We start from the raw sequence: 72,089 nt of genomic DNA on the forward strand, positions 1-72,089 counted from the left end.
TGAGAGAATGAATCATAAGAATATCATCATGAAGAAAACATTTCAAGCAGAGGAACAGCAAGTGCAAACATTCAGCAGTAGGCAAAGACCCCTTCAAGCAAAATGTAGAAATGTCTCATGACTAAAAATACATTCTCAAAATAGCGAATAACCTCAAACAAACACTCACACATATATTCTATATAATTTATTTTTGGACTAAGCAATATTAATACAACCACATACTCACACAAATTGTCCTACACACAAATACTTATCTTGCAAAATGTATTTGAGTTTCATCCGGTATATAATGAAGAGCTCTATACATACCCAAAGGTAAAATTCTGAGTAAAGTGAGGACAAAGAATAATATAAGACATGTGCTAATGGCCTCATTATAATGGCACTCTGCAGTTCAGAGCAGTACCCAGATACATCTTCTGAGGCTTTGTAAGTCTTTATTCAAACCTTATACTACAGACATTCTTGTGGGTATTACATTTCCAGAAACATATACTAGATATACAGAGTAACAATGGTACAGAACACCAAAAAATGCTGGGTAATACATATTTAAACAATGTTTAAAGTACAGTCAAGTTGGCAGACGAGAAAAACAATTTGAGTCCAGAAAAAAGAAAACAATTCTACAGAGATAAGCTGGCCCTGGAAACAGCATTTTCCCTAACAACATCTGATAATTCTTGCATGCCTAGAGCCTGAATTTAATAGTAACATGAGGACAGCAGACAGGAGTAATAGCTTAAGGGCAGATGTGAGACCTCACATAAAGTTAAGATTGCTAAAGTTAAGATTCCTGCGCTTGAATCGGGGAGGTGGAGGTTGCAGGGAGCCAAGATCGCACCACTGCACCCCAGCCTGGGAGACAGAGGGAGACTACATCTCAAAAAAAAAAAAAAAATGATTGCTGCAGGATGACATGTCAGGGAGTGAATCAAAAATAACCCACTCCACAGAGATTTGTCTGGGTTAGTCTTGATTATAGATCTAAGGACAAAGAAAGAAAAATAAAAATGATCCTACTTCTAAGTAATGTAGATTATTCACTAGATTACTCTTACTATCACAAGAACAGCATGGAGGTAACCAAGCGCCCCCATGTTTCAATTACCTGCTACCGGGTCTCTCCCACGACACGTGGGGATTATGGGAACTACAGTTCAAGATGAGATTTTGGTAGGAACACAGCCAAACCGTATCACAGACCTATAAATATTGTAGTTAGTGGACATATACAGAACATAAATTAAGCATATTTAGTACTTTTACAGAAATAAACGTGGGGATTGAACGTTTAAGGAAGTGACTGTTAAAATTGAATTTGAAAAAGAACCAACTAGAGAAATTTAAAAATAAAAATACAATAATTAATTAAAATGGACAAATCAGTTGAACAGTAGCTTAAAAGCTAGAGGTAGAATTTCTGAATCAGAAAGTTTCTGAAGAAATTGTTCAGAATGTATATAGTAACCATCACCCTCTCACTGACTAACCTAGAGCTACTTCCGGTCCTGCAAGCTCCATTCATGGTAAGTGCCCTATACAGGTGTACCAGTTCCTTTTTATTTTTAATACCATAGTTTTATGTACATTTTCAATGTTTAGATAAGCAAATACTTACCATTGTGTAACAGTTGCCTACTGTATTGAGTACAGTAACATGCTGTACACTTTGGAGCCCAGGAGCAATAGGCTATACCAAATAACCTATGTGTGTAGAAGGCTATACCACCTAGGTTTGTGTAAGCAAATTCTGTGATGTTTGCACAAAGACAAAATTGACGAGCAATGCATTTCTCTGAAAGTATCCTGGTCGTTAAGTGATGCATGACTGTATAATGATTGTCAGATGAATATTTTAAACACAATCTATCTATATGCTAATTATAAGAGACACATTTAAAACCTAAAAACAGAAAATTTGAAAGCAAAGGGATAGTTTAAAAATTGGAAATAACGTCGGTTTAGCTATATTGCTATCAAAAAAATGGGCTGTAAGTCAAAAAGCTTAAGAGGCGCAATTCATGGGTAATACATAATAGTCTAAATTTGTATGCCCTTAGTAAATTAACTTTTAACTCTCTATAAATCAAAAAGTAACATAACAATAATGAGAAAGGCATAAATCCACCACAATAGTGAAAATTTTCTCTCGGTCCTGTCAGTTTTAATAAACTATGCAAAAAAATCAGTAAGAATAATGAGATTTAAAAACTTGATAAAATAATTCTCATGGATATATATAAAATAACGGTAGATTGGGTAACAGATCATAGTACATTTATACAACAAAATAATAATACACGCCCAAGAAAAGTAAATTAATTATACCTAGATGTATCAAAAGGATACAGCTGAAGAAGGAAAAAGCATAATACAGTCATCCCTCAGTATCTACAGAGATTGGTTCCAGGACCCCGGTACACCAAAATCTATGGATCCTCAAGTCTCTTTTATAAAATGACATAATATTTACTTATAACCTATGTACATCCTCCTGGATAGTTTAAATCGTCTCTAGATTAGTTACAATACTAACACAAGGCCCACATATCACTTCATTTGCGTGGATTCAATGTAGTACTCAGTGCCTGACAAATTCAGATTTTGCTTCTTGGAACTTTGTGAAATTTTTTTTCTGAATAATTTTTACTTACCGTTGGTTGAATCCACAGAAGTAGAACCCACGAATATAGAGGGCTGACTATAGAGTTTTTAAAAACCAAATCTCAGAAGAACAGACATACTGTGAAACTGTGTGTATAAAGTTCAAAAATGGGCATACGAAACAACATATTTAGAGACAGAATACATGTGGTAAAATAAAAGAGAAAATGAACTGTATGTTTAGCACAAAATCCAGGAGAGTGGTTCATTCTGGGTGGGAGGAACAGGCACATTCAAAAGAGAGCTTGCAGAGCTTCAAAGGATCTGGTACAGTTCTGGTTTTTAAAATAGATAATTGATGCCTAAATGTTCACTCTTTTTATTATAATTTTTGTTGCTATTTAAACTGCAGTTGTACATGTTATAGATGCTTTTATGTCTGATATACTTCACACTGAGACATTGAGAAACACATGTACAAACACGCACAGAGCCTAATGGAAAAGCTGTACTGAACAGAGTAAGTGACTTTCTGGAGCCTACCTACTGAGCCGTAGTCAAGTGTCACATCCAAATCACAAACTTTCCTGCTTGAGCACAAATCAGCCTCATCCTACAGAGGACAACTCACCATGTTAGACTTACCTAAAATGGAATCTTTTCTACAATGGTTTTGATAATAAAAATGTCATGATCAAGAATCTAATAATTTTTCAATTATTTTTAATTATGGATATGTAAGTTGTACATATTTATGGGGATACATGTGATAATTTGATACAAGCATGCAATGTATAATGATCAAGTCAAGAAAGCTGGGATATTCATCACCTCAAGCATCTATCATTTCTTTGTGTTAGGAACATTTCAATTCCTAACACAGAGTCTTACTTACAGTTGATTGAATCCCTCAGTAACTGAATATTATATATTTAATATTCAAATATTGTATATATACAATATTTGTGTATATACAATATTTGAATAGCTCAGTTATTTTGAAATATACAATAAATTATTATTAACTAAATGACACAAATATTTCTCAGATTTGGATGGAACAAATGTGATGACTTTTGCAAGCAATACCGACAACAGGCCTGACTTTGCCCTTGTGCTACAACGTGTAGCTAGAGAGAAAAAAACAGAAATAGAAACTCCATTGGAAAACCAGATTATGAAAATGCAGGCGATTTCAAGAGTTCTAGAAAAGACTTCACACACAGAGAAAAAACGTAAGTTGGGAGACATTTGAAGAGCATTAGAACTAAGACTTACCTTAGTGACTGAAGGCAGAATCCATTAACAAGTTTGAAGCACAAACAGTAACTTGCAGGGTGTCGGGGAGGAAGCAATCATTATTATGTGTAAAGATGTTTCAGTTTTAAAAACATTTTGATCTTCAAATCTTTGCAAAATTGATATATATCTAGCCTTATTTTACAGAAAGGAAAACTTATATTAAAATATGTTAGAAATCCTTTTATAAAAACTATTCAATAAAATGTCTATCCTTCAACATTTATCAGTACAAACATGGGTAAGAGTCAGAGTCACCGAACTGCAACGGGCTGAATTTCAAGCATTAAATATTTAGTACCTTATTTTTATTCATACATATTTTGCCCTAATTTCTAAATATAGTTGAGAAATTTACTTTAATTATCTCTGTTCTCCTGTTATTCTCAGCACCATGCTACTCCATGGTGTGAAATTTATAATGAGAAGGAAAGCTAATAAAACATGTGGGCTTAGAGACTGAAATCAAATTCAAGATGTTAAACTAATTTTAAAAAAAAAGGTTTTAGAGGATTTGGGTTGGCTTTAATTTTAGGATGTTTTAAAATAAATTTCTCCTCTTACTAGAATCAAAACATAGAACTATATCAAGGTAACAGAGTCAAAGTTGAACCAATAAGTGCTGCAGCTCTGTGAAGGTCAATAAATAAGAAATCTCATTGCCCTTATGTGGTACACCATGGCTGATTGGAATTAGAATGGCCTGAAAAGATATTCTCTATTATACACAATTTTTTCTGTTTTTGAGACAAGGTCTTACTCCATCAACGAGGCTAGAGTGCACTGGTGCAATCACGGCTCACTGCAGCCTCAACCTCCTGGGCCCAGGTGATCCTCCCACCTCAGCCTCCCGGGTAGCTGGGACTACAGGTGCATGCCACCATGCCCAGCTAATTTTTTGTAGTTTTGGTAGAGGTGTTGCGTGCTGGCTCCAAGACCCTCCCAAAGTGCTGGGATTACAGACGTAAGCCACTGAACCAGGCCTGTTACACAAATTCGAAATGAAATGTTTAGGCTACTTTACCCGAAAAGCATCTTCATGCCGAGGTTATAGTTTCTCATTGAGCATAGTCTTTTTTAGTTTCTGTTTATATGCAGATCTTACAAATTCATGAAATTAATGGGCTAGATTCCACCCCTGAGCCATATGATAAAACACTCTCTTACCTAGAGGAGAGTGGGTTAACGTGAATTTATTCTGCCACAGTAAGTAATTCCAAACATGCACATGGGCAGGGTCTTTTTTTAATATTATATTTTCTCAAGTATATTTCCCATTTGACATTCAAACTCCCCCACGCCCCACCCACTTTCAGCCAGTTAGGCTACCTCTGTAGGATTGCCTCAGAAGAGAAGCCTGTGAAGGCAAATAGGAAAATGGGAAGAACTTGAGACTTAGGCCAAAATTTTGAAAAAGTGAAGATTACAGAGAGTGAGACTTACCTTTGAGTCTACAAAATGTGCACCCAGGGAAGAGTCTGGAAGAAAGTAATGGAAAAGGAGGCAATGGAAACAAAGATATTGGAGAGGTTGGGGGATGTAGAAATTTCTAAAGTAAAGGGCTACATGGAAGGACATATTCAAACAACTAGAAATTGTGCAAAAAAAGGTTGATCTATGCTTGCAGCCTCTACTTAGGTGAGTGTGAACATAAATAACTGACATCATTGGTCTTCAGTTGGGACATCCTTCTGACAACAGCCAGTGCTTCTTCAGGAGACCACCAGCAGGAGTAATGCCCCCTGTGACCTGAGTCTTCAACCAGTTCTTATTGAACTTATTCCATACAGACAAATGCTTTACTACATGCCAGAACAAGAGGAAGTGAACGAGAAAGAAGACGGGTGTTATGAGACACACAGTATCTGGTGAAGGAGCAGGTAAGGAAAGTGCCATTAGATACTTGACTGATAGTGGCAAGATCTGGAAAAAGTAAGTTCCATTCTCCCTCAACAAAAACTACTACGACCACTACATCTCCTTTCCAGCCAAGCTGTACCAAGGAAAAAAATATTATGACAATGTTTATCATGCTTATGAGAAAAAGATATTCTCATACATCACCTCATTCATCCTTACAAGGTCTGTGAGATAGGCAGGTCAAGTTCTACTGCTATCCCCAATTTACAGATGAGTAAAACTCAGGCTCTGTGATTATGTGATTTACCCAAGAGCACCGAGGCAGAAGGAGGTAGCTGAATCAGGACACATCTGGTACCAGTGCTTTCATTCTCTGTGGTTCTATCATTTGTTCACTACTGCTTTGGCCCTACACAGAGGTAAAATAGACAGTCACCTATGGCTTAAGAGGCAGTGACAGGCCCACCCTCCCAAAACATTTCTCCCCAGACCTTCATCAATTCCAGAATACCTGCCTTAGAGACATTCCTCTAAATTCAGGCAAGGTCTTTAGTTGTTCCTTGGCAAAATGATACGACCCACCAACCCATTCATTCAACACAGCCTCCATGAACTGAAACTTCCATGGGACAGCACTACAGCTAAAGAAGTTTAAGCGAGAGAATAGGCAATGTGCCTGCTAGAAAGTAGGGGCTCAACAAATATAATTTTTTCTTAATTGAAAAAAAAAATCCAGAAACCCCCCATAACATGTTTTTGACCCCATAACGTAATTCATTTGCTTTCCAAAGAATACACAAATAAACAAATAAATAAAATAGCTATGAAGAATATAATTTTTGTAAGACTAACAGTAAAACAAAATTTCAGAAAACTTTGTAAATCTCAAGAAATCTGAGTCATTCTGAAAATAATGAGCATCTGAAACCAATATCATAAAGGAAAACTGTTTGGTAACTTCAACTCTCCTATCAGCGGTAAAATACTAAAAATTACTTTCACTGAAATCACTAAAGTTATCAGGTCCCCTAGCTTTGTGGCATATAAGCATAAAGAATAATACACCCTGGGAATATGTAAAAACCTAGATTAATACTGAATGAACAGCAAAGGATAAACAGGACTTTCTGCCCTGCTCTCACTAAAGACAAACACAAACAGTAAGCTGAGAAGGAGACATGAATCAAACCAATGAATGCACGCATTGCTTACTGCAGTACCAACAGGGCTTTTAAAATGTCAAAAGAAAAGTATACTTTAATGAAAATACATAAAAAACTGTACTGAAAAATTAATGTAACACGCTGTGCAAATAATCCACTACATGAATAGAAAATTGAGATTAACTTTGTGCATCAGTAAACTTCAGGTGACAAATCACTGTGACAATGTCTCTCCCTCCTTCAACTATCATTAGAGGTCTTTGGGGGAGAGTCAATACATAATGAGGGTCAAAATTTTTAACTTGCGCAACTTGGATATGCAGAGAAAGTGGTATTTTGCTTGTTTAGAGGTTTTTTCATGAGTCCTCATTCTCTGGTTAAAGGGAAAAATCTTAATGGATATCTAACCCAGTTTAAGGCTAGTCTGATTTAATAACTTGAACAGTCCTTTCAGGCAATATTCAATCTTTCTTGTTGGGGAGAGAATCTCAGTCTCTCAGATTTCCTCTGCCTCCCCCTACTTATCTCTGAAAGAAGGCAACTGAGTGTATGAGTGGGGAGAAGAGTGTGAATGAATAGACCCAGTAACATTGAGCATGGTGTTCTAGTCTCCTACATGATGTTGTCTTGTTCATCTGGCTGCTACATTTGTGGCTGGAGTCTGCAGCTGGTCTCTTTCTCTCTCCCAACTTGTTCACAGCCCAGTGTCCTCCCTGAGCAATTTAGTCTCACTTTGTTGTGTGCTGGCTCCAAAACCCTGAAATCCCCTGTTAGCCTCTGCTATTTAGACCTCAGCAGACACCAAAGCAGTCTCCGAGGCTCTGCACCCAAACTCCTTGGGATCTGAGAGTGGCTCAGAAATGCTAACCCTAGGGTCCTCTGGCTCCCTAAAAGCTCTGCACTGTGAAGAGAATGAAAGGTACAGGAAAAGTTAGGGAGGTTCTCTCTTTGCAGAGCCCCAAACCGGGGTCAGGAAGTAAAGCATCCTCCTTTTGCCTCCCTCACAATGAGCGTCCTGAGTCTACTCTCCCCAGTCCAGAGAGAGGAAATACAGGAACACATCCCATCAATGTACTCCTTCTCTCTCTCTCTCTGTGACCCCTTCCCGTCATCATTTCTGATGGCTAGAAAAGAGGTGGGCCTTGTTTTTACTTCTATATGCTGTCTCTCTCAGACACATGTCTTTGCTGTCATGGGTGGAAAGGTAACTTCTCTGCTATGGGATCCTCTGGGTTTAATATCTGATATGTTGGAGAAGGGAGTAGAAAGGGTTTGGAAAATCATCTCTCAAGATCATAGTCTGGCTTATAATGCTTTTATTTTGCTTTAATCCTGTTTGTGTATGTCAGATGTTATATATTTACTGCTTCTTTCTCTTCATCATTCTTTATAATAAATTCTCCTCCTCCTTCAGGCAGATGGCTGCTTCACATTAACTGGAGCAAACGTCATGGAGCCTAAAAGGTAAAAAGGCACGTTAGTAATTTCAAAAATTGTACCACTCATCCTCTTGTTCATATATATGCCAGGCTGTTCCCAAAGTAATCATTACATATTAATTCGGTATAGAGGATGATACATTTTGCTCTGTGTCCCCACCCAGATCTCACCTTGAATTGTAATAATCCCCATATGTCAAGGGTGGGACCAGGTGGAGATAATGAATCATGGGGGCAGTTTCCACCAGGCTGTTTTCTTCATAGTGAGTGAGTTCTCACAAGATCTGATGGTTTTACAAAGGTCTTTACCCTTTGCTCCCCACTCATTCTGTCTCTTGCTGCCCTGTGAAGAGGTGCCTTCTGCCATGATTGTAAGTTTCCTGAGGCCTCCACAGTCATGCAGAACTGTGAGTCTATTAAACTTCTTTCCCTTATAAATTACCCAGTCTTGGATATTTCTTCATAGCAACATGACAACGGACTAATAGAGATGGGTATACAAAGCTCTCATTTCATGTAAACATTCCATTACATAGGAATTCTCAGAACATGAGTTTCTTTTTGTTGTTGTTTGTTTCTAACATATGAAGTCTAGGGTAGATTATTTTGGTGATCATTATTTCTCTGATATTACCATAAAGCAAAACAAGTTCCTAACTTCATGACAAATGTGATAACTGTGTGGTAACAAATATTAACAGGTTTTACAGATGATTGGAGTAAATGGAAATCTTGGTAAATAAAATGTTGGTATGGGAAGAGTGTGTACCAGGGACAACATAGCTGCCTTTGAAAGGTGTAAATGGTTTAGAAGTGGAAGCTACATTTTATCCATATGACTGCAAGGAGCAAAATTGAGATCAAAGGAAGAGTTAACAGAAAAGACAGCTTTCTAAATATCAAAGCCAACTATGTGGAATTTGTTGATGCCTTGAGAGTCAGTGTTTATATCATAACTGGGGTTATCAAAGCTGGGCCAGGTGACCACATAGTAAGGATATCATGTAGATTATTTAAAGATGTTAAGCTCGTTTCCAACACCCAGGGCTTCTATGCTTCTTAGAGTCTTTAAAGCTGAGACCACAGAAGATAAAAGATAAAGAGCCAAAGAAACATGAATCTTGCTGGCAGGAAAATTGGCCAAGGCCATTCTTTGATGATAATCAGTGAGTCATTGACTAGGAAAAAGTCAAAATTAGCTATTTATGACAGAATAGAGTCTAAATCACAGTTTACGACAAAATTGGTGAAAGCAAAGCCATAGAAGGAAAACCATCAGGTTTCAGCAAAAGGTATTACAAAGAATTAAAGTAAGTAAAAACCACTGATTTCCTGATTTGGTGGAACATGAGAGTAAAGCACCATTGACAAGAATTCTGAAAATAGGGAAAGAAAAAGTGTAAGGTATAAAGCTATAATGTTGGTGGTGGCGTTAAATTTAAGATGGCGCCCACTTTTGAAGATTTACACTATTTTAGTGGGTCCCAACAAATCTCAGATTATACCTTTATTGGTTCTTTCTTTTTCCTCTTTAGAGTTCTGCCAGGAGTGATAACAGTAGACGGGAGAGACAGATCACTGATAACTGTTAACAAGTCGTTAGCTAATAACAGTAGACAGGTGCTGGAAGGAAGTGTGGAAGGAGAGGACAATTTAAAGGATGTAAATAGGATACTGCATCGCTGGTCATCTTGTCACAATGTCATCATCTCCAAGCCACATTTGTCAGGTCAGTAGGATTTCTTAGTGTTAGATGACACAGGGATGTCTCCAAGTGGAAGTCAGGAGATAGGAATAAAGGCAACATGCATTGAGCAAGTGCTAAGTGCCAGACACTGTTAGAAGCATTTTTCCTACTGTTAACTCTTTAGTCTTTCACTTCTACCCTAACAGGAAGGTATTACTATCCTCTTTTCATAGTTAATGAAAATGAAACTGAAGCTCAGAGAGACTATTCCAGGTCACACCGTTAGTAATTGGTTTCTGGTATTTTAAATCCCAAAGCTCATGGTCTTTCGTTTACCTCATATTAGCAAAATATGCTTAAGCATAAGCAGACAGAGATAAGTGACAAGTGATGCCAAAGACAGGAATCAGGTGGTAAAAATAAATCAAGCTGGAATGGATTAAAAACAATGAGGCAGATGGGAGGAGATATGTGAGGGAGACTGGAGGTGTCTAAGATTCACAGCCAAACAGTTCATTTGAACTAAGCCAGAAACTCAGAAGCCAGAAAGATCAAACACGGAAGAAGGTGAGGGAGTAAAAACCAAGGATTTTCTCAAAAAAGAACTCCAGATAAAAGCTCTGACACATTTGGGTGCTATTTCTACAGTCATGTCTTTAATTCTTCATTCTTCTTAGGGCTTTTCATCTCCTGAACACGGGGTAAGAGAGAGCCTTTGACTTCCTCATATCAGTCTTCATTCTTACTTCATCAGCACTGTTGCCCATGATTATGAGCTATCTAAGGTCGAGCTGCATCAAGAGGTAAGAATTGAAATAAAAAGACTCATAGATTTTAGAAAGGGATCACCATCCTGTTTCTCGTTCTCAAACAACTCAGGATTCATTTATCCATAGAATCCATGATCTTCCTCACAGTGAGTGATCCACAATTCATTGGTATCATCTGAACAAAAATAAAGAAGGCAAATACACAAAGTGATCAAGAAAGGATTGCCATCTGTTTGCATCAGGTTTCTCCATGCAGACTGATAGAACAGAGAGAACGAGAGAGATAAGAAAGGATTTATTAGTGGAATTGGCTCACTCATTATGGATGTTGAGAAGTTCCACAACAGTCCATCTGCAAGCTGGAGAACCAGGAAAGCTGATAGCATGGCTGAGTCCAAGTTAAAGGCCTCCAGTCAAGGAAGGCAATGGTGAACTTCAGTCTGAGACTGAAGGCCTGAGAACTCAGACACCACTGGTGCAAGTCCAGGAATTCAAAGACTGGAGAACCTGAAGTTCTGATGTTCAGGAGCAGCAGAAGGGTGAGAGGGGGCAAATGTGCCTTTCCTCTGCTTTTTTGTTCTGTCCAGGCCCCCATCCGGTTGTATAGTGCCCACTCATGATGAGGGTGGATCTTCCACTGGATGAAGCAGGGATGTCTTCATCCTCACTGACGCACACAACAATCTCCTCTTGAAACACTCTCACATACACACCTTGGGCAGACCAATTGTTCTAATCAAAGGCAAAATCTCCTGGCTTTTCCTTTCAGTAGAAGAGAGGCAGGCTCAGTGCCCAGTGAAGCATTGAGAATAAATAGTGCTTTACCAGCTGAGTATTCCTTAATCCAGTCGAGTTGACGCCTACAATAAACCATCGTACCATCTTACAGGCTGCAGCACTGCACGGTCAAATTTAGTAATTTTTATCAACTATAAGCTCTATTTGCATTTGGACAAAAGCCTTACTTTAATCATCTTCCAACTGAAAGCATGAAAGAAAAGTCTTAAAACTAAACAAGTCAAAGGATGTGCTATGTAAGATGCTCTCAAAGAATATGGTAATTACCACAAATATAATGTCCTATAATTATGTTCTCAGGAATAGGTCTATTCAAAGGAGTCATTCATACATGTGATTATGCATGACAGCTAAGTGGAGTAGGCATTAGCAAGGTTGTCAATGTGCAAGTGCTATTTCTACTAGGCCATATAATTTATCAAATGGAATTAAACATCTCAAAGGAACCAACTGATCTTATTTCCCTAATGCATAGCAAACATCAGTGTATCCATACTTTTGATATAGTTTCTTCCTTTGTTGAAGTACATTGCTCCTAATAATAAGACCTTTTTTTTTTTAATTTTGTTTTTAAGGGTAAAATTTTTCATGGTTACTATTTCCTGTTATAATATGGGTAAAGCTCATTGAAAAGATTTGTATTACTTGGAGGAAGAGTAATACCCACTAGAAACTGCTTTGATTCTCCAGGGAATTAAAATACGGTGTATCCTCAGACAGGCAATGAACATGCTCCTTGCACTTTCTCAAGGCCAAACTAACTCCTATGCAAACATTTAAGTGCAGCCACATGTATAAATACACATACACACACATTTCCTCTCTCTCTCTCTCTATCTCTCTCTCACTCTCAGAGGAAATCCAGAGCATCTTTTACTAGGTATCTACTATACCTTAATAGCATATGATTGAGATATAAAATTACCATTGTATAAGACGTTTTACAGAAATCATTCTAAGCATCAGGGTAACGGCCCTGTGGCATATTCATGCAGATTTTTCCTCTGCTGGCTTTTCACAAATGACTCTGTCAAAACATAACATGTGGCTTCCATAATTGAATGTTATTTACATCTTAATGAAAAGGGGCTGTGTAACCATCACAATGCTTGAAGTTCATGATTTCTGCACTACGGACTAAAGAATAATTTTTCTCTGTTCCCAGGAAAACCATTTGCTGGTTTGCCCTGCATTTGATTAGCAATCTCACTCAGGGTGAGCAGAGCCAAGGAGCATTCAGTGTGCCCAATCCCTTTCAGGCCTCAAAAACAAGAGGAAGAGAGAAGGCTGGAGCTTAGCCTCGGCAATGTCTACATCCCACTCCCTTCTTATCAGAAGCAGGCATAATGGATAACGCGAGGAGGCTGCTCCACCCAAGGTCTGAAACAAATAAATCTTTTTGATTTGCTATGGGATACTAATGGATATTTGGAAGTTGCAGTTCCTATTGTGAACCCCGAATATCTGAGAGAGGTCAAGTTAATTTAGAAAGTGAATTTTGCCAAAGTTGAACATGCGCACCCCTGACACAGCCTCAGGAGGTCCTGATGACATGTGCCCAAGGTGGTCAGAGCAGTTTGGTTTCATACATTTTAGGGAGACATGAGACATCAATCAACATATGTAAGATGAACATTGGTTCAATCTGGAAAGGTGGGACAAGTTAGTTTCACTTGACAAGTGTTTATGGAACACCCTCTGTGTCCCTGTGTCAGTGCTAGGCATTATGAGAACACCTCAGAGGAATAAAACGGTTCTGGCTTCAAAAAGCAAGAGGCCTAGTAAGAGAGACAATCCTGTAAAGAAGCAGTCTAATCCAGTCTAGCAATAGAGAGGTATGTTTTCATAACTGCTTATAGTGCAATGAGTAGTAGATTGATTGCATGGGAAAGGCAATCGACTTGAAGTTAAGGAGATCAGATTCTGTGTTCCATCATATCTCAATGCCTAATGTGCTATTTATAGAAAATCACTAATGTCTCTGATTCTGTTTCTTTTTCTCTAGAATGAGAATGGTTATGCCTACCTTTCCCCTTCCCAGTGTTGTCTTTGGGATCGAATGAAATGTATTGAAAGAGCCTTTAGAGAATGGATGGTCTCTAATGATGGTTAATTTTATGTGTCAACTTGACTAGGTTATGGAATATCCACAGAAACATTATTTCTGGGTGTGTGTATAAGCATGTTTTCAGACGAGATTAGCATTTGAATTGTGGACTCAGTAAAGTAGATTGCCCTACCCAATGTCAGTGGGCATCATTCAATCCCTGAGGGCAGGAATAGAACAAAAGGCAGAGGAAGAAGGAATTTGACTCTTTTTTTTTTTCCTGCTTTGCTGCTTAAACTGGAACATCGTATCTCACCTCCTCCCCTCAGACTTGAATTTATACCATAAGTTCCTCTGGTTTTCAGGCCTTTTGACTCCAACTGAATTACACCACCAGCTTTCCTGTGTCTCCAGCTTGCAGATGGTAATGATGGCACTTCTAAGCCTCCATAATCACATGAGTCAATTCCTCATACTAAATCATCTACCTAGATGGAGAGATGGATAGATGATAGACTAGATAGATAGATAGATAGATAGATAGATAGATAGATAGATGGAATAGATATGGATGATATAGATGCAGATATATAGAGAGTCATTAGTTGCTTAACACCAGGGATCCATTCTGAGAAATATGAACATCATGGAGTGTGCTTCTACAAACCTAAATGGCATAGCCTATCACTCAGCTAGGCTATATGATCTAACCTATTGCTCCAAAGTTACAAATCTGTACAGCATATGCCTATACTGAATATTGTTGGCAATTATGACATAATGTTAAGTACTTATATATCTAAATCTGCCTAAACATAGAAAAGATACAGTAACAATAAAATATTAAAGATTAAAAAATGATATGCTTTCACTTAACATGAAGGGATCTTGCAGGACTGAAGTGACTCTGAGTGAGTCAATGAGTTGTGAGTGAATATGAAGGCCCTGGATATTACAGTACACTTTTATAACTGGCAGGGCAGTAGGCACGTTTACACCAGCACCACCACGAACAAGTCAGTAATGCATTGCACTACAACATTATGACAGTGACAGTATCACCAAGTGATAGGAATTTTCTAGCTCTATTATAATTTTATAGGACCACTGTCATAGATACAGAATATTGTTGGCCAAAACATTGTTGTGCAGTGCATGACTATAGATATAGATATATAGATATAGTTGTAGCTGTAGATATAGATATATAGGTCTCCTATTGGTTCTGTTTCTCTATAGAATACAATGACTGACTAATACAATGTTGTTTCATAGATCTGATAGCTAATAGTAATACTGGTAAACTAGGAGAGGTCCCCAAAAGCCTGTGGTACCTTGACCTAGGCTGGTGTTCTGGCTCTTGACACTATTGTGAAAAAGAATTCAAAGACAAGTCAGAAAAAAGTGAAAGTGTGGATATTTACTGCAAAATGCAAGTACACACTCAAGAAAAGAGAGTGTGATTGTACTCAAGAAAGTGAGCTGCACCCAATGGAGTCTGGGGCTTCTACCTTTATGGGTTTCTTTAACCAAGGGTAGAATATTCATTAAGATTTCTGGAAAAAGGTGAAGATTTCTTGGAACTGAGGTGTCACCCATTTTTACGCCAAATATGTATGTTTCTGGAACTGTTATGTAACTGGTGGATATGTGATTTAGTATGTTAATAAGCATATAATTAAGTCCTAGGAAAAACCTAGGTCAAATCCAGCACCATGTTGAGTCCAGTTGGTCACAGTCAGCTTGGTCTGTATCCTGTTTTTCAAGGTCTTATTAGCCCTTAGCTTATGCAGCTGTTTCAACAGTTTCATTTCTGTTAGTCACATGAAATTGCTGCCTGGAATTCTCTATTCTCCTGCAATCACCCTGTATTATTCCTATCTAAATAAGAGCTAACATTAATTAAGCAGTCTGTGCCAAGCACTGTGTTAAGTATTGTAAATCTTGTTTAAATCCTCATACTATTAATGTCTCACTTTGGGTAGATAGGAAACCTTATCTACTCAGAAACATGCCTCAGATGACACACTCACTCCTCACCACTCTGTGACAACGTTAATTCTCCACCATTTACAATCTCAGTGACTTTAAGCCAGTCCTTTAACCCCTTGGATCCTCAGTTTTCTCATGGGTAAAACAAAAATGATCTCAAACAAATTTCTTAGACCAAATACTATTAAATGCTGCAGTAGAAATAAAGCTGTGTAGGGAGCACAAAAGAGGAAAAATCATTAATACATAATAGTCAGGAGTTCGTCATTGTGATATACAACCCAAGTCATTACCCAACTTTTTGGTGTGCTTGCTTTATCAGCTCATCCTTCTGTGTTTTTATTAACACTCTTAGTCCTACTGGCAACTATTCCCTAGACTCATAAATGTTTATTAAATGTTTTGAATGGATAAATGAATCTTTTCTGATAACCTGGGACAATTTTGGTCTTCTTTTTTCTTCTGATTACTTCTTAACATTCCCAGACTTTTGGACAAAGTTGCTGTGGTTTGAATGCGTCCCCAAAAACCATGTGTTTGAAACTTAATCCCCAAAGCAACAGTGTTGAAAGATGGAGCCCAGTGGGAGGTGCTTAGGTCGTGGAGGCTCCACCCTCATGAATGGATTAATGCTGATTATAAAAGGGCTTGATGCTATGAGTTCAATCTCCTGCTTGACTCTCCTGCTCTTCTACTTTCCACCCTGAGATGTTGCCTTATGAAGGTCCTTGCCAGATGCCAACACCATGATCTTGGACCACCCAGCCTCCAGTACTGTGAGCCAAATAAGTGTCTGTTCATTGCATATTACCCAGTCTCAGGTGTTCTGTTATAGCAGCACAAAACAGACTAAGACACAAGCCAAATCCCCTTGTTATATATACTCACAACTTCTCTTGTACATTATTGTGATTGCCTGTAGAAGTCTATTTTCTCCAGTAGGTTTTAAGTTCACATCTGTTTTATTTACCACTGAGTCTCCAATGCCTTTCTCATAGCAAGTTATCATTAAATTTTTAAAAAACAATAAATGACTGCATGTATTTTCTAAAGCCTGTTTTTTTAATGACCTAGGTTTTGGCCATCCAAAAATAAATTCTACAACTAAAACCCTTACTGACCTGGTATTGCTGCTCTGTTTAAGATAAAACAGTGTGCTTGAATTCAATATTTATAAATATCAAAAGATGAGATATGCATTACCCTTGCTAAATAAAATTCATATGAGGCCATGATTTTGGACTAAACTCCTGCACTAGGCCCCAACAGACCAGGCCAAACAAGAATGAGTCACTCATGCTAAGTACCACATGATGAAACTGAACTTTGAAACAGGCTAGTTTTCCAGAAAAGAAGGGATTCACAGCAACCAATCAGAAGGGGCCCAGTTTACCTAAACCAGCACAATATGAAAGTTCCCTCTATTTTAACCATATAAGGAAAGTCGCTTTGAAGGTACCAATCTGCTTTTTGTTCCCTGTTTCTGCTTTCTTAGTACTTTTCCGCCTTTAAAGCCAACCTCTTCTGCTCAGTGCAGTGGAACACCCATTCTATTTTACAGGAAGAAATGTTGCCTGATTCTCAAATCACAAATAAAAGCCAATTCGATCTTTGAACTAAATTTATTTGTAAGTTTGCTTTTCAACATGGTTTTAAGATATGTTTTCATAAAAAACTAGAGATGCACACACAGACACAAAACTGAGGTAAGGATGGTGTCTTTGTTTTGTATTGTTATAAAGGCTGGTAATTTATTAAGAAAAAAGGTTTATTTGGCTCACCATTTTGATGGCTGGAACATTCACAACTGGGCATCTGAATCTGGTGACGATCTCAGGCAGCTTCCACTCATGGCAAAAGGTGAAGGAAAGCCAGCTGTCCAGAGATCACACAGGGACAAAAGAAGCAAGAGAGATAAGAGATACAGGGAGAGGTGCCAGGCTTTCTTTAATAACGGTTTTCATGGGAACTAATAGAGAATTCATTCACGCCCCCACTCCGGGGAGGGCATTAATCTATTTATGAGGAATCCACCCTCATGACCCAAACAACTCCCATTGGCCCCACCTCCAACACTGGAGAGCAAATTTCAACATAAGATTTGGTGGGGACAAACAAAACATATTCAAACTATAGCAGATGGTTTCTAAAAACTGCCTCAAAGTTGCATCCTAACGATGAATCATATTTAGTCCAACCATCTACAGATTCTATTTCAATATCTTGGTCCTAGATACTCTGAGAAACACTACTAGAATCTAAAATATGAAAGAGAATAAATGAAATACAGCTTTGCTTTCTAATGCAGGAGAGAGAAAGAGACATTACAGAAAGATTTCTAAATGTTTTCATCTTTTCAGGTTACCCTTGAGTTAAGCAGAATGAATCCTAACATACTTCAGGTAATTCCCAAGCCTGATGCTTTTCAAGTCAAATAGCATTAAACATTTGAATCATAAAACCAGCTTCCTTTTATCTCATTCCTTGCCTACTGTATCTTTCAAGGTTCAACTGGGAAAACAAAAAAACACTAGCAGGTATTTAAAATACAAGAAATACAATACAGGAATTGGTCACACAGTTGGAATTGTTAGAAGTCAAGGAGGAGTTAGGAGGCAAACTCAAGGATTTGCAACTTCAAGGAACCATGCACACCTCTGGGCTAAAGGGAAGAGGGAGTATTACTGGACCCTCATGGCCAGGGCACTTGATGGACGTTAGAACCAGGCAGGAGACTCAGCGAGCACCAAAGAAGCTACCTGAGCCAGAGCCAGATTACAAAACACACTCTATTTTTTTCTCCTCCTATCTTAATCTAAGGAGCACAGATTCCAGGAGTCAGCTCCCCTGCCACAGAGAAAAGACATAGAGAAAACCAAGGAACCAATGTGAGAACAAACAGACCCAGCACCTATCAGCACTTACCTTATTGATTCAGGAAACCATATGGATAAGCAGATCATCAGTAAGTTGATGATATAGTTTCCTAAGTCAATAAGACAGATATCTGATCATTTTGATAGTTAATTCTCATTAAGGACTAATAAACTGACATTCTGATTTGAAATATTTTATTGTTGGTAAGAAACAAAATAACAAACAACAAATATTAACAAATATTAAAATAATAAATATTATTATTAAAAAATAAACAACCAAGTATTTTCTTGTGGGTAAGAAATCTCTTCTAAAGCTGTTGTTCTTAAGTTCTATTATCTTTATATTCATTTCATATTTAAAGTTTCTGTTTCAAAAGATAACACTAACCTGTACATTATTGTGAAAGATATGTCATTCTTTAAAAAATCAATTCAGTGTTAAGGATTATTCACAATAATAGGTAAAAGCTAAAGAACTTGGTATTTCTTGCCAGTTTGCTTATTCAAAGTGGGAAGTGTGAGTAAAGCTAAGATCTAAGGAAAAAAAATAAACAAAGAAGATGCATGATAATATTCAAAGGACTAGAATGCTGCTAAATTTTCTGACAAATTTTTTGTGCCAAGTAATAATCATTTTGGAAAACAAAAACCTTTCTTAAGGCATGCCTAAAATCACTGTTGTCAAAAAAGTCTCCCAGGAATTTAAATCACTTGGTTATTCAGAAAACACATCTTGGAATGTACAACATGCACCAGATCAGCCCAGCTCACATTAAATATTCATTTTGATTGACTACTTCAATCACTCTACTATAAATCCCTGACTTGCTCATGGCCATATTTCTTTGGTCTATGACCTCATGGATCATACAAGTAAAATAACTGCCAAGTGTAGCCATCATGTTTTGAATAGAGTCTTCTTGACTTCTGGTAAGTCATAGTACAAGGACTTCTTTCTAAAGGGTGTGTGAGTCAACTTTCCATAATTTTAGTGCTTTGTCCTTTCCCACTACAGCTGATATTTGCAGTCTCAGGGTTCATTTTCTTTTCAAATCACCAGGGTTTAGATTGTCATTAAAATCACCAGGAAGCCGATTTAGACACTCCCATTTCTAATTCTGCGGAAGCAGGCTGCCTTGTGAGGTGTGTGGAATCAGAGTCTTAAGCCGCTAATGCCCATTAAGAATCCTCCGGCAATTTTCTCATGATTACGAATGGCCACAGAACTGGGGAAATTACATTCTTACTCCCTCTACCACCTCTGCAATTTTAAATGTGTTAGATCTTTTCTGCTTTTCCTACTTTAAAAACGTAAATTAAATAGTTCAGTTGTCCTGCCTGTATTTCTAACCAGGAGGACAGAGCTAGAAAGCAAAGAGCTTCATCAATTCAGCGTAGTCCTTAGACATCGCCTGTACCTAACCCACCAAGCCAAGGAGGAATGTGTAACTCCTTAGGAATATTTAACCCACTTCCCTCAGAAATTATGAATACCTAATGAGGTCAGGGACGAATCAGCTTACTTCTAAAATGTCCAAAGATGCCCCCAGTAATGCCGTTTTATTATTTAATGTACCTCTAAACAGAACCAAAGATGATAAATGGACACCACAGAATGCGAAAGTAGTCAAGGACAATGACATGTCAACCTAGAGACAAGTTTTAAAATGCGAATCAGCCCAGGTGAGGAAGACAAAATAGAATTGGAAGGAAAAATAAATTTTTTTACCTAGAAGTGGATATAGGTGTGAAGTATTTATTTCTATCAGCTTCAAAATAATCACTAAAATTTTAAATAAAACTGCTGCCATTTTCCTACTTTTGAAAAAAGAACAAATGCGCACTTACTTTATGGTTGCTGTTTGATATCTTCATTGTGATATTGCTTGAAACTAAGTAGTTTTAGAAAAGTCAAAAAGCAGGGTATAAAATTGAGAAAATCTCAACTCTCGTACTTTTTTTTAAATATTTTCTGCTACCTGAAATGTCATTAACCAGCAGTACCTTGCCCTAACTTTTCAATTAGAAATGGCCCAAATTGGCTGGGCGTGGTGTCTCACGCCTGTAATCCCAGCACTTTGGGAGGCCGAGGCAGGCGGATCACGAGGTCAGGAGATCGAGACCATCCTGGTTAACAAGGTGAAACCCCGTCTCTATAAAAATACAAAAAAAAAATTAGCCGGGCATGGTGGTGGGCGCCTGTAGTCCCAGCTACTGGGGAGGCTGAGGTAGGAGAATGCCGTGAACCTGGGAGGCGGAGCTTGCAGTGAGCCGAGATGGCGCCACTGCGCTCCACCTCCAGCCTGGGCAACGAGCGAGACTCTGTCTCAAAAAAAAAAAGAAAGAAAGAAAAGAAACGGCATCATCTTATATTTTTTTCTTATTTTAAATGTCAAGTCTTTTCAATATTTTCTGACTTTGCTATACATAACATACACATAACTATGGCCCTATACACATGCCCCCAAGGCAGTATCCTGCGGAGAGCTGTACCCAGTATCCCACACTTGCTGGTGGGAACACAGGTATTCCATCTGCTGTGTTGGAATTACGATAATGCCATCTGCATTATGATAATGCCATCTGCGATGGTTTTCATGTGTACCTTCCAAAATTCAGGTGTTGCCAAGGTGATGCTATTAAGAAGTGGGGCTTTCAAGAGGGGATTAGGTCATGAGGGCTTCTCCTTCATTAGTGGTGTTAAGGCTCTTATAGAAGAGGCTTTGTGCAGCCTTTGGCTAGGTGGCTAGCTTGCTCTTCCACTCTTCTGCCATGTGAGGGCACAGAGTTCTCTCTTACCCTTCTTCTTTCCACCATGTGAGGACCCAGCAAGAAGCCCTAACCTACTAGCACCTAAGCCTTAGATTTCACAGCCCCTAGAACTGTGAGAAATGAATTTCTGGTCTTTATAAACAGAATATCTCAGTTATTCTTTTATAGCTGTGCAAAATGGAATAAGACACCATCCTTTATATAAACCAAGCCACAGCAGAATACAGTTATCTTTAATTGGTTAAAAGCTAAATGTGTATTTACTAAAGCTTTCACTTTCGCTGAGGATATAGAGCCTCAAGACAACATTATTTCTATACCAGAACAAACTAAATCATCTATAAGATTGTAACTTTTTTTAAGCCTATTAGATAGATGAGGTTGCAAGACCACAAAGGAAACCAAATTACAGAGTGTCAAATGGCTCCTGCTTCAAGCCAAGGGGTAACAGATTCAGACTTACCCTCCCACCTGAAACAATTAAAATTACAAAATACAAATTTAAAAATACAAATAAAATTACAAAATACAAAATTTCATATAAAAAATATATGAAATACTGTTTTTTAAACATCGGCCAACAGGCAATGGAGGAGAGAGATCCAGCGGAGAAGGAAAACAGAGTGAGCCTTACAATTGCTGCAGTTACTGCCTGGAGACAGTTTCCGGGTCACAGTGCAGAGAAATGGAACCTGAGTGGAGCCAAGAATTCTCCCTGAATTGAGAGTTCAGGTAGCTTGAGGTGACTGGAGTTTCTGGGGCAGAATCCAGATAGGAGGGGGCTGTCCATAGAGAGAGTTCCAGAGATCTGCAGAAGGACCCTCACAGTCTTTAGCTGAATACTAATCAGTGCATTCGTGTGAGAAAAGAACTGAAGGCTGAAAAAGAAGCTCCTAAAAGGATTAGAGGAACCAATCCCCAGAGTTTATACTTTGTGTCAGGAATACCTGTGTTCCCACCAGCCAGTGTGGGATACTGGGTACAGCTCTCCACAGGATACTGCCTTGGGGGCATGACAAAATTACCCCTGAACTAAAGGCTACTCTGTTCTAGAAAGCTTAGAACTAACAGAACTAGAAAGCTTAGAAAGCACCAAATTGTTTCCAGGTTAACTTAACTGCACCCCAGAATATACTTTAAGACTATGTATAGAAATAATAAATTAATAAAATATCCATCAGAAATAAATAAATAAATAAATAATCTCTAAAATTTTCTAATATTTGATTAAAAATATATAAACCCAAGCCAAAAAAAAAAAAGAAGAAAACATTAGTTGTTGTGATAGGCTGCTGTCATTGGTATCCTGTGGTTGTCCTCTCCTGTGTAAGGGATGACAAACTCTTTCGAATGTTTTTCACAAACTTAATAAATAAAACTGAGCCCTGATGTCACATCAACAAAATACTGTTACCGAAATCACTACTATTTCTTAAGTGGCCATCCAATTTATACTTACTCCCCACCCCACCCCAGCACACATGCACACATGCACACACACACACAGGCATAGACACACACACCACTAACCTAAACTCTCTAGCACATATAATGATAAAAATCCCTTTGTCCTGGACTTCCTGCTGGCCAGTCGAGGCAGAGTGTATGCAAAAGCCAATACCTCTGGGTGCACCTGGATTCATGGCATATTTGACTAGCTTGGATCTGGATAGAAGCCTAGCTGTGTCTATCCTCCAAGTAGGTCTGGTCATCATACCAGATGTCTTAGTCATACTCAGTCTCATCCACTGTTGCCTAAGACAAACAAAACAGATTTGGTTCAAGTACCTATTGTATTGGCATAGAGATAAGCAATCAGTGGAAACAAAGATAATCTAGAAAATAGACCACACACATCAATTGGTTTTTGACAAATGTAGCCAGGTATTTCAGTGGGAAATGATTGTCTTTTCAAAGAACTAGTGCCACCTATATGCCTCCAAAAAAGAACATTAACCTTCACCCTATGCCATTACAAAAATCAACTCAAATGTAAACCCTAATACTACAAATCTTCTAGAACTGAGCATAATACATCATTGCAATCTTTGGCTGGGTAAACATTTCTTAAGAAAGAAACAATAAAAACCATGAAAGAAAAAAAATGATAAATTGAACGTCATCAGTTTTCTTTTTCTTTAATATAGCATCTCACGGGGTCACCCAGACTGGAGTGCAGTGGTGCTATCTTGGCCTACTGCAACCTCAACTCCCCAGGTTCAAGTGATCCTCCCGCCTCAGCCTCCCAAGTAGCTGGAATCACAAGCATGTACCACCACTCCCAGCTTCTGTTTGTATTTTTTTGTAGAGATTGGGTTTCACCATGTTGGCCAGGCTGATTTCAAACTCTTGAGCTCAAGTGATCTGCCCCCCTCAGCCTCCCAAATTACTGGGATTACAGGCATGAGCCACCATGCCCAGGCAAACTTCATCAATTTTCTACTTTTCAGAAAATAGTAAAGAAATAAAAAAGCCATAGTGTAGAAGAAAATATAAGCAAAAGAAAAAACATATCTCATAAAGGCCCAGGTCCAACATATGTGAAGAATGCCTTCAAAACAATAATAAATGAACAATCTAATTTCTAAAGTATACAAAAGTTTAACAGCAGTTATCAAAAAAGATATATATATGGAAAATAAGCACACAAAAACTATGCCATACTTAGCCATATAGAGAAGTGTGTAAGTGCTACAGTGAATGCCTAAAATTTAAAACACTGACAGTAGCAACTACTGGGGAGGATGTGAAACAGCAAGGATTATCAAACATTGCTAGTTAGAATGCAAATAGTATAACATCTTTGTAATATAATTTGTCACTTTCTAATCAAATGAAATGTAAAATACAATGTGACTCAGAAATCCCACTGCAATGTATGTCAAATGAAACATATGTTCACACAAAGACATGTACATGAATGTTTATAGTGACTTTACTCTTAGTAGCCAAAAAGTGAAAGCAATACAAATGTCCATCAACCACTGAGTGGGTAAACCAATTGTGGTAAATCAATATGATCGAATACTACTCAGCATTAAGAAAACTACTGATGAAACTACCATGTGTGAATCTCCAGAACATTGTACTAAGGGAAAGAAGACAGGGCTACATGATATATGATTTCATTTACATGTCATTCTGGAGAAAGTCATACTACAAGAACAAAAAGATCAGTGGTTCCCTGGACTGAGATTGGGAAAAGTTGATTGACTACAAAGCACATACTGGAATTTGAAGGTGGGTGGGGGGCAGTTATTGTAATATTCTAAATCACGACTATGGTGACAGTAACATGACTGTGTACATTGTCCAACTTGTTAACAGTACACATAAACAAGGCAAATTTTACCATATGTTAATTATACTTCAATAACATAACCAACAAAAACCGTTATTAGGACCACACCATTAGAATAGCTAAAACTAAAAAGGCAATACCAAGTGTTGGCAATGATGTGGAGTAATTGGAACTCTGACATGTTGCTGGTGAGGGTGTAAAACAGCCTCTTTTTCACAAATTGGTTGGCAGTTTTCCTTAAAGGTTAAAGATACACCAACCATATTTACCCAAGATGAATAAAAACATATGTCCACACAAAGACTTGTACTCAAATATTCATATCAGCTTTATTCTTGGTAGCTGAAAACTGGAAACAACCTAGGTATCTATCAACACATGCATGAATAAAATAATTTAGTAAATCTATGCAATAGAGTACTATCAAGCAATAAAAAGGCACAAAAACACAGATATAACGTAATATGGAAAAATCTAAAAAAAAATCATTGAGTAAAAGAAGTCAGGCTGGGCGCGGTGGCTCAAGTCTATAATCCCAGCACTTTGGGAGGCCGAGACGGGCAGATCACGAGGTCAGGAGATCGAGACCATCCTACCTAACACAGTGAAACCCGTCTCTACTAAAAAATACAAAAAACTAGCTGGGCGAGGTGGCGGGCGCTTGTAGTCCCAGCTACTCGGAAAGCTGAGGCAGGAGAATGACGTAAACTCAGGAGGCGGAGCTTGCAGTGAGCTGAGATCCGGCCAGACATTGAGGAATACATACTGTATTTTTTCCATCTATATAACATTCTAGAAAGTGCAAACCAATCTAGAGTGACAAAAATAGATCAGTGTTCTCCTGGGGTCAAGGTTGATGGATTGCAAAGGAGGACAGGAATCGTTAGGCCTGATGGAAATGTCCTCTATCATAATTGCAGCGATAATTTCATGGGCATATGCCTCCATAAAAACTCATAGAATTGTAGGTTTTAAGTAGATTTATTTTATATACATTATACCTCGATAAAAATGATTTTTTAAGCCTAATTGTAATAGGAGGATTAAGTTAATGCGATTGACTCAAGGTCTCCCAAAATGTTTCTCAGCTTTGACCTTAATCAGATTTCTCTTTTCCTCGGTAGGGAAGATATTACAGGATCAACTCCCAAAAAGCGGACAGCCCAACAGCTACTTATATAAAAGTTTCACTAAGAAAGAGCAGTAGGTCTTTATGAAAGCAGCAGGCACTTTGCAGAGGCAGAAGAACAAAGGCAGCAGCAACATCCAGCAGCATGTCCTTTACCATACTAGCAGCCTAGCCACGCTCAGTGGCTCCAAAAACAACTGAAACAACTCCTGACTCCCTCAGCTCCACATGGCTGAGCCCACGAGAAGGTCACTGAAGCCAAAACAGTTCCACCCACTCACTCTCGATACAGGGTAGTCTCTCAAACATCCAAACATGCCAGCCTAGAACTGTAGTAAACCGCTGTTTCACTTTGGAATGGTCTAAATATGAGAACTTGCAAAGACAGAAACTTGTCTTCGAATATACCCAGTAAATCAAGTCAATTCCTACGCATTTCCTTGGACATCACAAATTTTGCCGTATTTCATGTTTAAATTAACTACTTTTTATATTATAAATGAGAGACTGCAAAAGAAAATTTCACTCAGATGTGTCCTAAAAGTTCTCTGGCTTTTTTTTTTTTTTAACTTATGAACACAAAGAAGGAAATAACAGCCACTGGAATGTACTCGAGGGTGGAGGATAAAAGGAGGGAGAGGAGCAGAAAAGATGACTACTGGGTACTGGGCTTAATATCTGGGTGAAAAAATAGTATGTACAACAAACCCCCATGACATATGTTTACCTGTGTAACAAACCTTCACATGTATCCCCAAACCTAAAATAAAAATTTTTTAAATAAAATAAATTTTATTTTAAGTTCAGAAGTACAGTGCATAAGGAATATTATGCAGCCATAAAAAGAATGAGAAAATATGTATATGTACCACATTTTTCTTTATCCAGCCTATCACTGATGGGCATTTAGGTTGATTCCATGCCTTTGCTAGTGTGAATAATGCTGCAATGAACATACACGTGCATATGTCTTTTTAATATTAAGATTTTTATTTCTCTGTGTATATATCCAGTAATGGGATTGCTGAGTCAAATGGTAGTTCTCTGTTTAGGTCTTTGAAGAATGGTCACACTGTCTTCCACAATGGTTGAACTAATTTACACTCCTATCAACAGTGTAAAAGCATTTCTTTTCCTCTACAACCTTATCAGCTTCGGTTGTTTCTGGACTTCTTAGTAATAGCCATTCTGACTGGCATGAGATGGTATCTCATTGTGGTTTTGATTTGCATTTCTCTAATCATCAGTGATACTGAGCTTTTTTCATATGCATATCAAAAATTTTCCAACCTTTACTTTAGTTTTAGGGGGTTCATGTGCAGGTTTGTTATGTGGGTAAATTGCATGTCACTGAGGTTTGGTGCACAAATGATCCTGTTACTCGGGTAGTAAGCACAGTACCCAAAAGGTAGTTTTCCAAATCTTGCCCCACTCCCTTCCCTCCTCCCTAGTAGTCCCCAGGGTCCATTGTTGCCATCTTTATGTCCATGTGTTTTCAATGTTTAGCTCCCACTTATACGTGAGAACATACAGTATTTGGTTTTCTGTCCCTGTGTTACTTTGCTTAAGATAATGGCCTCCAGCTGCATCCATGTTGCTGCAAATGACATGATTTCATTATTTTTCATGGCTGCATAGTATTCCATGAGTATATGTACCATATTTTCTTTATCCAGTTCACCATTGATAAGCCTCTAAGCTGATTCCATGTCTTTGTTATTGTGAATAGTGCTGTGATGACCATACGTGTGCATATATCTTTTTGGTAGAATGGTTTATTTTTCTTCATATATATACCCAATGATGGGATTGCTAGTTTGAATGGTAGTTCTGAGATCTTTGAGAAATCTCCAAACTGCTTTCCACAGTGTCTGAGCTAATTTACATTCCCACCAACAGTGTATAAATGTTCCCTTTTCTCCATGACCTTGCTAACATCTGTTAGTTTTTAATTTTTAAATAATAGCCATTCAGACTGATGTGAGATTATACCTCGTTGTTTTTATTTGCATTTCTCTAATTGCTAGTGATGTTGAGCTTTTTTATATACATATTTGTTGGCTGCACATATATCTTCCTTTGTGAAGCATCTATTCATGTCCTTTGCTAATTTTAAACAGACAACCTGCAGAATCGGAGAAAATATTCACAAACTACACATCTGATAAAGCTCTAATATCCAGAATCTATAAGGAACATAAACAATTCAACAAGCAAAAATAAAAAAATGTTTAGCCTTGGACTTTATGTAGCTGGGCTGCTCAGGACTAGAAAAAATGCAGGAACTTGGGCATAGCACACAGCACAGTGAATTAGGACTCCGGTTTTGGTTGTCCTGAGTCTGGTCTCACGTTCCGCGCAGTAGGCTCACTCTGACACAGACTCCTCGCCATTTTCTCAATTCTTCCCCTCCTTCAAAGGGACTCAGCTAAAGCACCGACCTGAATGAAAGAGTCTTGATTCTGTGGGGTAATTTCCTCTACAAAAACAGACCCATATCTAAAACACTGGGGCTGAAGAAGAGAAAAGAGCAAATTTACCCACTTTTGCTTAGATTGTCCTATTCGATAAGACAAAACACACCTATATAGCTCCAGCTCAGGAGTAAAAAAGAAGAAAAGGAAGGCCACCAACTCTAAGGCACTAAGTATTTCATATATGCTATGTGCTGATACATTAGGGGTGTTGTTCCATTAATGCACAACATAAAAAAGAATTAAACCTATTAACAGGATTTATTCTATATTATTTAATTACCAACATGTCTCTATGTTCAATTATAGTGCTATCGTTTCATTAGGCACATGCACTGAGATTTTCTAATTAAAACCCTCCCAGGTAACACAGTGCTTAGAGGATTTGATTAGCATTTTTATCTTTCTTTCCCTCGTTGAAAGTAAAATAACCTATCTTTGTGTTTACGTCAAAAATAGTAGTCTCCTCCCTGAGTCTTTTTTGCACAAACACTATTCACCACAATTTATGCAAGCTGCCTCAGGGGAGAATTTCACCTTGCACAATTCGATTGGAGGATGCTACAGCTTGATATTGAACATAATATGGATTCTCTTGCACCAGTATACATTGTTTAGGAATTAAGAGGTTTGGGGTCAGATTAACCTGGTTTCTAGCCTCAGCTTCACCACTAACTAGTTGCACCTCTGGAAAATTACTCAATTTTTGTGTTATTTTTGCATTTATAAAATTGGAACTATTATGAGAAACAATGACCAAACATGTGAAGTGGTTAGCATAGTATCTGAAACATAATAAGTGGTCATTTTTATTGTTGAATTGTCATTCTGTTGTTGATGATGTTGTTATTGTTGTTGTTGTTGTTGTTACCAGGAAATGGATAAGGAAAATATTTAGAGATTTCAAGTAAGGTAAAGGCATACCTCAGTGATATTGCAGGCTTGGTTCCAGACTGCCACAGTAAAATAAATTCACAATAAGGTGAGTCACACAAATTTCTTGGTTTCACAGTATACATAAAATTTATGTTTACACTATACCATACTCTATTAAGTGTGCAGTAGCATTATATCTAAAAGAACAATGTATATACTTTAATTTAAAAATATTTAACTGCTGAAAAATGCCAACAATCATCTGAGCCTTTAGCCAGTCATAAACCTTTTGATGGTGAGGGTTTTGCATTGCTGTTGATGGCTGCTGACTGATCAAGATGGTGGTTGATGAAGGTGGGGTGGCTGTGGCCGTTTCTTAAAATAAGACAGCAGCCTGATTTGCCACATCAGTTGACTCTTCCATGAAAGATTTCTCTGTAGCATGCAATGTTGTTCGATAGTATTTTATCCACAGTAGAACTTCTTTCAAAATTGGAGTCAATCCCTTCAAACCCTGCCTCTGCTTTATCAACTACGTTTTATACCATTCTAAATCCTTCGTTGTCATTTCAACGATGTTCACAGTATCTTCATCAGGAATAGATTCAATTTCGACAAACCACTCTATTTGCTCAGCCATAAGAAACAATTCCTCATCTGTTCAAATTTTATCATGAGATTTCAGCAATTCAATCACATCTTCAGACTTCACTGTACATTCTAGTTCTCTTGCTGTTTCCACCACATCCACAATTACTTCCTCCACTGAAGTCTTGAAGCCCTCAAAGTCATCCATGATGATTGGAATCAACTTTTTCCAAACTCCAGTTGATTTTTTGACCTCCTCTCATGCATCATGAATGTTCTTACTGACATTTAGAATGGTGAATTCTTTCCAGAAGGTTTTCAATTTACTTTGCCCAGATCCATCAGAGGAATAACTACCTATGACAGCTATAGTCTTACAAAATGTATTTCTTAAATAATAAGACTTAAAAGTAAAAATTATTCCTTGACCCATGGGCTGCAGAATGGATGTTGTGTTAACAGGCATGACACATTATTAATATCCTTGTATACCTCTATCAGAGCTCTTGGATGACTAGGTGCTTTGTCAATGAGCAGCAATGTTTTGAAAGGAATCTTTTTTTTCTGCCTTAGGTCTCTGTAGAGGGCTGAAAATATTCAGCAAACCATGCTGTAAACAGAAGTGCTGTCATCCAGACTTTATTCTATTTACAGAGCACAGGCAGAGTACATTTAGCATAGTTCTTGAGGGCCCTCTGAATTTCAGAATGGTAAAGGAGCACTGGCTTCAACTTCAAGTCACCAGCTGCAATAGCCCCTACCAAGAGATGCAACCTGTCTCTTGAAGCTTTGAAGCCAGGCATTGACTTCTCCTCTTTAGCTATAAAAGTCCCAGATGCGATTTTCTTCCAATCTAAGGCTGTTTTATATACATTGAAAATCTGTTGCTTAATGTAGTCATCTTCATCAATTACCTTAGCTAGGTCTTCTGGATAACTTACTGCAGCTTCTATATCAGCACTTGCTGCTTCACCTTGCATGTTATGGAGACAGCTTCTTTCCTTAAGCCTCATGAACCAACATCTACTAACTTCCAACTCTTCTTCTGCAGTTTTCTTATCTCTCTCTTGGACTTCATAGAATTGAAGAGAGTTAGGGCCTTGTTCTGGATTAGGCCTCAGTTTAAGGGAATGTTGTGGCTGATTTGATCACCTATTCAGATCACTAAAATTTTCTCTATATCAGCAATAAGGCTGTTTCACTTTCCTAGCATTTGTGTGTTGACTGGAGTAGCACTTTAAGTTTTCTTCAAGAACTTGCTTGCATTCACAACATCTCTATCGGTTTAGCACAACAGCCTAGTTTTGGTCCTTTCTCGGCTTTTGGATGACTTCCTCACAAAGCTTAATCATGTCTAGCTTTTTATTGAAGTGAAAGGCAAGTGACTCTTCCTTTGAAAAGTAAGAGGACATTGTAGGGATATTAATTAGACTAATTTCAATATTGTTATGTCTCAGGGAATAGGGAGGCCTGAGGGAAGGATGAGAGATGGGGGAATGACTGGTGAGTGGAACAGTCAAAATACACACTTTTGTCAATTAAGTTTTCTGTCTTATGGGCAAGGCTCATGGTACCCCCAAGACAATTACAACAGTAATATCAAAGATCACTGATCACAGACCACCATAACTGATGTAATAATGAAGAGTTCGAGATATGAGAATTACCAAAATGTGACACAGAGACATGAAGTGGGCATACGTAGTTGGAGAAATTGTGGCAATAGACCTTCTGGACACAGGGATGCCACAAATCTTGAATTTGTTTTTATATATATATACACATATATATATATATATGAAGCACAGTAAAGTTAATAAATGAGTTATTCCAGTATATATTTCCCTAGACTAATAGCAATATCAGTTTAATTTACTGAAGACCTATATCACAAGCATCTTGTTGCATAGATGGATTGTGACCCACTCAATTAATATGAAGGTTTGAGTAAGTTACTTGTGCTGGTTATTCTTGGACTGCACCACCCATTGCATTCTCTGCCCTTCCTGGCTATATTGTGTGCCCTGAGAGACTGACCTACACAGCCTCCATCATTTGAGCTCTCCTGCCTTCTGCCTTTCAGAGTTAATTCCAGTCAATGGGGGACACCCACAGTAAATCTGACGGTGAGAGGCAACAAGTGAGGAATGTCTTCCTTCACCAGCTGCCTGCTCTGGGGCCGTCACTCTGGCCCCTCCGCAGCTTTAACTTTTACTGATCTCTGTTAACAACCTTGTTTCCTCCCCTCGCCCTTTCAGGCCTTGGGGTAGTGTCAGCATCTTGTTTTTGCTACTGCCTGGAACCTGAACTTCCCTCCTTGGTTTGCCCATGCACACTTTGTAAATAGTCTCTTCATTAAATTCTCATCCAAATTTCATCTAAGTATGTCTCTGCTTCCTTTCGGGAACATGAGTGACTTGCCCCTTCTGCTGAACATAATTCCCTGTGGCTAACAAGGTTCATGTTCTTTCTTATTTTTCAATTTTCTTGAGCCCTCTTCACATACCAAGTACTGGGCTAAGTGCAAAATGCAAGGAAAAAATAATAGACTGGTCTCTTTAAATATATGTGTGTGTGCCACAGTCTTTCTCTTCCAAGACCTCAGTCATCATGGGGAGCTAGATCTATAAACCACAAACCATAATCTAGTGCAATAAATGTAGTATGTGCATGTGCAGAGTACAATAACATAAAGATTTATATCCTACTTTATTGGTAGAGGTAGAGGCCAGGCAGGAGAAGGAGTAAAGAATAATCAGGAAAATCTTTTTCAGCTAGACCTCCAGTAAGAAGAGGAATTTAAGAGGCAGAATTATGAGAAAGTTGCATTTCATGCATAGAAGAGAATGTTTAAAAGTAACAATGGCCTGGAGATGCATGGAATATTTAGTAAGCAGCAAAGCAATTTGGGGCAAGTAGAACACGGTGCTAAGGTTGGAAATGCTATGGAGTGGGTGGAGGCCATCATGAGGTATTGTGAAAGAATTTGATGGCAAGACAGAGTGAATAATAATTTAGTTTTTTCAAATGAAAGTATAAGAAGACTTAAGCATTTTTAACCTATATAATCTTTTCCCCCATAGATCTCCTTAGAGAAATAATAAATTATTTTGATTTAGCAATGAAAATTTCCATCATGTGAATCACATAATTGGCTCTGATCAAACAGAGAGATATCTTGTGTTCGGAAACACTTGAAGAATTAAGATTTATTAATGATAGCAGCCTTCTAACAACCTGGCAGTAAAGCCTTGGATATTCCTGTTATAAGATCCAGTTCATGATTACCTGGTTGCTATTTTGGAATGTATTGGAGTTTGCACGTATGTGTGGCTAGAAATTGGTCAGGTTTTGAAATACGAAGCAACCTGCGCAAAAGGCTTCAGGTTGTGGCATAATTTGATCCCAACTAAAATTTAGACTGTTAATTTTGCCAGCAATAGGAATAGGGTAACCAATTCAATGAATGAGGGTCTAAACTACAGTAGTTGCCATTGGCGTTTAAAAGCAAAAGACGTGTTGAACAGACATTTCAGAGATGGTTAACAGAACTTCAAGACCTCTGAATGTAGGATTAACTGCAACTTCAATGTGAAGCATGTAGTTGAGACCAGTTCATAGATGGTGACACAGTTCACTGGGACAGGAAATAAAGGGAAAGGAGAAGATTGAGCAGGAATAGTTATGTTTCTTTTGAAAGAAAAAGTGTCACCTGCAGGTGTTATAATGATTGGTTTTTAACAAATGAAATGACAATCACTTTGAGAAAAAAGGAAGTAATCATCTCACAAATTAGAAAAGTAAAAACCACAGTGGAACAACACTGGGGGATTAATTAAAGTTAGTGATGTCTTTTCAGTGCAAGAAATTTCCAAAGTAAATGTTTCAGAAGTTTCTATTCAGGCATTCTCTCTTCTTCGGGGTCCTCCCCATATCACCAAGCACAATTACCATCTGACCACACTAAACTTCATGGCACCATCGCATTCTACTCCTGTTGGTTACACATCTGTTTCCCTAAACTACTTTGGCATATACCCATAGTGACCTCTGCAGTGTTTTGCACATGGTAAGAGTATTTAGTTACAAGTTTTTAATGTCTTCAGAAAGACTTTTGTAAAATGCCAAAACTATGACACCTCTTCAGTGCTTCAGTATTCAATTCCAAAGTAATAGGCAAGATATTTATTTTTCCTTATGAAGTGTTAATATTTTTAAACCTGTTAACATACACCTTCTCACTTATTACAAAAATGATTACATCCGACATTCAGTACAATTGAGCTTTTAAAAACAAAATTACCTGTAACAGAAATGCTCAATTTGAAAATCCAATGTTTTTCTCAAATAGCTCTTTAGCAAAATTCCTTGTAGCTAAAACTGTCAGACTTTAGGAACTCCACACATTATAATTATTGATTTCTCCCCTCAGATTGCCATGTTAATAAATATTAGATTTGAAACTGACAACATGAACATTGAACCACAAGGTATTCTAGTGAAGAGTGGTAAAGAGTGTGAGTACACACACACACACACACACACACTCACACATTCAAACTCCAATACATTCCAATATAGCAACCAGGTAATCATGAATTGGATCTTACACAGGAATATCCAGGACTTTACTGCCAGGTTGTTAGAAGGGTGTTATCACTAATAAATCTTAATTCCTCAAGTGTTTCCAACCACAAGATATCGCTCTCTGTTTGATCAGAGCCAATTAAGTGATTCATATGATGGAAATTTTCATTGCTAAATCAGGATAATTCATTATTTCTCTAAGGAGATCTATAGGGGGAAAAGACTGTATAGGCTAAAAATACTTAGGTCTTCTTGTCCTTTTATTTTTTAAAAGCTAAATTATTATTCACCCTGTCTTGCCATCAGTTTCTTTCACAATCTTACTTTCCTGTTTTTCCTTTTAAGCGACTCTAAACATCCTGTTTTGTGGCTTCTTATTAAAAGAAGTAAAATCTATTTTAAAAACATGGAATTTTGTGTTTAAAGACTTAAACCCCTAAAGAAAAAAAAGCAAGACAGGAAAAGGAGATGCTAGCTGACCCAGATAGATACACATGTTATAGGGCTGCTGTGATTACAATGATGTAGTGTTGGCATTTGTTCAGGGAGGCAGTGCAGTAGAACAGAGTACAGAATCCAGAAACAGACACAATTGCTTTAGTATTCAATAAAGGTAGAGTCACAAAACAAGTGGAAAATATCAGCATTTTAATTAATGCCGCTGGAATAACTGGATAGCAATATGAAAAATAATAAAAGTTGAATCTATTTCTGACACCAAACACCAGGGAAAATTCCAAAGTATTTAGAAATTTAAATGTAAAAAATGAAATTACACAAATACAAACATCTGTGAATTTCTCTATAACCTGAAACTGAAGAAAACTCTCCTCTCATTTAAAATCTAGAAGAAATAAGGAAAATAATTATTAAATTTAACTGCATAAATGCTAAAACATATGCTAGCTTCACAGGCAAAAATTTAAAAAACACAATCCTACTTTAAAATTTTAATATAAAGAGATAGTCTCTAGAAAGGCCAATACAAATGATCCCCATATACTTAGAGCTCTTTTTTTTTTTTAAGAGGTAGATCTCACTACATTGTCCAGTCTGAACTCTCAAGTAGCTGGGAATACAGGTGCACACCACTGCCCTGGTTATGACTCTTAAATATATGAGGCCCATAATTAAGAGAATAACTCACAATAAAAGAAATCCTAATTGACATTATACCGATATACTATATTCTCTTTATCAAATTAATAAAAAATCAGGAGTTTAACAACACATTTACTGGATAAGGCTAAGGGGGCATAGGCTCAAAGGCATTACTAAAAAGAATGCAAAATGTTTTAAACCCTACTGAGGGCAATTTGACACTATTGAGCAAAATTGCGTATGTATAATGTTTACCCCTTCTCTAAGAATCTGCCCAAAGATAAAATGGTAAAGCATGAAAAGATGTATAGATGTGGCTATTTATTGCATATTTTGTAATGACAAAAGCCAGAGACTATCTAAATATGCATCAATAATAGATGAATTAAATTAACCCTGGTGTACTTATAATGGAACACTATACAGCCATAAAAGAAAACTGTAATAATGAATACTTCCTTATATGTGATCTCCAGAATATTTGTTAAGTGAAAACAGCAAGTTGGAGAAGCAATGTGTATATATACACTATATTACAATTTATCTAAAAAAGGAAGCACATGTGTGTGTCTGTGTGTGCACATGTGCACACAATGGGCTATTATGCTATAATTAAAATTACCACTTGTATGAGATGAAAGGTAACATGTAGAGGAGAAACAGAAGTCAGGGGCAGGAAATTTACAAGACAAAGCTGAATATTTTATCATTCCAGAAAGCAAAGAAGTTATCAAAAATTATTGGAATAGTGTCAAAAGGACTCATGAACCAACTTGAAGTGGCTCCCACTGTACAAAGATGAGTCATCTGGATAATAACATAATTGGATTGAAATGAATCAAATACGTTACAAATTCAGGAATTTACAATGATCGATTTTTTTGAATTGATCACCTTTGGAGAGTGCTAGGAAACCATCTCATGATTCTGAAAACTGATAAATAAAGGGAAAGAATCATACATATAACTTATCTTTCCAGTAAAAACTGTACCTCAGTGTATTCAAAATGTTGATAAAACTCCCTATGGAAGTATTCCAGTTAGCAAAAAATTACATAATTAAAGCATTTGAATATTAATATTTTGCAACCCCCTAAGTAAATGCTGGATCTGAGAAATGATCCTCAAGGGCAGCTAACACAACAGTAGACAACTGGACATTAGTCAACTCTTTATGGAAGTTTAGAATAGCACTTATGAAGCAGTCTTGACAAAAATATAGGCCGAAAATGATCATGCCTCTTGATCTCACAACCAGTATAGGAAACATACAGGGAGCTGAGGAATAGGCATTTTTAAAAATGGGAATGCAATCAGAAATATCCCAGAAATAAGAAAGTGCGCAAGGAAAATCACTCTGTTTTTCCAACTAGTCAATTGCAAGCATAGATGGATAGATGATAGATAGATAGATAGATAGATACATAGATAGATAGATAGATAGATAGATAAAAGAGTAAGCTGTGAAAGAAAAGAATCCATAAGAGACCTACCATCAAAATGCGATATGTGCACTCTGTTTGGATTCTAATAGAAATAAACCATCAAAATAAAATCTATGAACAAACAAAACATGTTTGACAAAAATATGGACTGGATATTTAATGATGTTAAGGAATTATTGGGTTTTTTTCTGTTTGTTTTGTCTTTTGTTTTGTTATGGACATGGCATTATGCTATGATCTTTTGTAACAAGAGTTCTTTTGTTTTAGAGACACACACATACTTATGGGTGAAATGTTATGAAATCTGAGTTGTGCTTCAAAACAATTCTGGGGGAATAGATAGTAAGTAACAACGTACAAACAAACGCAAGTGTGGCTGTGAGCTAGAAAGTGTTGATACTGAATAATACGTACATGCAGGTACACTGTACCTTTCTTTCTACAATATGTGCTTAAAATTATCCATAAAAATGGTTTTAAAAAGACCGACAAATCCTGGATACACCATTTCTGACTATTTGATACTAAGCAAGTCACTTATACATTTTGAACCCCCACTTTCTTGTATGTAAAAATAGTGTAATATTAACAATTTTATTCATTGGTTTGCCATTTTTACTTTTGGACCTTGATAACGGTTAATTGAAAAGAGGAAAAGCTTTTGGAAGTAGAAGAGACCCTCTTTTAAATATTTGTTATTATTTTGTGACATTAGGTAAGTACTCAACTTCTCTGAGCCTTTTCTTTCAGGTAAATTGGGGATAATACCAGCATCATATCATTGTTACGAGAACTATGTAAAGTTGGCACTGTATAAATAACACTCTCTCTATTCCATTGAAGCCATTGGATTCCAAATTGGAAATACTTACTCTCCTGATAGGTTTACTTTCATTATTATTGTACTAACAGTCTTTCTTAAACTATTATTTAAATACTTTTTTGTGACCAGACTCCAGACCCCCCAAAAAGAGATCATTCATATCCTCCACCTCATGGAAGTATATTGCACATAGTGGAGGTCAATAAATTTTGATGAATTAAATTCCTTCAATAAATTAGATGCTACCTTTACAGACTGATTAATCTCCTGAGACCACTGACACTGAACTCTGTTGTCATCATTTTTCAATATTTAAGTAATCTCTTAAAATCTCAGATTGTTTCCTGAACAAACCATAATGTGGCACGTAAAAAGCAGAACAGTATTTGTAGCTCAGGTTTAAAAACACAATTAACTGGGTGATGTATTGCCATGTGATCAGCTATTTGATAACTGTTAGTTCCAGGCTTGTCAGTTCCTACATGCAATCACAAACACATCACAGATTCCTCAGTAAAAAATTAAATCAGGTTCATAATGGTCAGGAAAAATGAGTAGAGTCTCCAAAAGAGAATGGACTCCAGAAGACCCTATTTGAGGCAATAAACAAACCAAGCTCAAATGTAGTTAAAAATATTCCCACTTGAGAGGAAAAACTCAATTCCAGTATTCTGACAACATGGTGACAGCATGGTTTTTACTTCTGAGAATTGTAATGCCCTTTTCTCATAAAACCTAGAGAAAGCCAAAAGCAGTTCAATTAAAGTGTCTGAATGTGTTCATCTGTTATCTATAGCTCAGTGGGACAGCTCATCTGGGGCCTAAAGAGTTTAGCTGTGTACTTTTGCCAGAATATTCCCTAAAGCTTCTCTGAAGCTATTAACTGTACAGTTCACTGTAGTAAAACTCACTCCTCAGTGTCTCTCTTGACATTAGCAAGCAAACACTAGAGTGCAGTGCAGAGTAAAGGGAAATTTTCTCTCTAATTAAAAATAAGTTCATGATCTATAATTTCAGAGTCCATCAAGCATAATTCTATAAAAATATATGCCTTATGCATGAGGTTATAGGATTTATATCAAAAAATAAAATTAAATCAAGCTCATTTTAAACCTTCCAAATTGAAACATTAGAAAGGAAATCATTGCAACATCATTAGTTTGCCATAAGATGATGGCAAAACTAGTCCTGCACTCCAACCTTTAAAGTCTCCACACAATTGTGTATGTCAAAATATAGCTGATGCTGTAACTCACAATTTTATTAACATTTTTAGTTTACATTAAATATTTTACATATTGTTATATGGATATTCTATTTTATCTCCTAGAAAAGTGAATGCCTAAAAAGGGATATAGATGAATTGTGATATATTCCATTAAGGTTTTCTTCAGATTACATTATTACATTCTAAAGTAAGTTGAAATATCCCAAGGATTTACATAAATAAAATTTCCTATAGTTTTTATGGCTTTAAATAGAAAGGAGAGTTGAGAATACATCTGTGAGAGAGCAAAACATAAACCCACTGTGGTCCTAATGTTGCCATATCAAGAAAACTCCCTGTGTGAAATTTTAAGAAAGAATCCAAGCAAATGCCTACAACCATTTCAGAGAGGCTGCATTCACGGCAACAAACTAGAGTTTATTTATTTTCAGGAAAAAAAAAAAAAAAAAAAAAAGGTCTGTTAAAAGTCATTACAAGATTTTTTCATCCATGAAATAAGAATCATAATTCTCACCATATACATCACAGAAGATTTTTGTGACATTAAAAAATGAGCTAGTGTATTGTAAAACACAAAGGAGCATAAAAATGTAAGTGATAACCAAGACGATGATCATTTTCAGTTTATAGCCAAAAACAGAGAGATGTCACACTCAGCATGTAACAGAGTATTTAGCACGTTAAGTGTTTACCATTTTTTTAAGTGAAATATTAATCAGTGTTGGGCAGACACACTGTCAAATGTGTCAAATGCACAAAATTAAATACAAAATGAGCCTGAAGCATCTATTAGTGCCAGAATGTAATGAAGTACTCAAATACATACACACACACACAATGGTGAGGGTATGTCAGAAGAACACAGGAGGCAACTAAGAGAGTTCTCCATAATGAAAACTGAAACAATCTGAGCATCAAAATAAATGAAATAGTATTGAATTATAACCCAAAGTGCAGAGGAAAATAAATGAGTCCACAGTGACATAAATAATTAAATAAAAAGAGAAATAAATGGAAGAGCATAAATAAATCTCTTGCACAAAATAATTCCAAATAATATACTGTATATAGGCACTCTGCCCTCAAGGAAGAGGAGCCCAACTCCCCAGCCCTTAAATGTGGGCTGTGATTAGTGACTCTCCTTCAAATAGTACCAGGGAAAAGAGTAACTGTACAGTGGAGAAACCTGACAAATACTACCTCAGTCAGGTGATCAAAATCCACATCAATGGTGACAGGCCATGCCTATAGTGTATACCCTTCATATGATGTAATGAGAATGGCATTTTATCTCTTTGGTTTTCCTCCCCAAAACACACAACCCCAGTCTAATCATGAGAAAAAAATCAAATTCCAATTAAGGAACTTTATACAAAAACCTAAACAGCATCCCTCAAAACTGTCTAGGTCATCAAGCACAAGGAAAATTGGAGAAATTGTCACAGTCAAGAGATCTTAAGGGACATGACAATGAAATTAAATGTGGTATCCTAGATGGGATCCTATAACAGAAAAAGGAAATTAGGGTAAAACCAAGCAAAGCTAAATTAAGTATGAACTTCAGTTAATAATAATATGTCAGTATTCGTTCATTAATTGTGACAAATGTACCATATTTATGCAAGCTATTAATAATAGGGGAAACTGGATGTGGACAAGGAGAGGCAGGGAGTTATAGGAATTCTCTGCACTATGCTCACCTTTTTCCGTAAATGTAAAACGTCAGTTTAAGAAAAATATCAAAGACCTACCAAACATGCCTTTTTCTTCCTTGTAAGCAATGCAAGATATAGCAACTCATCCTCCGCCAAGGAGGAGGTACCTCAACACGCTCTTGACCATTGGATCCTCGGAAACCTCACTAAAGTAGAAATTTCCTGAAATGTGGGGTTTATCTCCCATCCTCTGGTTGAAATACGTCTTACTAAGACATTAAAGTGCTTTACTACTTCCCACACATTCTATCCAATCCTCAAATGTCCTCAGAGTTGTGGACCACAATAGTGTTTTGTCATATACCAAGGCAATCATGACTTTTACAGACTTGTGACAGAGAGCAGGAAAATTGACACAGGCACAACAGGAGGGAGTAATATTCATTCTGCCAGGTAAAAGTAAACAGTTTCTGACGGTCAGAGGAGAAAGCATTGACCAGGAATTAATCATTTAATTTTTATTTGAAGTATTTTATGAGTGATTTTACATCACTTCTTAGACTCTCTTATATTCAAGGTTGACCTTTCACTATACGATGCTGTCATTACTTGAATCTTAAGAAGGAAACTATTGCTCTTAGTACAAATTCAGTAAAGAAAGAGTTTATCAAATTCCATCTGCCTTTGTGTAATGATGAATAAAGTATGCATTAGCTAAACATTTACAAATAATAATAATGAAAAAGTGCACAGCTCTGTACCCATGGGCAGTGAGGGAGAAAGGGGTGTGGAGGAGAAAGCTAAGTTACAATGCTGAACTTCTTTCTAGAGAAAACAATTTGAAAATGGATTCAACATCAAGGAGAATTATATAGAATCTGTTATATAAAACTAGCTTAAGATTTTGAAAGACATGACTTCCATGGTATTTTTTTTTTTTTTTTGAGTTTTTTGTACTTTCTTCAAAAGACATTGATATATATATATATGTGAACTGTTAAAAGATAATCATGGTCAAAAGTCTATCACAAACAATTGCAGATAAAAAAAATACAGGTAACTAAAGATGATGAGATATTAATGCCAGTGTTGTTAAGATCAGAGTCATACATCACTGACAGCAATATGATGGTATAATGCTTTTGGAGAGCCGTTTGGCAATGCCTATCAACAGGAATAAAAATTTTCATCTCCTATGACTCAGGGTTCCCACTTCTGGGAATTTATCCTAAGAAATTACATTAAATGTATAAAAATACTATAAGTACAAAGGTTTTTATTTCATAACATTTTTAGACTTACCAATAAAAGACAATCAATGAAAAATTCAAGAATAATTTTAAAAACGAATCAGTAGATTCTCTTTATGCAGTGACTAAAAACAATAATGTAAAGGGCTATGTAGCATCATGGAAATATGCTAGCTTTGTGATATAACATTAAATGACAATAGAACAATACAAATAGAAAATGCTAATATAACATGTAAATAAATATTTATATATTTATAACAATATAAATGTGGACAAGTACTGGAAGGAAGCACTTTTTAAAATATATTAATTTGTAGGCATTGTGGGAATCTTCAGTTAATTTTACCTTTTTAAATCTAGATATTCTTTAGTTTGGAATCAATGCTATCTGATAACAGACCCATAATCATTAAAACATTATTACTATATTTAGATAAATAAAGGGGAGTTAACTGTTAAATGAGCAAGAGATAACCTGGAACTATAAAAGTTTTCAGGACTATTTTCTGCTAAACAGATAATGCATATACATCGTATATCTTTCCCTTCTTTTATTCCAAGATTTGGGTAGACTATCCAAATAAATGAAAATATTTCATTCCATAGTCCTCACTCTGCTCCAGATTTTACAAGATTTTCTTGATTTTTTTCTGATTTAGTATCTTGTTCCAGATTTTGGCCATTTGCTAATATTGACTAATACTAGCATTTTTTTAGAATAGATCTTACAAAGAGGTGAAAATAGAAGGGGCTTGAAGTTAAAGCATGTGGGACATGCTGCGGCAAGAAAATACTTAATAAAAAGACAACAAAGTATCACCTACTTCATAATTTTGTTTGAGATCGACTTTATTGATGGCTGTAGTGCAGTATTCTTGCAGTATATTTAAGAATAGCTTCAAGTTTGGGGGTTTTTTTAATACAACTTGTATACCCAGTCTGCATAACCAAGGATTAAACTTGAGCATGTCTAGACCCTGGCTGGGGTCCAGGAATCCACATTGTATAAAAGTTCCAAAGTGATTCTGATGCAGGTGGTCTTAAGACCATGCCTGGGAAACAAGTATAAAAATTAAATGGATGCCTGATTCTTCTTCTCAGATAGTCTTCTTCTAGTTTAAAATGAAAGTATTAATACATGTAGGGATTCTATTATATTCATTTTTGCAAAACGAAAGAGAACATGGAAAAACAAAAACAGTTTTAAGAGAGAAAGATCTCCCACCAGATGTTACAGTTTGCAAAATATTCCATGTTATCGACTGGTTAAACACATGACTACAAAGAAATACCTGAGACTGAGTAATGTATAAAGAAAAAAGGTTTAATTGCTTCATGGTTCTGCTAGCTCTTCAGGAGGCATAACACTAGCATCTACTTTTGGGGAAGTCTCTGGACGCTTACAATCATGGCGGAAGCAGAAGGAGGAGGAGGCACATCACATAGCCAGAGAAGCAAGATTGTGAGGGGGGAGGTGCTTCACACTTTTAAACACCAGATATCAGAAGAACTCACTCACTATCATGAGGGCAGTACCAAAGGGGATGGTGCTAAACCATTCATGAGAACTCCACAGTATGATCAAGTCACCTCCCACCAGCGCCCACCTCCAACATTGGGGGTTACAATTTGACAGGAGATCTGGGTGGGGACACACATACAAACTGTGTCAACATGTCAAAATCATCTATAGAAAAAGCGGAAATTCACCTGGTAAGCCCTTGAGGTGGTCATGCTACCGCCCAGATTGCTCTATCCTTGGATCTCAGGATTCCCAGCTGGACCAAAATGAAGTCAGCAGCCTCTGTCGCAGCTCTCCATCTCATTCTCTCACCTCTGTTCATGTATTTCTGTTCAAGAGTGATTGGCTTGCTGATAGCTCAAACTTCATGTGTATCAAAAATATACCTTCAAACAGAAAAAAAAAAAAAAAAAAAACAGAGGGCTAATGGTTCGGGCTAAAAAAAAAATCTGAGTTAAAGAAATATATTTTTTTTAATCCCATAATTATCAAGCAAAACTAACCAAACTAACTGGTGGAAGCCTACGACATGTATGTCTTTCCCACTCCGCTATTCACCAAGGCTCTTTTGTGTGGGGAATTTTTTATTTGTTTATTTATTTTTATGTTTATGGGTACATAATAGTTGTGCATATTTATGAGGTACATGAGAAATTTTGACATAAGCATACAATGTGTACTGCTTAATTAGGGTAATGAGAACATCCCTCACCTTAAGCATTTATCAGTTCTTTGTGTTAGAAACATTCCAATTCTACTTTTCTAGTTATTTTGAGATATACAATAAATTATGGGTAACTGTAGTCACCCTACTGTGCTACCAAATGCTAGATCTTACTCCTTCTATCTAACTGTATTTTTGTACCCATTAACCATCCTCTCCATAATACCCTTCTCAGCCTCTGATAACCATCATTCTGCTCTCTATCTCCATGAGATCATTTTTAGTTCCCACATATGAATGAGAATGTGTAATATTTGTCCTTCTGTGCTTGGTTTATTTCACTTAATATGTCTTCCAATTTCATCCATGTTGTTGCAGAATATATGATTTCATTGTTCTTTATGGCTGAATATTTTTGCATTACATATATATCACATTTTCTTTTTTCTTTTTTTAATTTTTATTTTTTATTTTTTTACCTTGTATTTTGTATTTTTTTTTTTTTATTTCAATAGGTTTTTGAAGAACAGGTGGTGTTTGCTTACATGAGCAATTTCTTTAGTGGTGATTTCTGAGATTTTGGTGTACCCATCACCTGAGCAGTATACTCCCACCCTTTCCCCAAGTCCCCAAAGTCCACTGTATCATTCTTATGCCTTTGTATCCTCATAGCTTAGCTCCCACTTATGAGGGAGGACATACAATGTTTGGTTTTCCATTCCTGAGTTACTTCACTTAGAATAATGGTCTCCAATTCCATCCAAGTTGCTGTGAATACCATTATTTTACACCTTTTTACTGCTGAGTAGTATTCTGTGTGTGTGTGTGTGTGTGTGTGTGTGTGTGTGTGTGTGTGTGTGTACCACAGTTTCTTTACCCACTCAATTGATGGGCGTTTGGGCTGCTTCCATATGTTTGCAATTGTGAATTGTGCTGCTATAAACGTGAGTGTCCAAGTATCTTTTTTGTATACTGACTTCTTTTCCTCTGGGTAGATACAAAGTAGTGGGATTGCTGGATCAAATGGTGGTTCTACTCCTAGTTCTTTAGGCAATCTCCACAGTTTGCTATAGTGATTGTACTACTTTATATTCCCATCGACAATATAAAAGTGTTTCCTTTTCACCACATCCATGCCAACATCTATTATATTCTGATTCTTTTATTATGGCCACCCTTGCAGGATTAAGATGGTATTGCATTGTGGTATTGATCTGAGCATTTTTTTCATATGCCTGTTGGCCATTTGTATATCTTCTTTTGAGAATTGTCTATTCATGTTCTTAGTCAACTTTCTAATGGAATTGTTTGTTTTGTTTCTTGATGATTTGAGTTCATTGTAGATTCTGGATATTAGTCCTTTATCAGATGCATAGATTCCAAAGATTTTCTCCCACTCGATGGGTTTTCTGTTTACTCTGCTGATTGTTTCTTTTGCTGTGCAGCTTTTTAGTTTAATTAAGTCCCATCTATTTATCTTTGTTTTGTTGCATTTGCTTTTGAGTTCTTGCTCATGAAGTCTTTGCCTAAGCCAATGTCTAGAAGGGTTTCTCCAATGTTATTTTCTAGAATTTTTATGGTTTCAGGTCTTGGATTTAAGTCTTTGGTCCATCTTGAGTTGATTTTTGTATAAGGCAAGAGATGAGGATCCAGTTTCATTCTTCTACATGTGGCTTGCCAATTATCCCAGCACCATTTGTGGAATAGGGTGTCCTCACTTTATGTTTTTGTTTGCTTTGTCAAAGATCAGTTGGCTATAAGTATTTGGCTTTATTTCTGGGTTCTCTATTCTGTTCCATTGGTCTACGTGCCCATTTTTATACCAATAACATGCTGTGAATTCAGCTGTAAATCCGTCTGGTCGTGGACTTTTTTTGTTGACAATCTTTTTTATTACCATTTCAATCTCACTGCTTGTTATTTGTCTGTTCAGAGTTTCTATATTTTCCTGATTTAATCTAGGAGGGTTGTATATTTCCAGGAATTTATCCATCTCCTCTAGGTTTTCTAGTTTATGCACATAAAGGTGATCATAGTAGCCTTGAATAATATTTTGTATTTCTGTGGAATCAGTTGTAATATCTCCTGTTTCATTTCTAATTGAACTTATTTGAATCTTCTCTCTTCTTTTTGTGGTTAATCTTGCTAATGACCTATCAATTTTATTTATCTTTTTTTAAAAAGCAGCTTTTTGTTTCATTAATCTTTTGTATTTTTTTGTTTCAATTTCATTTAGTTCTGCTCTGATTTTGTCATTTCTTCTCATCTACTGGGTTTGGGTTTGGTTTGTTCTTGTTTCTCTAGTTCCTTGAGGTGTGACCTTAGATTGTCTGTTTGTGCTCTTTCAGACTTTTTGATTTAGGCATTTAAGGCTATGAACTTTCCTCTTAGCACCACCTTTGCTGTATCCCAGAAGTTTTGACAGAGTTCCTTATGTGTCAGGTGAGTCTCTTGAAGACAACAGATACTTAGTTGGTGAATTATTATCTATTCTGCCATTCTGCATCTTTTTAGGGAGCATTTAGGTCATTGAAATTTAATGTTAGTATTGATATGTGAGGTTCTATTCTATTCATTGTGCTATTTGTTGCCTGATTACCTTGTTTTATTTTTTATTGTGTTGTTATTTTATAAGTCCTGTGAAATATATGCTTTAAGGAGATTCTATTTTGGTGTATTTTGAGGATTTGTTTCAAGATTTAGAGCTCCTTTTAGCAGTTCTTATAGTGCTGGCTTGGTGGTGGAAAATTCTCTCAGCATTTGTTTGTCTGAAAAAGACTATCCTTCATTTACGAAACAGTTCCATTGGATGCAAAATTCTTGGCTGATAATTTTTTTTAAGGAGACTTGTACCTTCTAGCTTGTAGGGTTTCTGCTGAGAAATCTGCCATTAATCTGATAGGTTTTCCTTTATAGGTGACCCAATGCTATTGCCCCCCAGCTCTTAAGATTCTTTCCTTTGTTTTGGCTTTAGATAACCTGATGACTATGTGCCTAGGTAATAATCTTTTTGTGATAAATTTCCCAGGTGTTCTTTGAGCTTTTTGTATTTGGATGTCTAATCTCTAGCAAGGCTGGGGAAGTTTTCCTTGATTATTCCTTCAAATATGTTTCCCAAACTTTTAGCTGCTGCTTCTTCCTCAGGAACACCAATTAATCTTGTTTGGTCATTTAACATAATCCCAAACTTCTTGGAGGCTTTCTTCTTTTTTAAATCTTTCTTTGTCTTTGTAGAACTGAGTTAATTCAAAAGCCTTGTCTTTGAACTCTGAAGTTCTTTCTTCTTCTTCTTTGATTCTATTGCTGAAACTTTCCAGTGTATTTTGCATTTCTCTAAGCGTGTCCTTTATTACCAGAAATTGTGATTGTTTTTTATTTATGCTATCTATTTCACTGAAGATTTTTTCCTTCATATCTTGTGTCGTTTTTTGATTTCATTAAGTTGAACTTCACCTTTCTCTGGTGACTCCTTGATTAGCTTAATAATCAACCTTCTGAATTCTTTTTCTGGCAATTCGGAGATTTTGACTTGGTTTGAATCCATTGGTGGTAAGCTGGTATGATCTTTTCAGGGTGTTAAAGAACCTTGTTTTGTCATATTACCAGAATTGTTCTTCTGGTTATTTGGGTAGGCCACTCAGAGGGAAAAGTTGGGGGTCAAGGCTGCTGTTGAGATTCTTTTTTCTCATGTGGTGTTCCCTTGATGTAATACTCTCCCCCTTTTCCCAGGGATGTGGCTTTCTGCGAGCCAAGTTGTAGCAATTGTTATTTTTCTTCTGGATCTAGCCACCCAGCAGGGCTACCAGGCTCCAGGATGGTAATGGGGGTTGTCTGCACAGAGTCCTGTGGTATGAACCATCTTCAGGTCTCTCAGCCATGGATACCAGTACCTGCTCTGGTGGAGGTGGCAAGGGAATGAAATGGACTCTGCGAGGGTCCTTAGTTTTGATTGTTTAAGGCACTAGTTTTGTGCTGATTGGCCTCCTACCAGGAGGTGGCACTTTCAAGAGAGCATCAGTTGTAGCAGTATAGAGAGAATCAGGCAGTGGGTGGGACCCTAGAACTCCAGAGAATATGCCTTTTGTCTTCAACTATCTGGGTGGGTAGGGAAGGACCATCAGGTAGGGGCAGGGTTAAGTGTGTCTGAACTCAGACTCTCCTTGGGTGGGGCTTGCTGCTACTGCTGTAGGGGGTTGTGGGGGGGTGGTTCTCAGGCCAATGGAGTTATGTTGCCAGGGGGATTATGGCTGCCTCTGCTGTGTTGTGCACCAGAAAAGCGGGGGAAAGCTGACAGTTACAGGCCTTACCCAGCTCTCATGCAGCCCAAAAGACCGGTTTCACTCCCACCACTCCCCCAACAGCACTGAGTTTATTTTCAAGCAGCAGGTAAGCATGGCTGAGAACTTGCCCCAGGCTACAAGCCTCCCAGCTGAGAAAGTAAGCAAGGCATTCAGGTTTCATGGCTCCCTGCCTGCTGTGGCTTCTGTATTCATCTGCACTCCCGATTGACCCTTTCCCCCATATTCTGTACAGGAAATTTCACGTTCGATCAAAATTGATACAAAGTTCAGCTGGAAGTTTCCTTCTCCCTGTGGTTTTTTCCCAGTTCCTCTGGTAGCGTGTCCCAAGGACCTCTGTGAGACAAAGTCAGAAATGACTTCCCTGGGGACCAAGAGTGTCCACAGGGCTCTCCTGCTGCTTTTTCTATCCCTGTATTTCACTTGGCTCTCTAAATTTGTCTCAGCTCCAGATAAAGTTAAATCCTTCTCCCATGATTTAGACTTTCATGTTCCCCAGTGAGAGTGTGTGCTCAGGAGCAGACAATCCTCTTTTCACACTCTCACACTTTGGGCACTCACAGTTTTTCAGTTGTCTCCCAGGGTCTACAGCAGCAACAGCAGCAATCTGCTTTCTTCAAAGGGTCTGTAGATTCTCTCAGCTTTCCTGATATGTTGCTATGGTAGCTCACAGGCTGCACTGTCCATCATCTGAGTGGGATCTGCAAGTCAGTCCTACCTCCTATCTGCCACTTTTCCCATGTATCACATTTTCTTTATCCAATCTGTGTGTGTGTGTGTGTGTGTGTGTGTGTGTGTGTGACAGAGTCTCACTCTGTCGCCCAGGCTGGAATGCAGTGGCGTGATCTCGGCTCACTGCAAGCTCTGCCTCCCAGATTTACGCCATTCTCCTGCCTCAGCCTCCTGAGTAGCAGGGACTACAGGCGCCCGCCACCATGCCTGGCTAAATTTTGTATTTTTAGTAGAGACAGGGTTTCACTGTGTTAGCCAGGATGGTCTCAATCTCCTGACCTTGTGGTCCACCCACCTCGGCCTCCCAAAGTGCTGGGATTACAGGCATGAGCCACCATGCCCAGCCCCAATCATCTATTGATGGATACACACTTAGGTTGATTCCATATCATTGCTATTGTGATAGTACTGTGATAAACAAGTGTAGTTATCTTTTTGACATGATAATATTTTTCCTTTGGATAAACATCCAGTAGTGAGATTGCTGATTTCAATGGTAGTTCTATTTTTAATTCTTTATCTATTTCTCTGATGATTCATGATGTTAAGCATTTTTTCATGTGTGTTGGGCATTTGTATGTCTTCTTTTGAAAATCGTTTATATCCTTTGTCCAGAATTTAATGAAATTATTTTGTTGTTGATGTTGTTTTGTTTCAATTCCTTGTAAATTCTGGATATCAGTCCAGAATCATATCAGTCCTGTTGGATACACAGTTTGGAAATATTTTCTCCTGTCCTGCAGATGTTTATTCTGTTGATTATTTCTTTTCCTGTACAAAAGCTTTTTAATTTAATTAAGTCCCGTTTATCTATTTTTTTGTTGCTTGTGCTTTTGAGGTCTGAGTCATGAATTCTTTGCCTAGACCACTGTTCAGAAGAGATTTTTCTATATTTTCCTCTAGTATTTTTATAGTTTCAGGTCTTCAATTTAAGTCGTTGATCTATCTTTAGTTGATTTTTCTATATGGTGAGAGATAGGGGTAAAGTTTCATTGTTCTGCATATAACTATACAATTCCAATACCATTTATTGAAAAGGGTGTCCTTTCTCCAATATATGGCTTTGGCAACTTTGTCATTGATCAGTTGGTTGTAGGTATGTGATATTATTTCTGTGTCCTCTATTCTGTCCCATTGATCTGTGTGTCTATTACTATACTACTACCATGCTATTTTGGTTACTATATCCTGGTAGTATATTTTGAAGTCAGGTAATGTGACACCTCCAGCTTTGTTCTTTTTTGCTTAGGGTTGCTTTGGCTATTCAGGATCTTTTTTGGTTCCATCAGAATCTTGGGATTCTGTTTTCTAATTCTATGAAAAATGACATTAGTATTTTGATAGGAATTGCATTGAATCTATAGATTGCTTTGGGCAGTATGATCATTTTAACAATATTATGCTAATCCACGAGCATGAGACATTTTTCCATTTGTTTGTGTCACCTTCACAATTTTTTTATCAGTGTATTGTAGTTGTCGTTGTAGAGATCTTTCACCTCCTTGGTTAGATTCCTAGGTAATTTTTTGTAGCTATTATAAATTGGATTGCATTCTTCATTTCATTCTCAGCTTAATTGTTGGGGTCCGTGTGTTTCCTAAACAAAAGAATGAACACACAAGACAACACAAGACAAGACAAACATGGCGGCCACCTCAAATGGCGTGCTCTGCTTTATTGTATACAGTCGTTTGTGGAATGTTGCCAAGTCACAAGACATATTGTTGTTTTTCTGACCTTTCCCTGACTTTCTGGATTTTCAAGATGTTTACACATAAACAAGCCCCCAGGGTCTGCTGTTAGCAGCTGGCTCCTTTGTCCTCCCTGTTTGCAGGGAAGGAATGCCCTGCTTTGTTTGCAAGAGCAGGACTTATCGGGAATGTCTGGTTTGCGAGCACGTAGTCTTCTACATTAATCATTATTATCGTATAGAAATACTACTGATTTTTGTATGTGGATTTTGTACCCTGAAACTTTACTGAATTCATTTATTAAATCTAAGAGTTTTTCAAAGGCATTCTTAGGGTTTTCAAAGTATAAGATTATATCATCAGCAAACAGGTATAATTTAACTTCCTCTTTTCTGATGTGGATGCTCTTTATTTCATTCCCTTGCTAAGACTTCTAGTACTCTATTGTATAAGAGTGGTGAAAGTGGACATCCTTGTCTTGTTCCAGTTCTTATGAGACAACTTTCTCAACTTTTCCCTGTTTAGTATGGCACTGCCCGTAGATTTGTTGTATATGGCCTTTATTAATTTGAGGTATGTTTCTTCTATGCTTAGTTTGTTGAGGGTTTTTATCATCAAAGAATGTTAAATTTCACCAAACGCTTTTTCTGCATCTATTCAGATGATCACAGAGTATTTGTCCTTAATTCTGTTTATGTGATGAATCATATTTATTGATTTGCATAGGCTGAACCATCTTTGCATCCCTAGAATAAAACCTGCTTGATCATGGTGTATTATCTTTTTGTTGTACTCTTGGATTCTATTTGCTAGTATTTTGTTGAGGATTTTTGTGACTATGTTTATCAGAGATATTGATCTGTAGTTTTCTTTTTTGGTTGTATCCTTTTCTGACTTTGGTATCAGGGTGATATCAGCTTCATAGAATGGTTTAGGAAGGACTCCCACCTCCTTGATTTTTTTGGAAAACTTTCAGTACCTGTTCTTTGTACATTTTGTGGAATTTGTCTGTGGATCTATCTGGTTCTTCGCTGTGGTATATTAGGAGATTTTTTGGATTACTGATTCAATTTCACTACTTGTTGGTCTGTTCAGGATTTTTGTTTCTTCCTGGCTCAATATTGGGAGGTTGTATATTTTCAAAAATTCATTCATCCCCTCTAGGTTTTCTAGTTGTAAAGCTTGTCATTGTTCATAGTAGTCTCTGGTGATTTTTTGTATTTCTGTGGTATCTATTGTATACCATATTTTTCATTTCGCATTGTGTTTATTTGGATATTCACTCTTCTTTTCTTGGTTAGTCTAGCAAGCAGTTTATCAATTTTATCCTTTCAGAGAACCAACTTTTCATTACATTGATGCTTTGGTTTTTTGGTCTCAATTTCATTTAGTCCTGCTCTAATCTTTATTATATATTTTCTTTTGCTATTTTTTGGTTTATTCTTGTTTATCTAGTTTCATGAAGTCTGATACTAGATTTTTAAGTGTTGATCTTTTTATTTTTTTGATGTAGATATTTAATGCTACAAATTTTCCTCTTACTGCTGTTTTGCTGTATCCCAGAGGTTTTGATATGTTGTGTTTCCATTTTCTTTTCTTCCAAAAAACTAAATTCTGAACTTAATTTCATCGATGGGCAGTTAGTTGATTTCATGTCTTTGCTATTGTGAATAGTGCGAACATGCTTGTGCATGGATCTTTATAAGAGAATGATTTATATTCCTTTGGGTATATACCCAGTAATGAGATTGCTGGGTCCAATGGTATTTCTGCCTCTAGGTCTTTGAGGAATTGCCACACTGTCTTCCACAATGGTCCAACTAAATCACACTCCCACTAACAGTGTAAAAGCATGCCTTTTTCTCCACAACTTCAACAGCATTTGTTGTTTCTGCACTTTTTATTATAGATAGTCTGACTGGTGTGAGATGGTATCTCATTGTGGTTTTGATTTGCATTTCTCTAATGATCAGTGATGTTGATCTTTCTTTCATGCTTCTTGACCACATTGTGTCTTCTTTTGAGAAGTGTCTGTTCATGTCTTTTGCCTACTTTTTAATGGGATTGTTTGGTTTTTTCTTCTAAATTTGCTTAAGTTCCTTATAGACTCTGGATATTAGACCTTTGTCAGATGGAGAGATTGCAAAAATTTTCTCCCATTCTGTACACTGTCTATTCACTCAGTTGGTAGTTTATTTTGCTGTGTAGAAACTCTTTAGTTTAATTAGATCCCATTTGTCAACTTCTGCTTTTGCTACAATTGCTTTCGGCATTTTTGTCATGAAATATTTGCTGATGCCTATGTCCTGAATATTATTGCCTAGATTTTCTTCTAGGGATTTTATAGTTCTTGGTTTTACATGTAAGCCTTTAATCCATCTTGAGGTAATTTTCATATAAGGTGTGAGGAAGTTCAGTTTTAATTTTCTGCATATGACTACCCAGTTTTCCCAGCATCATTTATTGGGAATCTTTTCCCAGTTGCTTGTTTTTGCCAGGTTGTCAAAGATCAAATGGTTATAGATATGCAGTCTTATTTCTGAGTTCTCTATACTGTTCCACTGGTCTATGTACTTGTTCTTGTACTAGTACCATGTGTTTTGGTTACTGTAGCCCTGTAGTGTAGTTTGAAGTCAAGTGGTGTGTTGCCTCCAACTTTGTTCTTTTTGCTTAGGATTTTCTTGGCTATACGGTCTCTTTTTTGGTTCCATATGAATTTTAAAATAGTTTTTTTCTAATTCTGTGAGGAATGTCAATGGTAGTTTAATGGGAATAGTATTGAATCTATAAACTATCTGGGCAGTATGGCCATTTTCACAATACTGATTCTTCCTATCAATGGGCATGGAATGTTTATTTGTTTATGTCCCCTCCAATTTATTTGAGCAGCAGTTTGTAGTTCTCCTAGAAGAGAGAACTTTACTTGCCTTGTTAGCTGTATTCCTAGGTATTTTATTCTTTTTGTGGCAATGCAAATGGAAGTTCATTCATGATTTGGCTCTCCGCTTGCCTGTTGTTGGTATACAGAAATGCTAGTGATTTTTGCACATTGATTTTGTATCCTGAGACTTTACTGAAGTTGCTTATCAGCTTAAGAAGCTTTTGGGCTGAGACAATGGGGTTTTCTAGATATAGAACAATGTCATCTGCAAACAAAGATAATTTGACTTCCTCTCTTCTTATTTGAATAATCATTATATCTTTCTCTTGTCTGATTGCCCTGGCCAGAATTTCCAATATTATGTTGAATAAGAGTGAGTACCTTTGTCTTATATCAATTTTCAAAGCTTCTGATCATTCAGTATGGCTGTGGGTTTGTCATAGATGGATCTTATTATTTTGATGTATATTCCTTCGATAGCTAGTTTGTTGAGAGTTTTAATATGAAGGGATGTTGAATTTTATCAAAAGCCTTTTCTGCATCTATTGAAGTAATCATGTGTTTTTTTCTTTACTTCTGTTTATGTGATTAACAACATTTATTGATTTGCATATATTGAACCAACCTTGTATCCCAGGGATGAAGCTAACTTGATCATGGTGGATGAGCTATTTAAAGTGCTGCTGGATTTGGTTTGCCTGTATTTTGTTGAGGATTTTTACATTGATGTTCATCAAGAATTTTGGCCTGTTGGGAGGCCAAGGCAGGCTGATTGTCTGAACTCAGGAGTTTGAGACCAGCCTGGGCAACACAGTGAAACCTCATCTCTACTAAAATACAAAAGAAATTAGCTGGGCATTGTGGCATGTGCCTGTAGTCCCAGCTACATGGGAGGCTGAGGCAGGAGAATTGCTTGAACCTGGGAGGCGGAGGTTGCAGTGAGCCCAGATCACACCACTGCACTTCAGGCTAGATGATAGAAAAATATTTCATCTCATTAAAAAAAAAAAAAAAGAGTTTTGGCCTGAACTTTTCTTTTTTTGTTGTATCTCTACCAGGTTTTGATATCAGGATGATGCTGGCCTCATAAAATGAGTTAGGAAGGAGTTCCTCCTTTTCAATTTTTTGGAATCATTTCAGTAGAAATGGTACCAGCTCTTCTTAGTACATCTGGTAGAATTAAGCTGTGAATCTGTCAGGTCCTGGTCTTTGTTTTGTTGGTAGGCTATTTATTACTGCTTCAATTTTGGAACTCTTATTGGTTTATTCAGGGATTCAGTTTCTCCTGGTTCAGTCTTGGGAGGGTGTATGTGTCTAGGAAATTATCCACTTCTAGATTTTCTAGTTTATGTGCATAGAAGGGTTTATAGTATTTTCTGATAGTTGTTTGTATTTCTGTGGGGTCAATGGTGATATCCCTCTTATCATTTCTGATTTTGTTTATTTGGTCCTTCTCTCTTTTCTTCTTTATTAGTCTAGCTGGTGGTCTATCTATTTTGTTTCATTTTTTTCAAAAAAACAGCTCCTGAATTTGTTGATTTTTTGAAGGTTTCTTTATGTCTCTATCTCCTTCAATTCAGTTCTAATCTTGGTTATTTCTTGTCTTCTACTAGCTTCGGGGTTTGTTTGCTCTTGGTTCTCTAGTTCTTTTAGTTGAAATGTCAGGTTGTTAACTTGAGACCTTTATGGCTTTTTTTTTTATATATACTTTAAGTTCTAGGGTACATGTACACAACGTGCAGGTTTGTTACATATGTATACATGTGCCATGTTGGTGTGCTGCACCCATTAACTCTTCATTTACATTAGGTATATCTCCTAATCTCCTAATGCTATCCCTCCCTCCTCCCCACTCCCCACAATAGGACCCGGTGCATGATGTTCCCCTTCCTGTGTCCAGGTGATCTCATTGTTCAATTCCCACCCATGAGTGAGAACATGCGGTATTTGGTTTTCTGTTCTTGCAATAGTTTGTTGAGAATGATGGTTTCCAGCTGCATCCATGTCCCTACAAAGGACACGAACTCATCCTTCTTTATGGCTGCATAGTATTCCATGGTGTATATGTGCCACATTTTCTTACTCCAGTCTGTCACTGATGGACATTTGGGTTGATTCCAAGTCTTTGCTACTGTGAATAGTGCCGCAATAAACATATGTGTGCATGTGTCTTTATAGCAGCATGAATTATAATCCTTTGGGTATATCCCCAGTAATGGGATGGCTGGGTCGAATGGTATTTCTAGTTCTCTTTTTGATGTGGGCATTTAGTGCTATAAATTTCCCTCTTAACACTGCTTTAGCCACATCCCAGAATTTGTTTCAAATGACTTCTTGATTTCTGCCTTAATTTCATTATTTACTCATAAGTCATCCAGGAGCACATTATTCAATTTCCATATAGTGTTGTTGTTTTGAGTGAATTTCTTAATTGAGTTCTAATTTGACTGTGGTGTGTTCTGAGAGACTGGTATGATTTCAGTTCTTTTACTTGCTAAGGAGAGTTTTACTTCTGAATATAAGATCAATTTTAGAGTAAGTGCCATGTGGAAATGAGAAGAATGTATATTCTGTTGTTTTGGGGTGGAGAGTTCTGTAGATATCTATCAGCTCCACTTGATTTAGAGCTGAGTTCAGGTCCTGAAATATCTTTGTTAATTTTGTGTCTCAATAATCTGTCTAATATTGTCAGTGGAGTGTTAAAGTCTCCCACTGTAATTGTGCAGGACTCTAACTCTCTCTGTAGGTCTCTAAGAACTTGCTTTACGAATCTGGATGCTCTTGTATTGGGTGTGTGTGTATATATGTGTGTGTGTGTGTGTGTGTGTGTATACATAAGCTCTTCTCATCGAATTGAACATTTTACCATTATGTCATCCTTTTCTTTGCCCTTTTTTTTCCTTTGTTGGTTTAAAGTCTGTTTTTCAGAAACTAGGATTGTGGCCCCTGCTTTTTTCTGTTTTTCCATTTGCTTCTTAAATTTTCCTTATTTATTTTGAGCCTATATGTGTCTTTGAACTTGAGATTGGCCTCCTAAAGACAGCATACTAATGAGTCTTGGCTCATTATCCAGCTTGCCATTCTGTGTCTTTTAATTGGGGTTTTTAGCCCATTTATTAGGTTAATGCAAATGTAATTGCAGTTTTTGCCATTACTTTCAATGACAGAAACTGCAATTACTTTTGTACCAATCTAATATATTTAAGAATAGTATTGTTATATATGAATTTGATCCTGTTATCATGATGCTAGCAGGTTATTTTTCAAACTTGTTTATGTGGTTGCTTCATAGTGTCACTGGTCTGTGTACTTCAGTGTGTCTTTTGTAGTGGCTGGTAACAGTTTTTCCTTTCCATATTTAGTGCTTCCTTCAGGAGCTCTTGCAAGGTAGGTCTAGTGGTGAAGAATTCCCTCAGCATTTGCTTGTATGAAAAGGATCTCATTTCTCCTTCGCTTTTGGAGCTTAATTTGTCCAGGTATGAAATTCTGTTGGAAATTCTTTTCTTTAAGAATTTTGAATAGTGGCCCCCAATATCTTCTGGCTTGTACAGTTTCTGCTGAGAGGTCCACTATTAGTCTGATGGGTTTACATTTGTAAGTGACCTGGCCTTCCTCTCTGGCTGGCCTTAACATTTTTTCTTTTATTTTGACCTTGAAGTATCTGACGATTATGTGTCTTGGGGTTGAACTTCTCATGGGGTATCTTACTGGGGTTCTCTGCATTTTCTGAAATTGAATGTCAGCCTGCCTTGCTAGGTTGGGGAAGTTCTCCTGGATGATATCCTGAAGTATGTTTTCCAACTTGGGTCCATTTTCCCCATCTCTTACAAGTACTCCAATCAGTCATAGGTTCAGTCTCTTTACATAATCCCAACTTTCTCAAAGGTTTTGTTCATTCCTTTTTGATCTTTACTTTTTTTTTTTTTTTTTTTTTTTTTTTTGGTCTATTCTTGTCTACCTGTCTTGTGTCAGAAAGATAATCTTCAAGCTCTGAGATTCCTTCCTCCACTTGATCTATTATGCTATTGATACTTGTGATTGCACTGTGAAGTTCTCATGTTGTGTTTTTCAGCTCCATCAGGTTAGTTATGTTCCTCTCTAAACTGGGTATTCTGGTTATCAGCTCCTGTATTGTCTTATCATGATTCTTAGCTTCTTTGCATTGGGTCGCAACATGCTCCTTTAGCTCAGTGAAGTTCTTTATTACCCACCTTCAGAAGCCTACTTCTGACAGTTCAGAAATCTCAGCCTCAGCTCAGTTCTGTACCCTTGCTGGAGGGGTGTTACAGTCATTTGGAGGAGAAGAGATATTCTGGCTTCTTGAGTTTTCAGTATTTTTGTGTTGATTCTTTCTCATCTTTGTGGGCTTATCTACCTTCGATCTTTGAGATTGCTGACCTTTGAATGGGGTTTTTGTTTGAGTCTTTTGTTGGATCTTTTGTTGATGTTGTTGTTGTTGTTTTCTGTTTGTTTTTCTTTTAATGGTCAGACTACTCTACTGTAGGACTGCTGCAGTTTGCTAGGGGTCAGTTCCAGATCCTAGTTGCCTTGGTTTTTTCTCATACCTGGAGGCATCGCCAGTGAAAGCTGTGAAACAACAAAGATGGCAGCCTACTCTGGAAATAGGCTTCCTCTGGAAGCTCTGTCCCAAGGGGTTATTGGTATGTTGCTGGCCTAAAACATACCTGTAGGAGGTGGCTGGAGAACACTGGGGAATTCTCACCCAGTCAGAGGGAATGGGATCAGGGACCCACTTAAAGAATCAGTCTGGCTGCCTTTTGGTAGAGCAGATGTGCTGTGTTGCGGAGGGATGTTTCCTCATCCAGACTTTGTATTCTCCAAAGCCAGTAGACTGGTATGATTGAGTCAACTAAACTGCAGAGATAGCAGCCACCTCTCCTGCTGGGATTTCCTTTCCAGGGAGAGGTCAGAGGTCTATCCATAGAATCCTGGCTGGAGTGGCTGAAGCCCCTGCAGGGAGGCCCCACCCAGTGAGGAAAAATGGATTGAGGTCCTGCTAAAGAAGCAGTCTGACCATAGTCTGGCAAGGCAGCTGTGCTGTGTTGTGGGTGACCTTTATTCATCTGGACCATTTATATTATCCCAAGTGGGCAGGCTGGAACAGCTGAGTCTACCAAACAGCAGAGATGGCAGCTACCCCTCCCCCTGGAAACTCAGAACTGCCTCAGGCAGATTCCAGCCTGTTGTCATTGGCTGGCTGGAATTCCAAGCCAATGGGTCTTAACTTGTGAGGTGTCATAGAAGTGGGACCTGCAGAATGATGTTGCTTGGCTCCCTGGATTTAGCCCCCTTCCTAGGGATAAGTTTTTCTGCCTTGCCGGGGATCCTGGGACTAGAGTGTGTAAAACTGCTGGGTCTCTATGTGTGCCTGAGTGGCTGCTCTGCCAAGACTACACACAGCCGTGTATCAGACCCAAGGACCTGGTGGTATGGGCTCACAAAGAGATCGCCAGATCTGCGGGTTTCCTGGGCAGAACTGCACAATCACTCACTGCCTCCCTTGGCTGGGGTAGAGGTTCCTTTGGCTCTATGCCACTCCCGGGGGGACCATCACCACCCCCTGCTTTTCTTCATTCTCTGTGGGTCTAGTTGTTTGCCTAGTCAGTCCCAATGTGAGAAACTGCATATTTCCTTTGAAGATGCTGAATTCACTAACCTCTTTGTATTCCTCTCTGTGTGTGCTACAAACTGCAGCTCTTTCTAATCAGCCGTCTTGGATCCCCCTCTAGTCTTTCTACTAAAGATGTGAGTGGCTTAGACACTTGCAATTCCAGTGTTAGTGTATTTTTTATTTTTCTGTGTACTTGCTTTTACCAGTGAGTTTTATGCCTTCAGATGATTTCTCACTGCTGCGTTAAGAATTCGGAACATTCTATCTCCGAAAGAAAAATTTTAAAATCACAAAACACATGATTGGTTTAGCATTTCCATATTGTGGTCTTCAGACTCTCAGTTTCTATCAATGTCTGGAGCCATGGGAAGCCTAGTACATGAAGTCTTTAAAAAGGAAAAACAAGAAAAATATTCAAGAATGGCTGATGACAAAAGGATTACTAAATATGTGATGTGTTCCAGATTGCCTAAAGATTCCAGATTGTAAATGTTAGGTTGCATTGACACCAAAAACTACAGGAAAACAAAAAGATTGAGAATAGTTAAAAGGAGCAATATACAGTGAACAGAAAAATGAAGAGAGTGATGAACAATTGAGGCAGTAAAAGAAAAGGCTGAATGCAGTCATGGGAACAATAAAAAGTTCTGCTGCTGATATAAAAAGTGATGGGGCAAAATAGGCATGTCTTAAAAGAGAAAACTATAAACTGGAATGTGACAATCTGGGGACATTCAGGAAAGAGCAAGTGGCATGAACACACTGCAGCATCTTGTAAGGACCTCCTGTATTTCAACTGGTATTAGTCAGTATTCAACAAGAAACACTATATAGGCCCGGCGCGGTGGCTCACGCCTGTAATGCCAGCAATTTGGGAGGCCGAGGCGGGTGGATCACGAGGTCAGGAGATTGAGACCATCCTGGCTAACACAGTGAAACCCCGTCTCTACTAAAAATACAAAAAATTAGCCAGGTGAGATCGGGCCACTGCACTCCAGACTGGGAGAGAGAGCGAGACTCAGTCTCAAAAAAAATAAACTATGTGAGAAACATAGCACTAGTTCTAGCAATGGAAAAAACTGTATTAAAAAGCCATTCAAAACTTTTGCAGAGAAACTCTGGAGGAAATATTAAAAAGTTGACATAATCTTAGAAGACAATGGAGATCTATGTGCACCTTGAGAAAACTTAAAAGAGGAAACTTTTAAAAGATTCATAAAATATTGGTTCAACATTTTATATGACACTGAGAATCATAAAGGTCATGTTGTTACATTCTTTACAGAGTCTTAGTAAAATATAGTTCTTCATCATAACCCTATCATAAAGCTACACTAGTGAATTTATAAAATTTTGAAACATTATGTATCTGGTTGGTCTCACTAAAAAAGATCAGTCTGTCTAATTCCATTCCAGAAGTGCTCACTATGTGTTGCAGATGACATTTATAATGAATAGCGTATAGCACACATTTTGAGTAAAAAATATCCTGACTTTTCAATTACAATTTTCCACAATCCTAACGTGTCAGTCAGAAAATCAAATAAGTAGGTCAAGGATCAGGAAATTTACAGAATTCAAGAAAAGCCTTTTTAAAGAATAATTTCTTTTGCTGACTCTCAACAACACATTTCAAGCAACTAATGTCTGTGTTTTGGATTTTTGTTTGTGAAATATTTGGAAAGGTAAGAAAGCATGAAAATGGAGTCATTGGTAATGTACTCTCCATCTATAATTTGTCACAAATATTTATAGCATTCATGTATATTTCTGGCATGCCACTGGAGCATATTATAGATTCTAGTCAAAAAAAAAAAAAGACTTAAAAGGTAAATAAATTTTCAACATCAAGGTTTTATTAAATTGCCTCAATTTATGTTTAATTGCCATAGGCTGAGTGCAATGCAGATATCTGTAATTAGCAAAGTTGTAAACTATTTGAAAGTCACCAGGAGGTTAAGTGCATGAATGAAAATTTCATGTCCTTCTTGACTCATGACAATATAACTATCCTGAAAATGTCCACTTTGCCTATTGGACTTTCAGGAATGTCTGAAGTTAAATGGTGAAAAACATAGGCAAATATGTTCAAAATTGAAATAGGCTCACCAAATTTTAAATATTTTTTAAAAGATGTGTAGCAATTACTCTAGCCACACATCTTTCACTGTCATAGAAAAAATAATTTTTTAACCTAATGGAACTGACTTCTCAATTGCAAAGACTCAAAAATACTCCAATTCTCAGAACTCCTTACAACTGAATAATTCCCCTGACCTTCATACTTGTCATTTCACAATCAATGTGTTGGAATACTCGGTTAAATGGAAAGGCAGACCTTAGTATGTTCCAAATGAACAACAGACTAATGACATGTGTCTACAGAGTGGCTAAGTTTAAAGAGCAGGACAAATGAGCCAAAGTCCTGCTTGCTGATTAGTGCTTATCACAGGAACAGTCATTCCAACCTCCTAGAGGGACCAGATGTTGAAGTCCACAGACCCAGGCCTATCCCAACCTGGTATGTACTGAGTGACCTTGGTCTAGTTACTTACTGTCTTTGTACCTCAAGTTCCTCATGAATAAAATGGGGTATGTCACATAAGGTTGCTGTGAGGATCTAATGAGCTATATGTAATACACGACAAAATTTAACCCAGGGACTAGCTCTTGGTTCTCAATAAATGTTAATATTAGATGCTAATTTTAACATTTTAACTAGGTGAACCTAGGCTGTAAGTATTTGGGATTCATGTGACTACTGTCACTTAACTGAGCATTAACTGTTAAGCAGAACTTCAACCTACATAAAATGTTAGCCCAATATTTAAAATGCTCTAGCAGAAATACGAATAGAGGTAGTAGGAGGAAAAATGATAGGAATCCATGGATGGATAATGTGAAGGGGAAGAATGTTTCAAATTGATACAGTTTCCAAATTAGAATTCTGGATTCGACTATTAGGACCTGGGAAGTATTTTGTTTGCTTGTTTTAGTCTCCAAAACCTTTCTCTGAACCTAACACCTTAGGAAAAAAATGCGTATTATTTATTTTTAATTCTCCAAACATTTGCCAGAGAATTTTGGAAATTATATTAATTTAGCCTTATATAACTTTTTCTTTTACATTTTTCAAGTACATCAATGCCACAATAAAATTAGAAAGCAACTTAAGACATAAAATACATCACATATGAAGAGATTCTGATGCCGCCTTCAGCAATATGTTTTAATCCAATAACTTATAATTCTGCTTTCTCAACACATTAGTATCTTTGACACTCTGAACAGTGGTTTTATACATACATCTTGCTGAACCTCAGGGCTCAGGGCTCCTCGGGGGTGACTCTAGGGCAACATTGGAGGTGGGAGAAAGGGTGGGTTGCTAGACCTTCCATACATTCCCCCCTTTCCCACAGTCAAAGCCTACCTTCTGTATAAAGATTTTCTTAAAATCTCTAGGCCACCTTGATCTTCATCTTCCCTGATCTTCTGTAGCTTGGAGTGTCCTCACCCTCCCAGGGCACCCAGTTATTATCCACCCCATGCTGCCAAGCACAGTGTCAGTCTTCTATGATTTCCTCTCTCATGGGTGTATTTTTTTCTTCCTCCATTAAGACTATACCTTCTCAAAACAAAGATTGTGTCATACAATTCTCTCATAGAATTCACCTTCTGTGCCCACAAAAAAATATTGGTGGAATTAAAAACATTAGCTGTAAATTTTCAGGAAGTTTTCAGTGGGAAAAAGAATTCAGATCTAGCCTTTAAATGTATACTCCTGAAAACTTCAGCAACAATACATAGGCATGAAATTAACTGGGGGCTTTAATATGTTTTTAAAAGGCAAGAAAGTAGCAAATTTAGATTAAACACTAGTTTGTTTCTGCCGTGGTGTGCGGTGGGAAATTTCTTAAACTTTTTAAATAAACACACACAGGTACTTTTTTTGCAGACTACAATAGGCAAAAAATTTAATGAGGTATCCAAGAAGCCTAATAGTTCATGAGGAAATGACAACCAAGGTGTGATGGTTCATAATGAGTGTCAACTTAATTGGATTGAGGGATACATTGATCCTGGGTGTGTCTGTGAAGGTATTGCGAAAGGAGATTAACCTTTGAATCACTGGACTGGAAAAGGCAGACCCACCCCTTAATGTGGATGGGCACTAATCAGCTGCCAGTGTGGCTACAATATAAGCAGTCAGAAAAATGTGAAAAGAGAAATGGCCTAGCTTCCCAGCCTGCAGCTGTCTCCCATGCTGGATGCTTCCTGCCCTTGAACACAGGATTCCAAGTCCTTCAGTTTTGAAACTCAGACTAGCTCTCCCTGCTCCTCAGCCTGCCGACAGCCTATTGTGATCATCTGAGTTAATACTTAATAACTCCCCTTTATATATCTCTCTCTATTCCATTAGTTCTGTCCCTCTAGAGAACCCTGACTAATACAGAAGTCTTGGTCTTCCCTGTTGTTTCTATGGTTACCATCATATAGACCTCCAAACAAACCACCCTAAAACTGAGAAAAAATGACAGTGGCTCAAAAATAACAAACAACACAATAAACAGATTTTGAGTGGATTATTATGTAATTTAATACAAAAACATCAGGTCTAACAAGAGTTGAACAAGAGATTTGGTTTTTGTTTCCTATCTAGCCATTCAAGGACGCAAAGCAAAGCTCAACAAAAGCAAAATTTTCCTGTCAGCAGTCCCCTAGTCCCTGTGTTTAGGTGAGAACAAGAACCTCCCTGCCTTCAAATAAAAAGTGCATTTGACTCTATCTTCGTGATCAGTTGTTTCCTACAGATATATACGTATAAACATTTGTGCATGTATACACTCATATGAGTAAAGTTACAAATCAGAACTGTGCTTACGTTTTCCTTAAGAGTGATAATCTATGTTAAGAATAAGTAAGTCTACATGCCCTGATGATAATAATAATCCTTTACATTTATGCTGAGCTTTACAGTATATAAAGTGATTATTTAGATTATTTTATTTTATGCTCACGGCAACTTTGCAGGTAAGTGGAACATAGTTATTGGTGTAATCATTTTATAAATAAGGATACTGGGGCTTGGAGAAATTGAATGATCTGCCCATCATCACTGAGAGATTCAAGTAGGCACCCAGCACAACATTAGTGAAAAAATATATAAATGCAAGAGGAAAAACCAAGTCGTCTGACTATGTATTTTTCACTCCTGCCACACTAACGTTTCAGTTGCCATTTTAAAATTTATTTTGAATCTATGTATCTGATATAAATTTGAAATAAAATTTTCAGAAATATTATTTTTCTCTGACATTATAACTATAACAAACTACTGATTAGAATCAACAAACAAAACACTAATCAATTTAATGTATCATCCCCATTGTAGTCTTACCTACTACATATGACATTTATATGTAATCTCCACATTTGCTTTCATTTATTCATTCAATTCACACTAAAATATATTTACTTGGATCTTCTACACTCCAGGCTAGGGGTTAGGGGGATAGTGCTGAACAGAACAAAATAAAACCAGCCCCTGCTCTCATGGCACAGATAGTCTGGTTAGGAATGTAGACATTTAATAAACATACAGATACAGAAATTGTGACAGTGGAAAAGAACAAAGGAAAAGAACGGTGTAGTCTGAGGTAAGTTAACAAAGATCTAATTTAGATTGGAAGACAGGCAGGCAACTCAGTGTAGGTGACATTTAAGCTGAGGCCTAAACTGTTCATTCATTTCTTCAACAAATATTCCCTGTGTCGATATGCTCTCTCAACCAAGCTGCGATGTACAAGTCATACAAGTGCCATGATGTACAATGATGAGCAAGACAGACATGGTTCCTCACCTCAGGGAACTCACTGTGAAAGGCCAACAGGAGAAACAAACTTGATTTGGGACTAGAAAAAAATTAATTTAGCCATTGAGCTCAAAATAGTTAACACATGAGTTCCTCCCTGGATGTATTATTTTAAAACCTAAATTCGGACTTGAGTAGTTCATCCAGTAAAATGTGGCATATCTTCATCCTTCGATAACCATCTTTCGAAGAAAGAGTCCTAAAATGGCTTTGTCCCATTAAGACTGATCCAGGGCTAGGTATAATCTTGAGAATACTGAGATCAAGCTTTGTAATAAGCTAAGATCACAAGAGATACCAGTATTTTACAATCCCCATTCATTTTTTTATTTATAAAGATGACTTAAATTTTTATATTTCTCTAATATAATTTTATGATATCATCTGATGAACTTAATGCTTACCTCAGCAGGACCAACTGAAAATAGCTATCTTTTAAATAATCACATTTGTCTAAACAATTGAAGAACATTACCATAAATAACTCACAATTGTAAATATTGAGTCATGACACCAATAAACCTTAAAATATATTGCAAACATAATAATTCATTGGATTTTTTCCATAATTTATTTATTTTATTCCTTTGGCCTTTCTTTACTATTTACTCAAAGATAATGAATAAATTTCTCTCTTAGAGAATCAAAATGTCAAGAGAAGAGATATATGCCTGAAGTTATTTTGACAGTTGAAGTGTGAAGCAATCGTCATTTGTGGCAACACTAGGCTTTCTGGTCTGACAGTAGAAGTTTACCAGGGCTTCTGTTTAATTTTTCAGTCAATAAACTTATTCTCCTAGCAAAATACACACATACAACAATGAAGAATAAACAATCAGTTATCTGATCCATTGCTTGTAATTAATGAAAACTTTATGGCTTTATATCTCCATTATTTGTGTATATACTTCGTCTAGAAGAATTAACACAGAGTTTCCTGCTAATCAACTCTCAGTCTCTAAAAAAAATTACAGTCAGAGCACAAATCATAAATGAAGGCACTAAAGATAACTTGTGTATAAAAAATTAAATTTATTGAAAAATAAAGAACTAAAAATAATACTGTTGAGTTTTCACTGCCCGGGTAGATTTTTTAATTTTCAGCACATACAATGAAAACTAACTTGTCTATTTCAGTTTGATTAGAAGCTAATTGTGCCTCTTGGTTCTCAAATGCTATGTTTCAAATATATATAATTCAGACTCAAGCATTTGATGACAAAATGCTTAATTCAAAACCCCATTTTTCTTTTTATTACTTTTCATAATTATTGATTAGTTTTATAAACAGTAGAAAATGTCATCCAAAAAGTATGTTACCACAATAGGTGGCATCTTAGATTTGGTGAAATATGTTGCATACTCTGACATCTAAAAATAATGTAACATAAATTGAGAGCAGAAGGGGAAAGAGAGTAGAAGTACACAAAATTCTTCATCTGTAACAACTAAAATTCAAACGATGTCATTGAAGCTTTCAAATGAAATAACAAAAGCATAATTAGTAATCATTATCAAGAAAATACTAAGAATTTTAAAAATTGACTAAAATAAGGTGATGAGGAAAAGGAAAAAAGAAAATACACTAAGCATAAAACTGCTCATAGAAAGGAGCAAAAGATAATGTCTAAGATGTTAAAGAATTAAGAAAATGATATAACACACTAGTAATAAAGTTAGGCACTGGAATAAAAATACAAACCTTTTTAAATATCATGATAATTATACATTAAGAGTAAAGCAAAGAATGGAGTTTATGAAAGCAGTAAAGTATAATTAATTTTAAAGAAGTGGGTTCAAATATACCTATCCTATCAATAAATCTAAATGGATTAAATTCATCTGTAGAAGAAAGGAAAGAAAATTGAAGAATGGACAAAAATATATAAGGCAATTGTAGAAAGAGAGGGAAGGAACCGAAGGAAGGGCAGAAGGAGAGGATAGTAAGGCAGGAAGGAAGAGCTTGCAACCTTACTTGAACTTGTTATAAAATGTTAAGACACAAAGAAGGTCAGTATCATATGTTAAAAGGAAATGTCTGTAGTGACAATTTTTAAAAAGCTGAGACTGTTAATACACACACACACACACACACACAAATATATATATAGCATCAATATTTGCAAAGCAAAACAGCAGGAGTTACAAAGAAAAACACAAAATCAACAGGAGAATTGTATTTACCTCTCTTTGTCTTTGACAGATCAAGAAAGAAAAACTAATAATATAGATGAAATGAAATAAAAAATGTAGAAATAACATAAACAAAACTTTGTTCCTCAAAATAAATACGACAATTTATTTTTACATAAAACCATTACAAAAATGAACATATATTAGGCCACTATGTAAACCATAGTTAATTCTAAAACATCCTCTCATCACAATGCCATAAAACTAAAAATTCAAAATAAAAGCAAAAATAAAAATATTTTTATTAATTGGGTAACTTTGTACAAGTTACTTGTCTTTCAGAAGCTTCCTTGCCTGAACTGCTAAATGGAAATAACACATAAATCACAGAGTAATCTTGAAGGATTTATGAATTTGAAAACATTACACAAGTTATAAAATCTTATCCAAAAAGAATCCTTTCTCATTACACTTGAGAAGCAGTTTGATTTGGCAGCTTCAAAGATTTGAACACTCAGTCTATACTTTACACATGTGGCTATTTAAATAATTAAATTAAAATTTTGGTTCTGCAACATTAGCTTCATTTAAAGTGGTCCCTGGCCACATTTGGCTAGTGGCTACCATATTGGACATCATAATATTTTCATCATTACAAACCATTCTATTAGACAGTGCTGGCATAGATGATACTGGGGAAATCAAATATTTAGAAGTTCATGAGAATTATTTAAGTTTTACTTCAACAAATTAACAGAGTGCTTCTAGTGAGAGCTTCATATGAGTTTTTTTTCCCACTTTACTTCCTAATTATACTAAAAGATCATCCTCTCAATATAATCCAAATACATTAAGGTGCTAATTGAATATGATAAGTAAGCTGTGCATACTAATTGTCACTAATAAGTTTAATGATGATTGCTTAAGCCTATAACAGCTACTCACCTACATAGCGATTCAAGTCAACTTGATGCCACTCATTCTTCATTAGTAAAACGTGTTTTATTAAGTTGATTCCATTATATGTGAGGCCAGAAGATTTACTCCATGGTTGTCTTTTAACGTTAAGAGTATTCTGAATGTGATCCCTGAACAAAATGCTGATGCAGCTGAAGGTGACTCTTAAATTTACCTCAGTTTTTAAAATTTTTAATTATCAGTTTATTGTGGATACATAATAGTTGTCTATATTTATGGGGTACATGTGATACTTTGAAACAAGCACACAATGTGTAATGATCAATTAGGGTAATTAGGGGATGCATCACCTCAAGCATTTATCATTTCTTTGTGTTAGAAACATTCCAATTCCACTCTTCTAGTTATTTTGAAATACACAATAAATTATGGTTAACCTGTAGTTGCCCCATTGTGCTATCGGACACTAGATCTTATTCCTTCTATCTAACTGTATTTTTGTACTCATTAACCATCCCCTTTTAATCCCCCTCCCTTCTCCACTACCCTTCCCAGGCTGTGGTAATTATCATTCTGTTCTCTATTCCCATGAGTTAGATTGTTTTAGCTACCACATATGTGTGACAACATGCAATATTTATCTTTCTGTGCCTGGCTTATTTCACTTAATATACCACCTCAGTTTCCAGTGACTCTTAGAGCATTCCACTGTGGTAAGCTTTAAACCAATAAAAAATACTTTATCCGTCTATTACATGTCTTCAGTAGCTCAGTATATTTTAAGATTCCTAATGCCACCTACCAGTCTTGTAAATGTGGGTGGTTCATGATCTTCTCTAGGTCTCAGGTCTCCTCCCCCTTCTCTAAATTCAGGAGGGCCAAAGAGAGAGTGGGGATAAAATGACAGCCTAATCACAAGTTTATGTTCCCTTTCTCTCCCAGTTCAAGAAACTCTACTTAAAAAGTAAGGCTTACTTGAGGAGATTAGAGAGGCCACAAATACATATAAGAATTTAATTTTTTAAGTGCAGATGGATATCATCGTGTACAATGTCAGGAGAGGGATGCCTGCCTGCCTGCCTGCCGCAGGCCCTGTGGCTGCCTGAGACAGCCCAATCAGCTGAGCATGGGTCCCCTGGCGAAAGAACGGTTTTCTGAAATGCAGATCCAAGAGGCGCTGGCTGGTCCTGCAGGTACTGCAGCGCTGAACAAGAGCCATCTTGGGCTAATTCAATGAAGATAGAGATTGTGACCCTCTGATTGTCCCCTTCCGCCTCACAGCTGCAGAAGCCCAAGAATTGAGCTGCATTCTCACCCCAACCTCAATACAGAGATTCTACCTTGTCTGCCCTTCCAAGGTTGGCTGCCCAGCTGCAAAATAAACATCTATCTTACTTTTCACCTGCTAATTCACATCCATCCCACCTTCTCAGGAACAGAATACCAGATTTAATAGAGTACATTTGGGAGAAAGGCCAGCTGAGGGGAATAAGCAATCCAAAAGACGGAAGTTAGGCAAGACGACATAGTGAATGTGTGCCCCACTAGGTCAAAGTTAGTGAAATAAACAGAAGAGACCACTAGGAAAGGCTGCAATAAGAGGTTTGAGAACAATGAGATCCTAGAACAAAACAAAATCACTAATATCTGAATATTAAAACATAACAGAAGAATTAGCAAAGAGAAATTGCACTGGCAAAAAAAAAAAGGGAAAAAATCAATTTTGTGTCCTGTAAAATCAAGTGTAGAAGTTATCTTATTACACATGATAAAATAAAGAATTTTAAAGGAAATCATGGATAGTAAAATGTTCGGAGACATATGAAGAAAACAATTTACAAAAGGGCAACATGAAAGAGATGAAAAGTAATTAAAGAAATAATAGACCATTTCACTCAGTTGAAGAAAGACTTGAATGCAGAGCACAGCAGTATCCCCAAGTGCGAGGCAAGTCTAAGGAGAAAAAAGAAATCATATCTAAATATATCTTTGTGGGCCCAGTGGGGTGATGCATGCTTAGAACTGCAGCACTTTGGAGGCCAACACATGAGGATCACTTGAGCTCAAGAGCTCCAGGTTAAAGTGAGCTGTGATCATGCCACTGCACTCCAATCTGGGCAACAGAGAAAGACTGCCTCAAAAAAAAAGGGGGGGATTTTAATAAAGAAATATATCCTTGTGAAATCTAAGTTTTAATAGTAAAAAGTATACAACTACTTCCAAATAGACGGTGGCTTTCAAAGGCAAAGCTAACAATCTAACATCAAATTTTCAACCTGCAAGTCAGAAGACTGTAAAACATACCTGCAGTCTATAAAGAGAGAGAAACTACTATCTAAGAATTCTGAACCTGGCCAAGATAATGTTTACATATAAAGAAAAACAAAAATACGTTTAGCTATGGCAAGAAATACACCAATAACAAAAAGGAAAAATAGTGCTTGAACATAATATAAATAGGCAAAGTTCATCAAAGAAATGGAAAAAAGAAAAGAATTTAAAAAGAAGGAAAATAAAGGTAGGATGAGTAATGAAAGATAAAGTGAAATTTAAGGACAAAATAATATTTTATGTTTTAAAAAGCTACAGTCTCTAAAAAGTATATAATAATACTTTTCATGGCATAAATATAAAGCAAAGTGCATCTTAAAACATAGAACATTTAAATAAATTTTAAGAGGATTTTTATACATCTCTCTGTTTGACAGGTCATATAAAGGAAAAACTATGTAAAAATATGCAGGATTTGAATAATACAGTCCTCAAGGTTCAGCTAATAAATGCACATTTAAAGAGAATTTTTTACCCTCCACTATGGAATAAACATTCTTCCTTCATTGCCAGAAGCATATGCAAAAGCATGATGACTTATTGAACCAGACAGAACAACCTTACTTTACCCCCCACCCCAAAAAAAGAGGAGGACAGGGAGGACATTTAGATTTATACAATAAAACTAAAAATCAGCAATGAAAAGGTAACAAAAAAGAAAATAACCCATTCAAAATTGAGAAATACTCTTCTAAATAAACAGGCTCAAAGATAAATGGAATTGAAATCACAGACTATGTAGAAACTAACAAAAAAGAGAACTTCATATCAAAACCTGTGAGAACATTCTAGAATCACAGTCATAGGAAAATACATAACCTCATGTGTTTTTATACTTATAGCTGAAAGGTTGAATGTAAATATATTCAGTATAAAACTTAAGAAACCAGAAAAATAATTACAATAAAACAAAAGGAAATGAGAAGATAAGTATGTTTGACAACATTTTTAACCTCCTTTTTTTTAAATTTCCCTCAACTATAAAGCAGGAACAAAATAATACCTAATACATAGGGTTATTTATTTATTTATTTATTTATTTATTTATATTTTTATTTTTTTGAGACCGAGTCTTGCTCTGTCGCCCAGGCTGGAGTGCAGTGGCGCGATCTCGGCTCACTACAACCTCTGCCTCCCAGGTTCAAGCGATTCTCCTGCCTCAGCCTCCCGAGCAGCTGGGACTACAGGCGTCCACCACCACTCCCGGCTAATTTTTATATTTTTAGTAGAGACACGGTTTCACCGTATTGGCCAGGCTGGTCTCGAACTCCTGACCTTGTGATCCGCCCGCCTCGGCCTCCCAAAGTGCTGGGATTACAAGCTTGAGCCACCGCGCCCGGCCTAATACCTAGGGTTATTAAGAAAAGTAAATGATTTTATATTTGTGGAGACTTTGTGCAGTGTCTGACAAACGTACTAAATATATTTGTTAAGCTAAAATAAAGGTAGGAAAGATAAATCAACCATACCTGAATATTTAAAAATAAAGCAAATCGACAAATTTCTAACCAACTGGTTAGATCTTTTTTTATGCCACAAGAGTAGAAACACTTTTAAGACCCAGGACAAATGAGAGTACGTGATTGCAAACTGTACGAACCTGAGAACTAGCAAGCAGTTTAGGGAAGGTCTAGGACAA

At 36.9% G+C, this 72,089-nt stretch overlaps 1 long non-coding RNA gene across 3 annotated transcripts; it reads right to left on the reverse strand.

The window, feature by feature from the left end:
* Positions 1–6,661: 6,661 nt before the first annotated feature.
* LOC103886915 lies at positions 6,662–22,479 on the reverse strand. Of its 3 annotated transcripts, XR_004185860.1 has the most exons (4): positions 21,951–22,479; positions 18,591–18,651; positions 17,447–17,540; positions 6,662–8,389 (listed from the first exon to the last, which is right to left on the reverse strand). It is a non-coding gene; the product is annotated as an uncharacterized LOC103886915 (long non-coding RNA). The 3 variants fall into 3 exon arrangements; XR_001906044.3 differs by lacking the exon at positions 18,591–18,651 and having other exon boundaries at positions 21,951–22,474; XR_001906045.3 differs by lacking the exons at positions 18,591–18,651; positions 21,951–22,479 and adding an exon at positions 21,780–21,944.
* Between the last annotated feature and the right edge of the window lie 49,610 nt (positions 22,480–72,089).

This window comes from Papio anubis, chromosome 8 (genome assembly GCF_008728515.1).
Source record: "Papio anubis isolate 15944 chromosome 8, Panubis1.0, whole genome shotgun sequence".
Taxonomy (NCBI): Eukaryota; Metazoa; Chordata; class Mammalia; order Primates; family Cercopithecidae; genus Papio; species Papio anubis.